Source organism: Mesoplodon bidens, assembly GCF_964165515.1.
Source record: "Mesoplodon bidens genome assembly, chromosome: 18".
NCBI classification, from domain to species: Eukaryota; Metazoa; Chordata; class Mammalia; order Artiodactyla; family Ziphiidae; genus Mesoplodon; species Mesoplodon bidens.
In genome coordinates this window covers 44,752,831-44,821,195 of record NC_138175.1, presented here as the reverse complement: position 1 = coordinate 44,821,195, position 68,365 = coordinate 44,752,831, and the positions used below count along the sequence as shown (strand labels likewise).

General features: G+C 51.8%; 5 protein-coding genes across 10 annotated transcripts; 1 reads left to right on the top strand and 4 right to left on the bottom strand.

Annotated features, from left to right (window-relative positions):
• Positions 1–20,981: 20,981 nt before the first annotated feature.
• FXYD5 (FXYD domain containing ion transport regulator 5) lies at positions 20,982–31,705 on the bottom strand. Of its 5 annotated transcripts, XM_081217547.1 has the most exons (10): positions 31,591–31,705; positions 31,440–31,500; positions 29,558–29,638; positions 28,758–28,811; positions 27,335–27,433; positions 24,614–24,682; positions 23,275–23,304; positions 23,121–23,195; positions 22,850–22,917; positions 20,982–21,296 (listed from the first exon to the last, which is right to left on the bottom strand). In XM_081217547.1, exons 2-9 carry the CDS (start codon positions 31,498–31,500, stop codon positions 22,862–22,864), a joined length of 525 nt encoding a protein of 174 aa, XP_081073673.1. In that variant the 5' UTR covers positions 31,591–31,705; the 3' UTR covers positions 20,982–21,296; positions 22,850–22,861. The 5 variants fall into 5 exon arrangements, with proteins under 5 accessions (XP_081073673.1, XP_081073674.1, XP_081073676.1 ...); XM_081217548.1 differs by lacking the exon at positions 22,850–22,917; XM_081217550.1 differs by lacking the exons at positions 22,850–22,917; positions 24,614–24,682.
• A 1,171-nt stretch (positions 31,706–32,876) lies between these two features.
• Positions 32,877–43,089, bottom strand: FXYD7 (FXYD domain containing ion transport regulator 7). Its single transcript, XM_081217545.1, has 9 exons — positions 43,060–43,089; positions 42,082–42,131; positions 41,835–41,886; positions 41,262–41,580; positions 37,001–37,030; positions 35,308–35,382; positions 35,149–35,191; positions 34,949–34,989; positions 32,877–33,165 (listed from the first exon to the last, which is right to left on the bottom strand). The coding sequence occupies exons 3-9, from the start codon at positions 41,847–41,849 to the stop codon at positions 33,143–33,145; spliced, it is 546 nt and encodes a 181-aa protein (XP_081073671.1). The 5' UTR covers positions 41,850–41,886; positions 42,082–42,131; positions 43,060–43,089; the 3' UTR covers positions 32,877–33,142.
• FXYD1 (FXYD domain containing ion transport regulator 1) lies at positions 41,584–46,106 on the bottom strand. 2 transcript variants are annotated; one of them, XM_081217552.1, is made up of 7 exons: positions 45,992–46,106; positions 44,722–44,786; positions 44,238–44,270; positions 43,589–43,663; positions 43,060–43,096; positions 42,082–42,131; positions 41,584–41,886 (listed from the first exon to the last, which is right to left on the bottom strand). In XM_081217552.1, exons 2-7 carry the CDS (start codon positions 44,780–44,782, stop codon positions 41,864–41,866), a joined length of 279 nt encoding a protein of 92 aa, XP_081073678.1. In that variant the 5' UTR covers positions 44,783–44,786; positions 45,992–46,106; the 3' UTR covers positions 41,584–41,863. The 2 variants fall into 2 exon arrangements, with proteins under 2 accessions (XP_081073678.1, XP_081073677.1); XM_081217551.1 differs by lacking the exon at positions 45,992–46,106 and adding an exon at positions 45,221–45,282.
• A 4,778-nt stretch (positions 46,107–50,884) lies between these two features.
• On the top strand, positions 50,885–58,068 carry LGI4 (leucine rich repeat LGI family member 4; the record flags this gene model as incomplete). Its single annotated transcript, XM_081216359.1, has 9 exons — positions 50,885–51,134; positions 51,573–51,644; positions 51,894–51,965; positions 53,344–53,415; positions 53,528–53,599; positions 53,833–54,002; positions 56,162–56,326; positions 56,409–56,914; positions 57,754–58,068. Exons 1-9 carry the CDS (start codon positions 50,962–50,964, stop codon positions 58,066–58,068), a joined length of 1,617 nt encoding a protein of 538 aa, XP_081072485.1. The 5' UTR covers positions 50,885–50,961.
• A 1,558-nt stretch (positions 58,069–59,626) lies between these two features.
• FXYD3 (FXYD domain containing ion transport regulator 3) lies at positions 59,627–65,385 on the bottom strand. Its single transcript, XM_081216836.1, has 8 exons — positions 65,184–65,385; positions 62,543–62,606; positions 61,181–61,213; positions 61,050–61,073; positions 60,429–60,503; positions 60,313–60,349; positions 59,948–59,985; positions 59,627–59,814 (listed from the first exon to the last, which is right to left on the bottom strand). The coding sequence occupies exons 2-8, from the start codon at positions 62,580–62,582 to the stop codon at positions 59,795–59,797; spliced, it is 267 nt and encodes an 88-aa protein (XP_081072962.1). The 5' UTR covers positions 62,583–62,606; positions 65,184–65,385; the 3' UTR covers positions 59,627–59,794.
• Positions 65,386–68,365: the final 2,980 nt, after the last annotated feature.

Here is a 68,365-nt window from a genome sequence, read left to right as displayed (position 1 = left end):
TCCTCAAACAGACCAAGTTTTCTCCCACCTCCAGTCCTTTGTGCTTGCTGTTCCCACTGCCTGGAACACCCTTCCCCAAAAGCTTTGGGAGGCTATCTCCTTCTTAGACCTCAGGTCTCAGTCAAGTGTGCCCTCCTAAGAGCCGTCCATCTGGACCACCCCAACTGAATCACCGCCACCCCCCCCACCCCCGGCAGCCCCTTCCCAATCACACCACCCTGCTTTACCTCCTTTCTTGGAAACTTTTATGAGCCTGTTGCAGTCCCAGCTGTCATGCCAGTGCGCAGCACAAATCCTGGCACAGAGTAGGTGCTCAAAGGGCTCAGGATCCAGCAGCTCAGAGCCCCTCAGTGCCGGGGACTAACACCCCTGTGCTCCCTGTCTGTTCTTCCCAGTGTGCTAGTGCCTTCTCTGTACCTCAGTTTCCTCCTCTGTAAAATGGGCATAGCAATAGACACCACCTCTGACAACCTATCTAAGGCACACAGAGCACATGCAGCCTGGCTCATAGTAGGTTCCCCATAAGGTCAGCCTCAGTGATATTATTATTACCAGCCCAGGCTTGTTGTGAAGTCTTTGGGAGGGAGGAGGGCATGCATTCCAGCCATGACTGGAGCTTCCTGGCCGTGTGACCCTGTTCAAGTGACCTCCTCACACTGGGACCATATCTTTTTTTTTTTCTTTTAACCATTCGGCTGCACCATGCGACATACAGGATCTTAGTTCCCTGACCAGGGATTGAACCCGCACCCCCTGCAGTGGAAGCACGGAGTCCTAACTGCTGAACCACCAGGGAAGTCCCACTGGGACCATTTCTCTCATTGTAAAAGTGGAGCTCACTGTAGCATCACCACACTCCTCCACTCCCCACCACACACACACACACACACACACACACACACACACACGGCTGTGCAGGTTAATGAGCTCATGCAAATAAAAGTTAGTGCAGCGTTTCAGGCAGTAAATGGGAAGTGATGGATGATGTAATTTTTCAGCCAGCTATAATCTGGAGAAAGGTTTCTTGGCGGGACATATGACGTCAGCAATGGCCTTCACCTCCAGCCCTCCTCCCCTTTCAGCTTTCAAGGGCCATCTAGGGGCTGTCCCCTGCATGTAGGGAGGATGGGGGCAGCAAGTATCAACCCCTGCCCTGCCCATGCTGTCAGCAGGTGAGGGCAGCTGAATTGAAAAGGCTCTCGCTCACCGCCAGGGGGAGTAGGGGTGAGGTGGGGGAGCAAAACAGGAAGTTCCATGGCCTCCAAGACATTCTCTCTCTCTCTCTCTCTCTCTCTCTCAGTCTCTCAGGGCTTAGTGGTCTTAACCCTTAGGTCCCTGGGGGATGGCAGACAAGGATTTGGGAAGGCCAGGTTTTTTTTTTAAGACATTGGTGGTTTGTTTGTTTGTTTGTTCACAAACTGTTAACGCATGCAACAAAAATGTAAAGTCTGATATAGTGTCCTTACTTTTGAGAAAATATTTGCAAGTAAAGACATGGAAAACAAACAAAACTACCAAATGAAAATGCATTGCTATCTGATTTTGAAATGGGCAAAAGACCTGAACAGACACCTCTCCAAAGAAGATATACAGACAGCAAATAAGCATATGAAAAGATGCTCCATGTCACATGTCATTAAGGAAATGCAAATTAAAACAACAGTGAGATACTACTACACACCTCTCAGAATGGCCAAAATCCAAAACACTGACATCACCAAATACAGGTGAGGATGTGGAGCCACAGGAACTCTCATTCATTGCTGGTGGGAATGCAGAATGGAACAGCCATTTTTTAAGACAGCTTGTCAATATCTTATAAAACTAAACATACTCTACCATACAACCCAGCAACTGTACTTCCTGGTATTTACCCCAAGAAGCTGAAAACTTATGTCCACACAAAATCCTGTACGCAGATGTTTATAGCAGCTTTATTCATAATTGCCAAAACTTGGAAGAAACCCAGATGACCTTCAGCAGATGAATGGATTAACAAACTGTGGTACATGCAGACAATGGAATATTATGCAACACTAAAAGGAAATGAGCTGTCAAGCCATGAAATGGCAAGGAAGAAACTTAAATGCATATTTCTAAGTGAAAGAAGCCAATCTGAAAAGGTTACATACTGTATGATCCCAACTCTATGACATTTGGAAAAGGTACACTACAGAGACAGTAAAAAGATCAGTGATTGTCAGGGGTGAGGAGTGAGGGAGGGATGAACAGACAGAGCATAGAGGATTTTTAGGGCAGTGAAACTAGTTTGAATGATACTACAATAATGGACACATGTCATTATACATTTGCCCAAACCCACAAAATGTACAACACCAAGAGTGAACCGTAATGTAAACCATGGACTTTGGGTGATTATGATGTGTCAGTGTAGATTCATCGATTGTAACAAAAAGACCCCTCTGGTGGGAGATGCTGATAATGAATGGGGAGGTTGTACCTGTGTGGGGAGATGGAGTATATGAGAACTTCCTGTACTTTCTATTCAATTTTGCTGTGAACCTAAAAATTGCTGTAAAAAACAAAGTTATTAATTTAAAAAATTGCTATCAACCACAGGGACTTTCAAACTTTCTTGACTCTAAGAAACTCACTTTACATCATAACTCAGGAGGAACACAGGATTACAACAAAAGTTTCCCAAAACAACACTTCCTGACAGCCTGAGACAAACACTGATACTTTAAAATTTCTCTTCTTTTCTCCTTGATTTCATTTTTTTTTAAATGTTTGTCATGACCTTCTAAATGGACCTTGTGAGCCACTACTGAGTCACTACCCACAGTTTGCAAAGCTCTAACTACACGCAAGAAAGGATGATTTAACACCAGGAACAAGTGGGAGGGTTGGACCCAAAGAATATTCCGTTATACTGAATACATTTTTTGTATTTTTTTTATTGAAATATAGTTGATTTACAATGTTGTGTTAGTTTCAGGTGTACAGCAAAGTGATTCAGCTATACATACATATATATCTATTTTTTTCAGATTCTTATAGGTTATTACAAAATATTGGGTAGAATTCCCTGTGCTATAGAGTAGGTCCTTATTGGTTATCTATTTTATATATAGTAGTGTATATATGTTAATCCCAAACTCCAAATTTATCCATCTCCACATTTCCCCTTTGGTAACCATAAGTTTGTTTTCTATGCCTGTCGGTCTGTTTCTATTTTGTATATAAGTTCATTTTATACTGAATACATTGTACTTGATGAAAACACCATAGTTTGCTTTTTAAAAATTCAGACTGATGGAGAGCATGCATGGATAGGCACAGATAGGGGAAGCTAATTCTGTGGGACTGATTTCATTAATTCATTTACTCATTCAACAAATCTGGGCTGGGTGCTGGGGTGTCGACTGCAGTGGTGTGCTGGAGCCCGCTTGACACCAGGTGTCAAGAGCCTATTGTTAAATTTTTCAGGAATTTTGGTTGAAATCACATTGGTGGCTTGAAATTGTCCATGGTGGGAGATTTACACCATGGAAATCAGCAAATGCTATCAATCAGCACTCACAACCCCTACACCGCCACCCCACCTTGCCCCAGAGGCTGTTGTTAAACATTCATGAGCACATTGGAAGTCAGCAGTGACCAAGACCTAGTCCCTTCCTGGACAGAGCTTATGTTCTAAAGAGGGTGGGGTGAGGAACATAGTTTATGGAAATAACCACTAAAATAAAATAAACTCAATAAATGCTATGGATGCTATAGGAATCCATGAGAGCATATAATATAAAAGGGGGCTCCAAGAAAGCTTCTCTGGAGACATGAAATTTGATCAGAGGCTTGAAGGATGGCAGGATTAAACTAGACAAAGAATGCAAGGAAAAGTATTTCAGGGAGCAGGAATAGCATGTGTGAAAGTCCTGTGTCAAGAGAGAGAATGGTGGCTCTGAGCAATCTAGCTGGAGTAGAGAGCAAGTGGGACAGTGAGAGATGGGGAGACGAGTCTGGAGGTGTGGGCAGCCAGGCCAAGCTGGGCTGGTGGCAGCGTAGGGCATTTGGTATTTATCCTAAGAGGAAATCACACAAGGTTACTCCCGTGTTGCATGAAAGATGTTCTTGTAGATGCCCGGTTTTATACCTTCTTCCATCAGATTCTGTGAACTAGATTTATGATGCGGATTGCACACTGCTTCAGGGCAGCGAAGACGTTTCCATGTCTTCCTGTTGCGCCTTTTGTTAATGAGGAAGACTTGCATTTTAAAATAAACCTCTGGAAGGTCAGACGTGACCATCATGAGCAAAAAGCAGCCCTGGAGAGCTCAACATTTTGCTGGCACAGTGGAGAAAGGGTGAAACTGATTTTACTTAAGAATAATGAAGTGAGGAGCTTTTATGGTTTTTCTTTTAGCCTAAGGTGAGCTTTGAGGTGATGTCGGGAGGTGATTAAGTGTGGTAGCTCATCAGCCCACACCTGCAATATCCGTTAAGGGCAGCCAGAAGAGCAGCGAAGAAACCAGGGGTTGATGATGGAGAGAAAACTACTTCCAGCATCAGCCGGTCTTGGTGTGGGAGACTTGGAGCCAACTTACCTGTGACCATAGAGGGCAGCATGAGGACTGTCAGATGGCAATTATAAGGGGACAGCTTTTCACCCAAAATGTAAAAGGTTTCCTTTGACCAGCCAGAGGCAGGACTCCTTCAGTTCTGCCTTGCAAAACATTGTTCTTGGCTAACCTATACTGGGGGAATCAGGGGATGTGACCTTTCCCTATTTCCACACCTGAGGAGTCCTCTCAGTCACTGTTGTCAAGACATTGTTGGCATCCCTTTCCCTCTGTTGCTTCTTACTTACTGTGTAACCTTGAGATGGCTGCCTAAGCTCTCTGTGCCACATCTGAAACATGGGGGCCATCTTGGTAGCCACCTCGTAGGGCTGTTCTGGGATTATAAGAGATAATACAGGTAGTATTTAAAGGGCACCTGGAACATAATAAGTGCTCAATAAAGTTAGCTGCCATTGTTGGTGGTATCTCCAGCCTCCCTACTTTTCCCTCAAATCAAACATCTTATATGTGAGGCATGTATACACAAGTTCTTTTACTGAGGGGTCAATTTATTAGTTTTGACTCTATTGCAAACATCAGAACCCTACTTTCAAACAGAGTTAAACAAAAGAAAAACAACAACAACAGAGGAGATGGAACTTATTGGTACACTAAAAAGTCCAGATGTGTTTGACTTCAGGCATAGCTGGATCCAGGTGCTCAGAGGACCACATTATTAGAAGTGTGTCTCTGTCCCTTTTACCTGCTCAATCTGCCTCTATGTTGACCTCATTCTCAGGCTGATTCCTCCCTGCTGAGGGAAACAATGGCCCCCAGCAACTCCAGGATCAGATCCTATCAGCTGAGGAACCGAGACAAAATAACAGCAAAGGTTCCAGAATTGTCTCATTGGCCCAGCTTAACAATGCATCCATCGCAGAAACAATGACAGTGGCCAGGGGTACAATTTATTAGGCACGGTGCATATGCCCATTCCTGGATCTAGGAAAGGGGGTCACACCCCAAACTCTAGGAGCTGAACATGTGGGCAAGTGTTCCCCAAAGGAAAATATGGGTTCTCTTACCCAAAGAGGAGAGAATGGTTACTGGGCAGGGAGAAGCAAAAGATATCCCCTACAGTCAAATAGATATCTGCTTGGAGGGCTCAAGGGTGTGAATTTATCTACCTTTCTTGCTTCCTTGAACCATATAAGGAAAGTGAGCCACCCAGGCTTGCCTCTTGGAAAGGAAGGTGTCGGGAGTGAAAAATTCTCTTTCTTGCTCCCTCTTTTCTCAATCTTCCTCCTACAGCCCCCTCTTTCCAGACTTTGAATCTGGTATTTCACCTCTCTTCCCTGTGAGACTTCATCCTCCTTTTTTTTTTCCTTTTGGATCAAGGCTTCAGTCAGATGCTAATAGAAACTCTCCTCTGGCCAGCTCCCCTACTCCCAATGGGTCATGCCCACGTTCCAGGTTCTGGTTCTGCAATAATAAGAATTTGGTCAGTGTATCAGGATTCAACCAGAGAAGCAGAACCACTAGAATATATCTATAGATAGGTAAATAGCTATGAAGGGACTTGTACCTGGATTTGATCTTATGTAATCTGGGGAGCTGGTGAAACAGTCTCTGTCAGGGTGTTGTTTCTGAGTCTGATGCTCTAACTTGAAGTCCACAGGGCAGGCAGTCAGGAAGGGAAGACGGATGTAAGATCGATGAGAGTTAAGAATAAGCTGGAGGCTTCCCTGGTGGCGCAGTGGTTGAGAGTCCGCCTGCCGATGCAGGGGACACGGGTTCATGACACAGTTCGGGAAGATCCCACATGCCGCCGAGCGGCTGGGCCCCTGAGCCTGCGCGTCCAGAGCCTGTGCTCCGCAAGGGGAGAGGCCGCAACAGTGAGAGGCCCGCGTACCGAAAAAAAAAAAAGAATAAGCTGGAACACAGAGCCCAAGCTGGACTCCATGAGGCTGGACTGAACCCCAGTTCTTGTTCCCTCTGACGACCTTGGTGGTGTGGGTGTCCTGCAGGAGCCAGGGCGCTTCACCATGGGGCTAAACATACCTGGCCCAGGAAGTGGAGAAGCTGAAGAAGGATTGGTGGGGGGTGGGAGGTGGGGGGTGGGGGGAGGGGGGAGGGGGGAGGCGGGGAGGGGGGAGGGGGAGGGGGGAGGGGAGGGGAGGGGGGAGGGGAGGGGGAGCAATGGCAGGACTAATGAAGTGAGCCAGCAGAAAAGAGAAAGGAGGGCTTCCCTGGTGGCACAGTGGTTGAGAGTCCGCCTGCCGATGCAGGGGACGTGGGTTCGTGCCCCGGTCCAGGAGGATCCCACATGCCGCGGGGCGGCTGGGCCCGGGCCCGTGAGCCATGGCCGCTGAGCCTGCGCGTCCGGAGCCTGTGAGCCTGTGCGCCACAATTACTGAAGCCTGCGTGCCTAGAGCCCATGCTCCGCAACAAGAGAAGCCACCGCAATGAGAAGCCTGCGCACCACAACGAAGAGTAGCCCCGGCTCACCGCAACTAGAGAAAGCCCGCATGCAGCAACGAAGACCCAACGCAGCCAAAAATAAATAAATTAAATAAATTAATTTTAAAAAAGAAAAAAAAGAATCTCTCCTGTAGCTCAACGTAATTGGAAGCATCCCGAAAAGGGAATTCGGGGAAATGTAGTTCAATCTAAGTGAGTCAAACCATTACAAAGCCACCACAGTACTCCCCTTGTCAACTTGCACATACACATCTCCTTCAACCATACTTAATCTCCAAATAGAGCAACAAAGTCATGCTTTTACCTAAAATTAACTGCAATTTACCATCCAAGACTTCCCCTGGTAGTTGTGAGCCAGAGTTCCAAATTAGTTCCATCAGACAGATCCTGCCAGTACAATGTTGTCTAGACGGGGAGACAGACATTCCTGCTGTTTCGTACTCCATCATCTTCCAAGAATGCTCCTGAGGTTTCTTTTTGGGGTGATAAAAATGTTCTAAAATTGAGTGTGGTGGTGGTTGTACATATCTGTGAATACACTAAAAATTATTATTTTGTGGTTTTTAAAAAATTTTTATTGAAGTATAGTTGATTTCCAAGGTCGTGTTAGTTTCAGGTGTACAGCACAGTGATTCAGATATATATATATATATTTATTTATTTATCTATATGTACATATATACACACACACACACATATATACATATATTCTTTTTCAGATTATTTTCCCTTATAGGTTATTATTAAATATTGAGTATAGTTCCCTGTGCTATCCAGGAGGTCCTTGTTGGTTATCTTTTTTTGTGTGTGTGTGTGGTACGCGGGCCTCTCACTGTTGTGGCCTTTCCCGCTGCGGAGCACAGGCTCCGGACGTGCAGGCTCAGCGTCCATGGCTCACAGGCCTAGCCGCTCCGCGGCATGTGGGATCTTCCCAAACCGGGGCACGAACCCGTGTCCCCTGCATCGGCAGACGGACTCCCAACCACCGCGCCACCAGGGAAGCCCATCTATTTTATATATAGTAGTGTTATATATAGTAGTGTTATAGTAGTGTTATACTGACTTGTATACTTTAAAGATGTGAATTGTATGGCAAGTGAATTATATGACACTAAACCTGTTACCAAAAAAAAAAAGAACAAAGTGTTGCTCTTTCCATGAAGGAAGGAGTTCAATGTAATCAATCAGCCATGGTCCACCTGGTTGATCCTCTTGAGGAATGAATGGTGCCATAGCAGGGATTCAGTGTTGGTCTCCGCTGCTGGCAGATGGGGCACGTATCAGTGGCAGAAGCCAGGTCAGCCTTGGTGAGTAGAAGTTCTTGTTGCTGAGCCTGTGTACAACCTCCATCGCTGCCACCTTGGCCACGCTGTTTATGAACTTATTGGGCAAATACAGGAGTCATTGGAGAAAGTGGCTGACTGGTGTCCACAGAGTGGGTTACCCTAAAGTAACCCACAGTGTGGGTTATTCCTAAAATTTTATTTTCTGAGGTCACTCTTTGTTGAGCATTCACACGGGACACAAATATCTTCCCACTCTGTAGAGATCTATCCACATACCTCTTCCCCAGACCCTGTAGCAGTCTCTGACCATCTAGCCGAGAACCATTAGTCCCAACATGTGAATTGATGTAGAGCCATATTTCTGGACATCTCTCCTTCCAATCAAAATGGACAACCAGATGCACTGCTCTAATTTCCGTCCACTGGGAAAATTTCCCTTTACCCCAGTCCTTCGGGGATGTCCCAGAATGGGGCTATAGTGATACGGCTGTCCAGCTTTGGGTGGTGCCTGTGTGTCCTGCAGAGCTATATGTAAACCAGGTCTGAGTTTTTTCTTCCTCAGTCAGCTGGTCACAGGGAACTTCCCATGAACCATCGGTCTTGTTTGAGAGACAGAAGACAATGAATCACGAATAAGGAATCTGGACATCTGAGCAACTTCCTCATGCAAACTATCTGTGCTTCAGGACCTGCTAGAGCCAGTCTTGCATAAACCACTTCCACGGAGTGCTGCTGTGCGTGCCCAATGTTATGGCTTGTTGGGTCAGACAACACACAGATAATGATGGGTAGCTCAGATTGCATGGTATCTTGGTGCCCGTGGTCAAGCGTTCAGTCTCTACTAAAGCCCAGTAGAAAGTCAAAAACTATTTCTCAAAAGTAGAGTAATTATTTTCAAAGAATGACATAACTTCCTTCCAAATCCTAGAGGTCTACACAGTGATTCCCCAGCTGGGGGCTGCCATAGTCTCCAACAGCATCCCTATCTACCACTGACACATCAAGCACCATCATATCAGCCTGAATCTGTGGCAGAACTTTCTCTTGTTCTGGATCCCACTCAAAACTGGCAGCTTTTCAGGTCGCTCAGTAAATGAATCACAGCACATGAGGTATGGGTTGTTTCCAAAATCCAAAGGGGCTCCCCAGGTCTGTGCCTCTCTCTGAATGTTAGGAGGGGCCAGGGGCAGCAACTCTTCTTTCCCCGTCAACATGCCTCAAATCACTGGACCCCAAGAACTTTCAGTGAGGTGACAGGCCCTTGAATTTTTGTGGGTGGGATTGGCTTCCCATCCTCTGGCACGCAAGTGTCTTACACATGTGTCTAAAGGGGTTGCTACTTCTTGCTGATCAGATCCAATCATCATAATATCATCAGTGTAAGGGAGCAGCATGAGGTCCTGTGGAAAAGGAAGGTAAGGTTAATCCAGACCATATTATGACACAGGGCTGAAGCACTGATATACCCCTGAGGGGGGACAGGGAAGGTGTATTGCTGGCTTTGCCAGCTGAAAAGAAACTTCTTCTGATGTCCTTTACTAACAGATATAGATTAAAAAGCATTTTCCAGATCGATAACTACATACCAGGTCCCAGGAGATGTGTTGATGGCTCCAGCAACAAAACCCACTTTGGAACAGCAGCTGCAATTGGAGTCACCACCTGATTGAGTTTATGATGAGTCACTGTCATTCTTCAACGACCCATTTATCTTCTTCACTGGCCAAATAGGCAAGTTGAACGGGGTTGCGGTAGGAATCACTTCCCTTGCATCTTTCAAGTCCTTAATGGTGTCACCAATCTCTGCAATCCCTCCAACAAGGTGGTATTGCCTTTGGTTTAGTATTTTCACAGATAGAGTTCTAGTGGCTCCTACTTGGCTTTTCCTATGATAAAATCCCTCATCCATGGGTCAGGGAACCAATGTTGGGATTCTTCTAGTTGCTCAAGATGTCTATTTCAATGATGCATTTCAGCATTGAAGAAATATCCAGAAGGTGTATTCAGGGACCGATTAGGCCTTTTGTGAGGCAGATCTTCCTCCAAACTCCATTGATCACCTGACCTCCATAGCCCTACTCTGACTAGTGAACCACAGTGATGTTTTGGAATTCCAGGAATTAGAGTCAGTTCAGACGCTGTGTGCAGTAATCCTTGGAAAGTCACACTATGTCCCTTTCCCCTTTGCACAATCACCGGGTGAATGGCCACAAGTCTCTTTGGAGAAGTCTGGGAGGAAGACTAACAGCATACTTTTTTTGGCAGTGTAACAGGGTCCTTCCTCAAGGAACCTGGTCTCTACTTTAATCAAGGGCTCAAGCATGGGAAGTGATTGAGGGTCCATGACTCTCTGTTTTGAGCATCCTGGTCAGGCTTCCATTCGCCAGACCCAGAACTCAGTCAGATCAAGCAAGACTTCAGTAGGCTTCCCATCTACTGCCATGATAAACTAATGAATGCTAAAGATCTCTGTGAGTCACACTATGCTCATTACTGTTTTGGCTTCACTATCCACTATGGTAACCATGCCCATCTTATCTTTGGCATATGAGTGCCACCAGGATCCCTGCCACCTCTGGGTTCCTGCATGCCTATTGCATTTAGATATCCCAATTAATCATAGCCATTTCCACTAGAGTTTCTGACCTACAAAGAAGCGCCATCACAGAGCTCTTCAAGGATGCTCAGACTCTCCCTCATGAATTTATTTCTGATAGCTACAGTGAAAATTGCAACCCCCTGACCCTCCTGGTGAAGGAGGGGTCAGCAAACTGCAGCCCAGAGGCCAAATCTAGGCCTCAGGGCTGTTTTTGTATGGCCCACAGGCTAAAAAGGGTTTGTACATTTTTAATGGAAATTAAAATCAAAAGAAGAATATTTTGTGCCACTTAAAAAAATGATATGAACTGCAAATTTCAGTGTTCGTAAATAAACTTGTATTGGAACACAGCCATGCTCATTCATTTACAGATGTTCTTTGGCTGCTTTCCAGCTATGATGGGAGAATTGAATAGTCACAACTGACACTGGCCTGTGAAACCTAAAATGTGTACTATCTGGCCTTTTACAGAAAAGGTTTGCTGATGCATGCTCTGCAGGTTACCAAGGAACTTCTGACATTTCCACCCAGGATAGGCCACCTTTGGGAACACACATCAGTCAAATAACCAAGTAAACTGTCAAAGCCATTCCTAGCCCCTCTACCTCAACCACTGAATCCAGAGTCTCTGTTTAGTGGACCAATGTCAATAAATTTGACCTGACCCACTTTGTATGCTTCCACCTTGATTCATCACTCTTAAGACCCATTTCCATACATATGCCCCAGTTTTCTCTTGGCAAACAGAAATTGGCAACTGTTTTGGTATTATATCACACCTCCTCGTGGGTCATGTTTTGTACCTCAGCCTTTGGTTTCTGTTGAGACTTGAGTCTAGTTAGAGGTGTTGGAAGCGAGAAGAGGGAGTAGGAGTAGGTTCTGACGAGGCTCAGCAGTGCCTTGCAGGGAAACTGCCTTGGGGAGGCCACTAGAGCAGGGGTGCAGGCTGCTGCTTTGGGCAAAGAAGACGGCAGAATTTAGGGGTTTGAGGTCCCCAGCCTTATTAGAATCTCGTCATACATCCTAATTCCAATTTTCAGGATCCTAGTCCTGCCCAATCAATGCCCTAACTTTAACAAAAAAGACCCCATGAGGTTGGAAGTTCAATTTGTGTTGTAATTCAGCCACTCACAGGTTGGGGCTTCGAGCTTGGTCTTCAGAACTCTTGGCCCGGTGACCATGAGAAATAAGTTTCTTTCAGTGTGGTCACAGAAGCTTTCGAGTCTCCTATACAGGTCTTGACTGGGAATTTGAAGCTCTGAGCTCATCATTTTCTTTCCCCCATGCTTTCCAGCACAGTTAGAAACAATCAACCAATCCAGCACACTCCTTCGTTTTACTGAAATGTTCCGTGGAAGTAAATGCTTAGTCACCCAGAACCTTCCCTCCTATAGAACTGATTCAAGAAGCTACAGGTAATGATCTGAGTAACTGTTCTGCCACTTCATGCTATGGATTATCAGTGCTCCCTTTACCTCTGGAAACAGGGTCATTAATGACTTCAAATCTGATCAGATCTGAGAACCAATTCCAGAAAAAAACAAAACTCATCCTTAAGAGTCTGTTCTTCTAAGAGTCTGCCCACTCTTAGACCCAATTCTATACCAGCAAAGCAGAACCACTGATACACACACACACACACACACACACACGATTTGTTACAGGGATTTGACCTTTCCCCATTATGGGAGCTGGGTAAGCTGTCTCTGTAAGGCTGTTGTCTCTGTACTTGATGCTGGAACTTGAAATCCACAGGCCAGAAGTCAGGAAAGGCAGATGGATGTAAAGCCAGGGAGAGCAAGAACAATCTGGAAGCCACGAGGTTGGACTGAACCCCATCATTCTTTATTTTTTTAAATTTATTTTATTAAAGTATAGTTGATTTACAAAGTTGTGTTAATTTCTGCTGTACAGCAAAGTGACTCAGTAATACATATATATTCTTTTCCATTATGGTTTATCACAGGACATTGAATAGAGTTCCCTGTGCTACACAGTAGGACCTTGTTGTTTATCCAGTCTATATATAATAGTTTACATCTGCTAATCCCAAACTCCCAACCTTCCCTCCCCCACCCCCCTCCCCTTTGGCAACCACAAGTCTGTTCTCTATGTCTGTGAGTCTATTTCTGTTTTGTAGATAAGTTCATTTGAATCATATTTTAGATTCCACATATAAGTGATATCATATGGTGTCTTTCTCTTTCTGACTTACTTCACTTAGTATGATCATCTCTAGGTCCATCCATGTTGCTGCAAATGGCATTATTTCATTTTTCTTTATGGTTGAGTAATACTCCACTGTATATATACCACATCTTGTTTATCCATTCATCTGTCGATGGGCATTTAGGCTGCTTCCATGTCTTGGCTATTGTAAATAGTGCTGCTATGAACATTGGGGTGCATGTATCTTTTCAAATTATAGTTTTGTTCAGGTATATGCCCAGGAGTGGGATTGCTGGATCATATGGCAGCTCTATTTTTAGTTTTTTGAGGAACCTCCATACTGTTTTCCATAGAGGCTGCACCAATTTACATTCCCACCAACAGTGTAGGAAGTGAACCCCGTCATTCTTGTCACCTTTGACCTTGATGGTGCGGGGATCCAGCGGAGTGAGGGTCCCGATCACAGGGCTAAGCACGCACCTGGCCCCGGAGTTGGAGAAGCTGAAGATGGATCCAGGGGGAGCTGGAGCATTTGCAGGCCCGGTTGTTGCCTGACGCCAACGAGATGAGTGGGCAGGTAAGTGACAACCGGTGTGAGCCACAAAACGGCTGTTGCTCTATCTCCACCCAGCAGCCCTCCCACTAGAACATCTCTCGTGGTCCACCCTACCCAGAAGCACACGGGGAAGGGGAGGACTCTGGGAAATGTAGGTTAACCTCGCCAAGTGGACACATCACAAAGCCACTCAGGGGGCGTTTCAAATCCTGTTTAATCTCCCACCAGCAGGAGCCGGAGTTCATTCACTCACCAGCCTCTTCAGAAGCGGCACCCCTGCCTGAAGCAAGCATTTGGAGGACGCTCCTGACGCCCCGAGAAAAGCACAATCTAGTCTCATATGAGCAAAGCAGATTTCTTCCAGTTACTGTGATTTGGCCTTAATTCTTCCAGAACAAGAACCTTGTCAGTATTGTGCTGAGGAGCCTGGCTGCATGAGAAGAGCCACTGCATTAGCTATTGGCAAGAAATCTCGCCCCTGATGTAAGAGTGGAGGAAGAGGCTTCAGTTCAGACACTACGCAGCAGAAAAAGGTGTTGTGCTAGAAGGGGTTTGGGCAGCAGATAACAGCCTTTGGGGGGCCCTGGGGCACTAGTGGAGAGGTTTCTGAGTGTCTTTTCCAAGTCTGAGATCCAGTGTTGCTGTCCCCTGGAGGTCTCAGCAGACTCCAGTTTTAAGAATTACCTTCTCTTCTTTTATTTGAATAAAAATTGCTTGAGCTCCCATCCCTTGACTTGGGAGAAGCTCAGCATCCTCCTCACCATATTCACAAATTCCTCCAGGCTATCATTTTCCCTGGTGGTATTCAGAGTGTTGTAGACTCAGCCAAAAGACTACATTTCCCAGTTTCTTTTTGCAGATAGGAGTGGCCAATCAGAAGTAAGTAGAAGCCTTTGGGAGGGGATCCTGAAAAGTCTCTTTAAAAGGAGCTGACTCATCAGTGGTGAGTGGGCAAATAAGTGACAACCAATGTGAGCCAGAAAATGGCTGCTGCTCTAATATCCATCCAGCAACCCTCCCACTAGAATGTCTTTCGTGGCCCACCCTAACCAGAAGCACACGGGGAAGGGGAGGACTCTGGGAAATGTAGGTTAACCTCGCCAAGTGGTTAACCCTGCCTTTTTCTTTTGCTCTTGCTTTTTACCCTGGAATGTGGCATGATGGCTGAGGCTCCTGCAGCCATTTTGTGACCTTGAGGATTAGAGCCACATTCTAAGGATGGCAGAGCAGTAAGTCAGTAGCCTGGTCCCTCATGACATCAAGGAACCCCTTCCCCAGCCTTGGACTACATGCTTCAGAGTTCTGTTATGTGAGAGAGAAATAAATCACCTTGCTTACATCACTGTTGTTTCTGGCTTATGTCTCTTGCAGTTGAATACGGTTTCTGCTTCCAGAATTCTTGCTATGTGAGATAATAAACTTCCTTTGCGGCAAGTTATATTACTGTTCACCAATATCCAGTTCCCTCCCTATAAGAAGGTTGTAGTTTCCTGCTCTCTTGAACTCAACTGTAGCCATGTGATTTCCTTTGGCCAATGAAATCTGAGCAGAAATAATAAGCGTCCCTTCCTGGCAGAGGCTACAAGAGTCAATATGTGTTTCATCTTATTCTCTTTTCTTTCTGTCAATGATAAGCAGGAATATTTCTGTAATAGCTTCTCCATCATCTTAGGTCACATCATAGCTCTTGGCTGACTCATGATGGACACGCAGTGTGAGTGAGAAACAAATCTTTGTTGTTGTAAGCCACTTAGATTTTATTGTTTATTGCTGTCATATTTAAGCAAAAATGGGCTGGCTTGATACAGGGAATTAGGGACTGACAAGCTCTTTGACAAGGCTAGTGGAAAAGAAAAGAAAAAAGAAAAGAAAAGGCTAGTGGTATGGGCTCTAGGTTAAGACTTTGCAGATGATTCCCAGAACATGATTGTAAGGAGAAACCCATCCCTCCTCCTGTGCATTTCTCCTTTACCCTCTCACTACTGCCACACTCACAACACTTCTGATACCAGATGTGGGGTTTTTTCCCACACCAAGCAGTTCTCTGTGACACCAGCTGGATGTCCTACAGTTCAATTCAATTCTGACAGTAACCAGAATTAGTGCAGACACCACAGGTTAAGGGCTCAGTCCCACAAGACTGCCCCCCACTTCAGATGCCAATCACTAGCAGGACCCCAGGTCACCCACAACTTGTGTCCAACTTGGTTACCATTGGAGGTTCCCATGATTCCCCCCAAACCTTGGATTCGATTGTTTCCCAGAACAGCCCACAGAACTCAGGGAAACACTTACATTGACCAGTGTATCATATAATAAAGGATGTGATAAAGGATACAGGTAAACAGCCAGATGAAGAAGTTCAGAAGGAAAGATCTGGAAGGGTCCTGAGCACAGGAGCCTCTGTCCCCCTGGAGTTGGGGTGCATCACCCTCCTTTTATGTAGATGTGTCACCAACGTGGAAGTTCTCTGAACCCCATAATTTTGGGATTTTTATAGAGGTTTCTTCATCGTGTAGGCATGGTCAACCATTAACTTAATTTCCAGGCCCTCTCTCCTTCCCGGAAGGTAAGGAGTGGGGCTGAAAGTTCCAAGCTTCTAACCGTGGCTTGGTCTTTCTGGTGACCAGCCCCCATCCAGGAGCCCACCAGGCATTGCTTCATTAGAACAAAAGGCACTCCTATCAGCCAGGAAATTCCAAGGGATTTAGGAGCTCCACATCAGGAACTGGGATCAGAGACCAAATATTAGAATGAAAGATGCTCCTAATGTAATTTCCTATCATTTAGGAAATTACAAGGGTTTTAGGAAGCGTGTGCCAGGAACTGGGAGCAAAACCAAATATAAATATATATATATATATATATAGTTTTTCTCATTTCACAAAGACCAAACTGACCCACCTGGGGAGATTCTCCCTCCACCCCAATCAAGAGGATCCACTGTACATGGCATCTTCAGAATCCTGTAGCTCTGTCTCTGATCCAGGACCTGGAAGTCATCGCAGCCCAGGACATAACTGCCCTTTTGTTTTCCATTTTGTTGTGTTTTGTGTTGAGGTATAATTCACAGGTAGTAAAGTACACAAATCTTAAGTGTACAGTTCAGCCAGTTCTGACCAATATATACATTCAATTAGTCTGCATCACTGTCAGGGTACAGAACATTTCAATCCTTCAAGAAAGTTCCCTCGTGTCCCTTCTCCATCAACCTCTTGCTCTCATAGTAAAGACAACATAATAGTAGTAGAGGCAACTATTATCCTGACTTCTATCACCATCAATTAGTTTTGCTTATTCCAGAATTTCATGTAAGTGGAATTATACAGTGTGTGCTCTCTTGTACCTGGCTCCTTTCACTCGGGATAATGCTTTTGAGATTCATTCATGTTGTCGTGTGCACCAGTAATTCTTCTTTTTATTGCTGAGTAGTATTCCATCGCACAAGTATGCCACAGTTCGTATCCACTCACCTATGCTGGCTGATGGATATTTAGGTCGTTTCCTGTTCTCCGCTATTACAGATACTGCTGCAATAAACACTTGTGTAGTACAAGTCTTTTCTGGACATCTGGTTTCCTTTCTCTTGGTTAGATATTTAAGAATTGAACTGCTGGACCATATGTTAAGTGTACATTTACCTTTTTAAAGAATTGATAGCTTTCTAAAGTGACTGTACTGATTTACACTCCAATTTACAGCAACGTATGAAGGTTCCACTTGCTCCACATCCTCTGCAGCATTTGGTATTGTTAGTCTTCCTAATTTCAGCCATTCTGTGTGTGGTGGTGTCTCATTCTCGTTTTCATTTACTTTTTGCTCATAACTAATGATGTTGAGCATCTTTTCATGTGTTTATTGGCCATTTAGATATCCTTTGTGTGTGTGTGTGCATAAATGCCTCTTAATGCCCACGAAGCTAGCGACTGGACACTGGAATGGTGCGGTCCCAAACTCATCACCTTGGCAACCCTACTTGTCAGCAGAAAACAGCCAGCTGAGCAGAAGGATGATCTCTCTGGCTTTCCAATTTCATACGAGGGCCTCTAATTAGCCGAGTTGAATCTGCATCCAGAACTCCATATCCGGGGCATCTTTGAAAAACAGCATCAGCGTTTTCATCTCTACCCCATGGGAAGATGGAATGAGGGGGGAGTGGACGCCCAGCACCAGTTCCCCAGTTACGATGAAGTGGGTCAGCACTGCCCTAGGTCTGCGCTGGAGGCTGTCAGGCATGCCCGTGTGTTGGTGATTCCTCAAGTTCAGGCTGTGCTCCAGTGGTGGCAGGTGAAATGGTTTTAGGCCCCAAACAATATTAACTCACATTGAATTGCATCACGAGAGTAAATTGCTTTTTGAATATCTTTTAATCCATCAAATGATATGAGGGAGGAAGACTGTACTTAGTAAAGAGATGACCGGCTTTTGTGCTCAGCTCCTGGAAGGTAATCTCTAAGCCCCTGGAATGTCCTGCCTGAAAAGAGTGTCTTTCTTTACCTGGGGGACTTGGGCCAGCCTAAATAGTTTTTAACAATGGGATTTATGGTAGGGCCTTTGGGTCACAAGTATCAGCCCCAGAGGGGCTGGAAAGTAAGGTGACCACGTGGGTGGTCAGTCGTGTCTTTGTGACTGAGCGCCAATAAAAACTTTGGACACCAAAGCTTGTGGGAGCTGCCCTGGTTGGCCGTACTCCATGTGTACTGTCACACATTGTTGCCAGAAGTTAGCACTGTCCACAGCTCCACTAGGAGAGGACAATTGGGGGTTTCATGTCTGGAACACTCCTGGACTCTGCCCTATGTGTCTCTTTGTTTTTTTTGTTCTTTTTTTTTTTTTGCGGTACGCGGGCCTCTCACTGTTGTGGCCTCTCCCGTTGCAGAGCACAGGCTCCGGACATGCAGACTCAGCGGCCACGGCTCACAGGCCTAGCCGCTCCGCGGCATGTGGGATCTTCCCGGACCGGGGCACGAACCCATGTCCCCTGCATTGGCAGGTGGACTCTCAACCACTGTGCCACCAGGGAAGCCCGCCTATGTGTCTCTTTCCTTGGCTAATTCTAATCTGGTTCCCTTCACTGTAGGGAACTGTAAAACACTGTATTTCACTGTAATAAACCATAACTGTGAGAATAATGACTTTCAGTGAGCTCTGTGAGTCCTTTCAGTGAATTATCGAACCCAAGGGTGGTCTTGGGCACACTTAGTCTTATAGTTGGCATCAGAAGTGAGGGTGCTCTTGGGCCTCCCAAACTCTGCAGTGCCTTTGGGCAGTAAGGAAACAATCACGGCCCTGACACCTGATGCTCTCCTCCAACAGAGCAGACTCTGGCCTCCAGCTCAGAGCCCTCAGCCAGCAACTCACTATCCAGCTCGAATGCAGTCTATCTTTCTCCTTGTTTGTCTTCATTGGATTAATCTTTATGGCTGTCTTCTATCTATATCAAGCAGTACTAGGTCTCCACATATGATTGTGCCTTTTAAAATAAATGTATTTAAGTTAAAAAGGGAGCTGATTTTTTTTAAAGTGAATAATAATAGTACAGGCAGGATGAAAATACAGCAAAAATTGTGAAGAGCATGAGTGATGATTGAAGTTTGGGAAATACTAGAGACGGCTTCCACACACTCCTGTGGCCATCCAGCCAGGGGGCAAATGTGGCTGCCAGCACTTCCTGTTCTGAGAAAGAACCTTAGTTCCTTCGCTGTGACAACCTATAGGCTCCCTCTCCCCAGCGCTTTTCAATATTTTTAAAAAGTGACCTGCAGTATGAAATCTGTTTTATACCATCATCATTAGGTTGGGCCACATGAAATTGTTTTTATAGGTCAAAAAAATTTGAATAGTGACAATTTCATATTTAATTTATATTTCAATTTAATAGATATAACACATTACACATGAATAGATACATATATGTGTAATATATGATATATATATATATATGAATGATATTCCCTCCTGATTGGTTAGGTATCTGTTCTGATTAGTAGGTGGGGAGTGCCAATCAAAAATATTTTTAGTATCCCCCCATATGTATTTTATATATATATATATATCATGTATGATATATATCACATAGATAGTATACATATATTATACATAATATATGTCACATACAGACATATACAATATATTGCATAAAATATATATGTTTGTTTCATTGAATTTATCTTTTTGGCTATCTTCTATTTATATGAAGCAGTACTGGTTTTCCATATATCATTGTGCCTTTTTTGGGGGGGGTGGTTATTTTGGCCATGCCGTGCAGCATGCAGGATCTTAGTTCCCTAGGCCAGGGATCTAACCTGTGCCCCCTGCAGTGGAAGTGTGGAGTTTTAACCACTGGGCTGCCAAGGAAGGCCCCCTCACTGTGCCTTTTTAAATATATTTATTTAAGTTAAAAAGGGAGTTCTTCTCTTAAAAAATGCATAATAATACAGGTGGGATAAAAATGTAGCAAAAATTGAGAAAAGAATCTATCTACAATGTCATATTATTTGTGATATATTGTGATATTTTCTTTTCTATTTTATTACTTCTTTTGCTTTTTTTTTTTTTTTTTTAAGGCTACTCACAGCCCACTAAACTGATTTTGTAACCCCGGGAACAGGCTATGACCTGAAGTTTGTGAAACATTGTTATGCAACCGCCTTGAACAGGACCTTGTCTCTTGGCTTCGGCATGATGACCCTTGACCCTGAGCAGAGGTTCCCACCCCAGGCCCTGCATTTCAGAGGGCCTGCCCCCACCTCATCTGGCTGAGTCCCTCCCCACAGGCTGCAGAACCTAAGGGCTTTCAGGAAGTGCCCACAGGAGCCTGTTCCCCTTCTCAACCATGTTCTGGGCCCCCAGGACCTGGAATTCCCCACCCAGACTACTCTGAGCCCACTCCAGGGCCTGCGAGGTTTTCTTTGTGGGCACAGCCCTAAGACCAAGAGGCAACCAGGGGTGTGGATGGACCTTGGATGTGCAGGGTTGGGTGTCCACACTCACATGCTGAAGGGACCCAGAATGGGAAAAAAGCAGGTCACCGTGGGCCTGGGCCCTCCCTCTGTGTTTGCCCGGTTACCAGTGCTGCCTCTCAGTGTCAGGGGTGAGCTGGCTTTGGACACCAGGCTCTGCACAAGGACCAGGCCAGGGGTCTCAGTCTGCCATGGGTGGAATCCAACACTGACCCTCCCATTGGCCAGATTCCCCTGTGGCCCGCCCCTGCCCCCATCCTTCCCACCTCACCCAGGCTGGCTTCGTTCACTGTGGCCCCCAGCTTGGCTTTGGAGTCTGTGACTCCCTCACTTTACTCCTGGGGGCCCTGCCCCAGCCCCTGCTGCTTTCTTCCACTCCCTGGTCAGGAATGATCAGAGACCATGGGGCAAAGACCACAGTGCTTTACTTCTTGTCGGAACAGAATGGATAAATGGGGAGCCAGTCAGCCTTCAGGGAGGGCAGGGCTGGGAGAGTAGGGGGCTCAGGCCACCAGTTCCGGCTCTGGCTCCATCCACGTCCTACCTCTCAGGCTGGGCTTTGTTGACTAGTCTGTAGGTCCTTCGAGGGGAGGGAGGAGGCCAGGCACGGTGAGCCAGCGGGGGCTCAGTGTCGGGGTGCCCATCAGGTCATCAGCCCCCACTTCTGACGGACTCATCTGTCATGACTCCAGCATAACCGGGGCAACTGCCTACACTTGCCACCTGTAGGTGAAGGAAATGGTTCAGTCATGAGTTGGAACAATATTGATTATTGTGGTGATCTGGGTGCTGGAGGACGAGCCTCCCCTCGGGAGGCTCGAAGGCAACTCTGAGCAAGTGACAAGAAGCTGACGGGGGAAGAGCTGGTGCAAGGGTCCGCAGGGGGGACCTCCCCCCACCCCTACACAGAGGAGCCCTAGCTTGTGTGTCATTCATGTGTTCAGCAAACATTTATTGTGCACCTACTCTGTGCCAGGCAGTGATCTAGGCACTGAGAACACAGTTGGGAGCAAGAATGGATAAAATCCCTGCCCTAGTAGAGCTTTCTAGTGGGGGAGACCGACAATGAGGAAAAGAACTAAGTCAAGTGCACATACAGTGATGTGTCAGACAGTGATGCATGCTATGAAGAAAAATAAAGCAAGGAAAGATGCAGGGAGACCCAGGAGCTGAGGGCATCCTCATGGCAGTGACTAGAGGGGCCTCAATGAGGAGGTGAGGGGGGAGCCACATGGACATCTGGAGGAAGGGTGTTCCAGGCATAAGGAACAGTCAATGCAAAGGCCCTGAGGCAGAAGTAGACAGGTGGGGTTAACAGAGAGCAGGAAGGCCAGGGGGCTGGGCCAAAGCAAATGAGGGGGATCTTAGAAAACAAAGGGGACTTCAGAAAACAGCCCTCTCCCATCTCCTGGCTGCCACCCTTACCTACACCTCCCTGTCCCTCTGGACTCACCTCCTACCCCTCTCCCGCTCACACTGCCCCAGCCACCCTAGCCTCTTCCCGTGGTTACTGCAACAAGCTAAGCTCATTCCTGCGTCTGGGGCTTTGCACTTGCTGCTCCCTCTACCTGCTTTTTTTTTTTTTTTTTTGCAGTACACAGGCCTCTCACTGTTGTGGCCTCTCCCATTGCAGAGCACAGGCTCCAGACGCGCAGGCTCAGCGGCCATGGCTCACAGGCCTAGCTGCTCTGAGGCACGTGGGATCTTCCCGGACCAGGGCATGAACCCGTGTCCCCTGCATCGGCAGGCAGACTCTCAACCACTGCGCCACCAGGGAAGCCCCTTAATCTGTAACATTTTTTAAACTTCTTAAAAAATTAGTTTCTCTACTTGTTAATCTCCCTTTGCCCCCCTTCCCTGCTCGACACTGGGCCCTGGGAGGCTGACTTGAGGGGCCGCAGCCCACAGGCCCTGGAGGGACAGAGGAGGGCAGGAGGAGAGAGAGGCTGAGGTATCCGATCCCCTCGACCCCTGCCCTGCTCCCTCCCGGTGGGCTTACCAGGAGGCATGGCTGGAAACCTCTCTCTGAAGCCACAGTTCCTGCCTGGGGCCCCCTCCTCCACTTCCATCTCTCATCAGGCCCTGGCGCAGCCATTACCTCTCCTCACTCATGCAGCCCGGGGCCATCAAAGCTTCCCGCTATTGCTAATCCTGGGGAGCTGCACCATCGCATTCCCCTGCCACTGCCATGTGAACAAGCACAGGCTAGCCTGCTGGAGGAGAAGACCACCGGGTGAAGAACTGAGGTGCCCATAGAAGCAGAGCTCCCTGCTGACCTGCGGCTGACCTCAGACGCGTGAATAAATCCAGCTGCAACCAGAAGAACCGTCCAGCTGAGCCCAGCCTAAGTTTCCAAATTGCAGAATTGAGAACTCAGTAAATGATTATCATCTTAAACCACTGAACTCTGGGGAGGCTTATATGGATATGCCTCCTTTAAAACAACCTTGCTCAGGGGCCTTCAAGAACCTACCCTCCGTCAGAGTCCAGGCCAAGGCCTCGTCCCTCCCAGTCCTGATGTCCCTCCCGCCCAACGCCCATTCTCACTGGTGAGGATGACGATGCCGGTGATGAACAGCACGGCTGCCACCAACAGCCCCCGTTTCCGGAGGGTGCTCTCGTCTGCAGAGAGAGAAATGGAGGTGTGTGGTGAGAGAGGCCTGCACCCTCCTCTCCCCACAGCCTCCCATGGGTAACTTACCATAGGAGAAGGGGTCGTCCTCGCTTGAACCTGGAGGGGACAGAAGGGAGCACAGGTTTGTGGAGTGAATCGGTGAGTGAGAGTCAGAGTCAGAGCGGAGACACCTGGGTCTCAGCCTTGGTGCACTTAGAGCAAAACTGAAGTCCTTACTCAGCACACAGTCTGGTTCCCATCACCTCTAACCTTTTCTCCTCACTTGCCCCCTCACTCACTGTGCTCCACCCCTCCCCCCACCCCCCGCTGGTGACCATGCAGACCCTTTCTCACCCCAGGGCCTTTGCACTGGCTGCTCCTGCTGCCTGAAGCTCCCTTCCCCAGATGCCCACATGGCTCCCCCTCAGCTCCTTCTCAGTGAGTCTCCCTGGCCCTTTACAGAAAATACTCTCCAGTCATTCTCTCACCCTAACTCTGCTTCATTTTTCTTTTTTTTTCCTTTTTTTCTTCGTTTTTCTTGATAGCAGTTTAAAACCACCTGATATATAGTTATTATGATTCTTATTTATTGTCTCTCTCTCCCCATGAAAACGTTTCCTTCATTAGGGAAGAGATTTTTGTCTGTCTCATTCACTGCTGTACCCCTGGCACCTAGAGCAGTGCCCAGCACACAATAAATGCTCAATGAGTATTGCTTGAACGAATGAATGAACTCTCTATATGACCCGTGGGTGTATCGTTTCCATCTGTTCACTGGGGTTGGCTGGACAGGAAGTGGAAGATAAGACCGGGAGGGGAAGAATCAAGGTGCCCCTACAAACCAAGCTCCCTGCTGACCCCAACCTGATCTCCAATGCACAAGTAAGTCCAGCTGAGACCAGAGAAGCACCCAGCCAAGCCCAGACTAAACTTCTAAATTGCAGACTTGGCAGCTACATAAACCGTTGTCTTTTTTTTTTTTTTTTTTGGTTATGTCTGGTCTTAGTTGTGGCACGTGGGATCTTCATTGTGGCATGCAGGCTCTTTTAGTTGCGACACGTGGGCTCTTTTAGTTGTGGCATGCGGGAACTAGTTCCCTGACCAGGGATTGAATCGGGCCCCCTGCGTTGGGAGCGTGAACTCTTAACCCCTGGCCCACCAGGCAAGTCTCTAAATGATTGTCATTATAAGCCATTGGGTTTTTGGGTCGTCAGCATGCAGCACTCACTTATGCATTCATTCATCTATTCAGACATTTATTGTGTGTCTACCCTGTACACACCCACAAGAACACCAGCCCTGAAGTCAGGTATTCGCCTGACACCTGTTTACTGAGCACTATTCTGTGCTGGGCAGTACTGAGGTGCTAAAAACACACAGTGAGTAGGAAATAGCCTGTGTCCAGCCTGGGAAGGGGGTTACTGACCAGTCTGCCTGAGGGCGGGGTCCCTCTTGACGTTTTTGCCTGGGAGTCGGGTCTTGGGGGGCGTGGGGCCTTGAGTGGGATCAGCAGAGAGAATGGCCAGAAGATGGTGGAGGGCAGGAGTGAGCCATGGAGGGAAACAAGAGACAACTGAACGTCTGCGTCCGGGAGAAGCCCCTCTCCCACGCCTACCTTCAGGCCGCAGGCCAGGTATCCCCGTCTCCCACCCACAGAGGCAGCCAGGAGTGGCAGCTATGGAAATACTGCAGTAAGCCTGCACCCCCTGATTAGGACCAGCAGCTCCGACTCCCGAGGAACCCCTGGCTCCTCTCCTAGGACCTCCCGGACCACCCCGTGATCAGGAATAAAGGGTCACATCTGTCAGAGCCAGACAGGGGCCTCCAGAGCCCTGACCCAGTTACAGAGCCTGGAGACACTTGTTAGAAAACATGTTGAATTTTGCCTCTGCTCCCAGACCAAACACCAGAGGGTTCCTCTCTTTAAAAAAAAAAAAAAAATTCAATACCCAAGGAAAGACCTGCCCCTCTGGCACTGAGAAGTGTCCTCAGTGAGGTGGCCGTCCCTGACTGATGCCCCGGTGTGAAGCCAGCAAGCAGAGAAGCCGCCTCAGGAACTGGCTCCCCAGGCCAGCCTCAGCACCTCGTTTCCTAAATATGAACCGACAGCCAAGGATTACGAGATGTTCAGGAAACCTTTTTCCAAGAAAAGCGATAAGCCAGATCAAGGGTAAAGATGGAGGGACCACAGGAAATGTAATAAAAGGACAGCCTCAGTGGTATGTGGTGCTCATGCCCCGCCCCCCGGCCCTCACCCCGGCCACCCCGGTGTGTGGGAACCTGGGCTCAAATTCTGGTTCTGCCACTTTGCACTGTGTGGCCTACGGCCAGCCAAGTAACCTCTCTGGGCCTCAGTTCCCTTCCCTGTAAAATGGGAAGGGTTCCTCCCTTCCGACAGTTCCTCCCACATAGGGTAGCTGTCAGCAGTGAACGAGTGACCACGTGAAAGCTTAGCACAGTGTCCCGCGTGGAGCAAACCCTCAGCACGTAGTTGCTATTGTCTACTTGGCTCTCACTCCTCCCTTCTTCTGGCAACAGTCCCCTTTCTTTGGGGGGAAATGTTCCTGCTTCCCCAGACCATCTGGGTCTCCTATTGTAACCCAGCCACAAGGGGGAGCATGTGACCCAGTCTCACCTTTCCCTACCTTTCAAATTCCAAGTAGGGCTTTTGAGTGGATGCTAGGAGAAGGAAGTTCTGAGCTGGCCACCTCCTTGCCAGGTGGAAAACAAGCTCCAGTGCAAGAGAGACAAAGATGAAGAAGGGAGAGAGGCTCTGGGGGCGCTGGGCTCAGCAGTGCCTTTTACCACTTGGCTCCTTGACCCCCCTCGACCCAGTAGAATTTCCATCACGTATAACCAGGAACATGGAATACCACATAGGGTAACGCAGGTCAGCAAGGACTCAGAGTAAGTGAATCCGGAGATGTGAAGATGTTTTCTCATTTGGAAAATGTGGAAACAGCTGCTACACTCCAAACCCCTCTGTTGTACAAAATAAAAAAGCTCCCTTCCCCAAGACACCGTATTTCCATCTGTTGTAAAATTGTTTTAATACAGATTCTTTCAGAATGAGATGCTTTACTGCCATCACTGGGAAGTTGTAACAATGATAAAAAAATCTACAAGGAGAATGGTGTGACCTTCTAGGTAGTGCTCTTGTGCAGTGCCCACTCTGAGCAACCGTGCATGCAACTCAGCCTGGGAGTGGCCTAATCTATAGTACTTTCCAGTGGGGGCTGCTTCTCAAATATGGATCATCACGCAGGCATTAGAGACCCCCTGTTACCTTTATTTCTGCTCATCCCCCTTTCCCACGCCTCTGGTAACATTAAATCACTTGTCCTGAGGGGAGCCACCTCTTCCCTGACTCTTGGTCTATGCAGATCAGACATGGGGCACAGACTCAGGGCCTGACCAGTCAGAGCTGTTCATTTCCCAGGCTCCCATTGGTCAGACATGGGCACATAGCCCCAGCTGGCCAATGAGAGTCAACTCTAGGCCTTTCAGCTAGAGATGCACTCTAGCTGCTGAGTTTGTAGCCTAAACTTAGAGCTACGGGACCACCTTGTCACCAAGAGGGGAAAAGCTGCTTGAGAATGAAGACAACAGAGCTGAGAGAGGAAGCAAGTCAGTCGTGATGACAGTGCTTGAGCTCTTTGACCCAGCTGTGCCTGAAATTGGTGCCTCTGTACTTTACAGAGCGTATATCTCTAATACATCTTTTTTTTTTTTTTCCAGTTGGGTTTTCTGAGTTTTGCAACTGAACAGCTCTGGCTCTAACATTAAGAAGATCTACACCAATGAAACACCTACAGGTACATTTCCCGCACCAGCCCTTCGAAGGGATCTGAATAAAGAGGGTTCCTGAGTCTACCAAGTTTGGAAAACGCTGCAAACTAGATGCTCCCTCTTGGGATGCCTGCTACAAACAAGCTTTATTACGACTCCGAGAAGTCCTGCCAGATAGAAACGTGTTTAACTTTAACTCAGAGTTTCCCAAATACCTTTGACCGCAAACCAAGAAAATTTTTTGAAAAATGTATTAATTCCCCAAATGGGTGCTCTGAGAAACGTACTCAGGGAAATGCCGACCTAGATGGAGAATTAAACACAACTCATATGTTGCTGTTCTAGTCCCAGGCTCTACCTTGCGTCCTGCTCCTGTCTGTCCCCGGACCTGTTGTTAGAAGCACATCCATTTCCGTCGGTTGCTGGGTGTGCATCTCCATTTGGTTTGGGGTTGCTTCTACTCAGGTCGGAAGAGAAAGGAGGGGGAGGGTGAGAAAGAAGCGAATCAGGGACCTGCAGAAAGCAGCAAGGGGCCCTCTGCCCTCCTCAAGTTGGCAAAAATCAAAGACATCCATGTACAAGTGCTGCTGTGGGGATGAGAGAAGGGGACTGTCTCACACGCCGCTGGCGGCAGGGCAAATCAGTGTGCCTTTGCCCCACCGTGTCGTGGGTAAACTTTAGAGCCAGGTTCCTGGACCCTCATCCTAGTCGTGTCACTGACTTTCTGTGACACCTTGGGTGAGTTGCTCTGAGCCTCCTGTAAAGCGAAGATAATGCTCATTTCTACCTCAGAGGGTTTGTGTGAGGATTGAATGAGTGAATGCGGGTGAAATATTTAGAACCGTGACCGGCACTTAATTTGTGCTATAAGTGCTCAAGAAGGAGGGGACAGGCTTGCTCATGTGGCACTGCGAGCAACAGGAAGAACTGGAAGCAACCAAGATACCCATCAAGATGGGCATGGCTTCATCAGCTGTGCACCGGCACCCTGCAGAATGCCACGCAGTGAAAAAGACCAACATGGATGCTTCTATAGGACTGTGGGAAGAGCTTCCAAACACATTATTGCAGGGGGGATAAAAAGCAAGCTGCTGAACAACAGTCATACAATATCCTTAAGCTCCCACAATGACACCTCCTAATTAGTATATTTTCCCCAGTTAATACACATGTGATGCAGTATCACTGGGGAACGACTCCCAGTACAACACTAACGGTGGGGACCTCTCAGAGAGGGAGAAGAGAATGAGAATGGGGAGTGGATGAAGGGATTTCATCTTGCCTGCAATTTTCTTTTTATTTCGAAGGAGAACGTGTCTATGTACCACTAAACATGAATGGACAAAATTGGTGAACACTTTTTCAATGATGTTACATTCCAAGAAAGAGTGAAAGAATGATTTGAAAATTCAAAAAAGGAAAAAGATAAAGAGATAAAAGGAAGAAAATGAAGGGGTTGGCATACAAGGAGTTTCTGGGGTGTCTGCAAAACTCTATTCCTTGACCTAGGTGATGGTTCCATGGGTTCAACTTAGAGTAATTTAAGTTGTACACTTACGGTTTTTATATTTTTCCATAGGCATGTTATTTTTCATGATTTCAAACAATTTTTACAAGAAGTGAATGGAGTTAGCTGGCTGCCCCACGACAAAGTAAACCAGGGGATTCAGCAATGGGGGACTGAAATGGGTAATCAAGGACCCAGAGTGTCGGAGGAAGAGGGGCAACAATGTCTGTCCCAGGCCCACCTCCCCACCCTCTGCCCCTGCCCCACTCATTACCAGCCTGCAGGGTTGAAGTCTGAGGAGTGGGCTGGAGTTCTGGGTGGACGGTGTCTGGAGTCCGGAAACAGGAAGAGAAAAGAGAGAAGATGCAGAGAAGGCGCATGGATGGAGGTACAGGGGGATTTCCATAGCAACTCAACTTTGATGTCATGGAAACGAATTAATCCAGCCATTTGCTAACTGCCAAATGGGATGCCAGTATCTCCCTGGCCTCAGGCCCTCCCCTCCCACAGGTGTCTTTTCCCCTACTCAGCACCCACCCACCTCTGGTAAGAGCCCCCTGAACTTCCTTTGGGGAACCATCTTTCCCTGTCAGTCCACTTGGTTCAATGGGCCTGGACCAGCCCTGTTGGAAGTTAAACATGAGACCCGGGTCTGGCCAATCAGTTTTCTACGCCTGTGGCCACAATGATCAGCTCACAGGTGGGTGTGTGACCTGAGCCTGGTCAATGACACTCAGTTCTGGGACATTTGCTGGATTGGGGAAGGGGAAATTCTCTTTCCTCTGGATTCTTAGCAGGTAGGATAGAAGCTCCAGGTCTCTATGGGCCATCTTTGCTCCATAAAAGGAGAATCTGCCTGAAAATGAAGCCATCACAGAGAAAACAGAACCAGGAGATGGAGACAGGTTCCTGATAGCATAATTTGAGCCTAGATGGAGCCATGCCTGAAGGTTTACCCCTGGACCTTTCAGTTACACAAATCCAAACAATCCCGTTTGGTCCAAGTTTGAGATTTTTGTTGCCACTGTTATTTGCAATGACAGGATCTTGACAGACCTGTCCCTTTCTCCTCACCTGGGGCTGGAGTCAGGGCCTGAACGTTCTCAGTGACTGGGTCTGCTAGAGTAATGGATGTGGCCTCCTCCAATGTCTGTCCTGGGAAATCAAGGATGAGAAGTCAGGGAGGAGCCTCTGGTCCCCCTTCTCTCACTGAAACTCCTACCCTGCCCTCCCTCCTGTAACTTTGGGGGATAACCAGGAAGTCCTGTCTGCTGGTGGAGCAGCAGACAGATGTGTGATTGATCAGCTTTGGTGGAAGTGTTTTAAGAAATGCTAATGCCCAGCACCCTACCTGCAGCTGCCTCTCCCTACCCATCCTTGTGGGATGAGAGAGGCAGTTTAGCCTAGGAGCCCAGGTGCTAGACTCAGCCAGGGCCCTGATCTCAAAATCTGTTCCCAATAACTTCCTTGCTGTGTGTCCTGGAGCAAGTGAAACCCCTCTCTGAGCCTCGGCTGCCTCATCTGCAAAGTGGGGATAATACTTGAATCTACTACTCAGGACTGTAGGGAGGGTGAAAGGAGATGGAGGTGGGAATGGTCTCCCGCACTGCTTAACATGCAGTCAGTGCTGGATAGAGCCACTGCCCCCCACCCTGGCCCAGCCTCCATGCTCTCCCTCCTGGACCATCACACAGCCTCCTCCCTGGTCTCCCTGCCCACTTCCCGCCCCTACAGTCTGCTCCCCACACACAGCCAGAGGGAGCCTGTGAACCCCTGAGTCAGATCAGGGCCCTCCTCTGGCTGTATCTCACTCCTAGTAAGAGCCGAAGTCCTCACCTGGCCCATAAGTCCCCCCTCCACCCGGTCCCCTGTCACCTCTCTGACCTCGCCTCTTACCATCCTGCCCCTTCCCACCCTAACCCTAACCCAAACCCTAACCCGAACCCTGGCCTGCCTGCTGTCACTCACATTCTGCAGACAGCACTCGTTCCTTACATACCTGCTTGGCTTGTCCCCTCCTCTCCTTCAAGTGTCTGCCCAAATGTCACCTTCTGGCGAGGTCTTACCTGATCACCCTATTTAAACAATCCTCATTTCTCTCCTCTGTTTTTCTCTATAGTACTTTTCACCTTCTAGCATACTATGTAATTTACTGATGTGTCAGTTACTGTGTGTCTTTCCAACTGGAATGTGAGCTCCTGTTTTATGCCATTGCTGTTTCCCCAGTGCCTAGTATAGGATTTGCTCAGTGAACGCTTGTTGAATGACTGAATGAACACAGGAAAACCATTTTATCAAAGAGAAATGGGGCAGCTTCAGTGCAGTTTGCACTGGGTTCCAGGGTTGTAGCTCAGCCTCTCCATTCACTAGCCTCTGGCACAGGGCACTTTCCTTCACTGAGCCTCCGTTTCCTCATCTGTAAAATGGTCATGACAACAGCATCATAGAGTAGAGCTGAAGCTGAAACAAGCACCTGTCATGTAGAAAGCACCTGCCAAGGCCCACCACAGGTACTGCCTTCAGAACATACTTATCAGGTAAGGGTGAGACATCTCCAACTCCCGGACTGGCCCCAGCTCACTCTTTTCCCTAATCATATATCACCCGGGGATCCAAGGGAGCTGCTCTGCTGTGAGTCCGGTGTTCCTGGCTGCCAAGTAGGAAACCGACACCCATCTCCCCGCCAAATCAAACTCCGCTGAGTCCTTCTTGGAGGTGAAATGGAAGATGCTCAGCAGGACAGGCCCGGGCTAGACTCGTTGGAAGCAGCCACCCAGGTCTGAGGTATCTAAACAGTGTGTAACCTTGGCCCCCTTATTGGGGCCCCCACTTCCTGGTGCCAGCTCAAGAGGGGACTGAGGACACAGGACAGAGCATCCAAATTCACCAGCCTCCCACCCAGCAACAGTGGGGCTGAGGGCTCTGCAGCACGGTGGAGTCAAGGGCTGGGCCTTACCTCTGGTGGGGAGAATCAGGCCAACGAAGACCAGGAGACACAGGCGACCAAAGGGCGACATCTACAGAGCAAGCCAGAGCTGGGGTCAGCCATGATGTCAGTGAGGCAGGCCCAGGGCAACCCCTGGGGACCCTGCAGCCCCCTTCCTTACCCTGAGCAGGCACCTCTGGCTTCCAAGACCCCTGCCAGGGTCTTCGGCTTCGGGAAGGAGGGCCGGGGGAGGGTCTCAGAAGTGGGGATCGCCGGCAGTCACTCCCTCTTTCCCTCTGCAGGTCCCCAAAGAAAACAAGAAGCATCAGACCAAACGAGGCTTCAAGTAGCAGCCACTGCACAGGGCTGAGGCAGAGAAGCACTCAAGGGCCAGCCAGGACTGACCGTACAGGGCAAGGGGAGGGATCTGGGGCACCGGAGTAGATCTGAGGACCTCGGTCCCTCCCTCTGGGGCCGTCCTCAGAGCAGAGGAGTCAGCCAGGAGGGGGAAAGAGGAAGAGTGAGTAATGTGCTCCGGATCTCAGAGGAAAAAGTGAGCTGGTGTTAGGGGCCTCCCTGCAGGGACAATAGAGCAGGATGCTGGGCAGATCTGGGAGGGTGAGAGGGATGGAGGCGAGCTGGGGAGACTGAGGCAGGAGGAGAGAAGCAGTGCCCACACGGTGGTACTGGAGAGCCGGAGGGACAGTGAGCATGAATGGGGGGGCGGGGTGCGGAGAGGCGCCAAGAAGATCGCTCTCTACCCACCTGAGCCCGGCCCCTGGGCAGAGGCGAGCGGACGGAGGAGGATCGGAGGAGAGACTCACGTCAGAGCTGGGGGTCCCGAGCCGGCAGCCTCGTGCGGAGCGGGCAGCTGCAGTGGCTGAGTCCAGGCGGAGGGTGTGGCCAGGGGAGCGCTGGCGGGCGGGGACCGAGACGGGCTCAGTCATTTCCTCTTGGGTTTCCTGGCTTCAGAGCCCGGGGTGGGAGCAGGAGGGGGAGACGTTGAGGGCTACTGGGGGGCTGGGGTGAGAGGCTGGGCGGAGGCCTCCACCCCCCACCCCGGCCTAGGGGAGGGTGGGGGTGGGGGACAGCAGGGTGGGCAGGTCTGGGCGGGGTGGGACTCCTATGGGGAGGGAGGGAGAGCGGGAGAGGGGTCTACTCTGGGGTCTCGGGGATGAGGAGGCAAGGGGCAGCTGAGGGCGGTGGCGCTGAGGGAGGGAAGGGACGCTTGAGGGGATCTGAGAGAGAAGGCGGCCACTGTGGCACTGCGGGAGGGGAAGGAGAGGAAGGGGGGAAACCTGGGATGGGGGAGAGAGCTCCCCAGGTTCAGCTTTGTCCCCTCCCCCGTTTTGTCCCCACAGATGAGAACACACAGACAGAACAGGGGGAAAAACCAAATGCACATTTATTAAGCTCAAGACATAGACGCTGAGGGTGCGGGGAGCAGGGAGGTGCCAGGGAGTAGCACACAGGGATTGTGGGGAGCTGAGGGTGGACTCCCGGGACCCCAGGAGCTGGAAGCCTGAGTCCCTGGGTCTGGGATGCAGACGGGCTCTTTGGGGGGTCGTAACTGCCAAGGCCTGGGGAGGTGCAGCGGCTCCAGCCTTGGAGTAGGTGGGACGGCTCATTCAGGGGAGCGCTCCCTGGGCAAGGCTGGGGTCCCCACCGCCTCCACCCGGTCCTCAGGCTCCCGCACTCAGGCAGGGACAGTAGTGGAGGTGCCCAGGGCTGGTCTACACGCCGCCACCTCCAGGGGCTGGGGTGAGAGGGAGTGAGAGAGAGAGAGAGAGCCATGGAGCTTCAGCGGGCAGCAAGAGGGGTGGAGGCAGCCCCCCCGCCCCAGGGCCCCTTCATGGAAGTCAGATCTCCAGACTGTCTCCCCAGAGCTGCTAGCCCTGGGAAGTTGTCTTGCCTCCCTGCATCCTAATATCTGGTCCATAGAGGGACACCTTTGGGGCTTTTATCCTGTCCCACAGGACACTGTCATGAGAGGAACACATCTGTGATGAGGCCGAAGACCCCTGGCCCAGCCTGGGCTTTTCTGGGGCGTCCCCCCACCAGAGAAGGAGTCTCCATCCCTCTCCCGTGCTCCCAACGTCCTCCTATACCCCCACTCCTTTCCAACACACCATCTCTGGAACATCTGGATACAACAGGAATTCCCATGTCTCCCACCCACTTGGGCCCATCATTCAAGTGGAATGGGTCAGAATTCTGTACATATTCTTAGACTGTGGCCAGGTACCCAGGCCAACCATACCCCCGCCATCATCCACAAAGTGACCCATTAATGTTCTTAAATCTCATTAAATAAACGTGAAACTAAACACATGAAATTCCACATCAAATCCTCCAAATATGGAGTACCCCAAGGCCCATTTTTTTAGTTCTAAAAACTTTATAAGAGGCAGAGAGATTCCCATCTCTGATTTTTTAAAAGTCCCTGGAAAGGACACAGTTCCACTAAAAACAGGTCGAGATATTTTTACATAATTAAAATTAACACCCCCAAGGAATCACAATCTTTCATCTACATGCTTACCCCCCTCCTACATCCTACATCTATCCACCTGCACTCACTCTCCCCCTCCTCCCCCCTCCTCCCCCCTCCTCCCCTCCCCTCCCCCTCCCCCCTCCCCTCCCCCTCCCCCTCCCCCCTTCACCCCACCCCCTCCCACATTCCACCCTCCTCCTCCATTCTCCACCCCTTCTACGTACTCCTTCCCCCTCTTCCTCTATCCCCTCCTATACTCCTCTCCTGCACCCTTCACCGCCTCTTACACCCCCATTCTCTTCACTCTTTATCCTATACATTCCATCTTTCCATCCTCACATTCATATTCTCTCCTCTATTCTCTCTTTCCCAATATCTTTTTTTTTTTTTTTGCGGTACGAGGGCCTCTCACTGTCACAGCGCAGGCTCAGAGGCCATGGCTCACGGGCCCAGCTGCTCCGTGGCATGTGGGATCCTCCCGGACCGGGGCACGAACCCGCGCCCCCTGCATCGGCAGGCAGACTCTCAACCACTGCGCCACCAGGGAAGCCCTCCAATATCAATTTTTAAAACCTGTATTCTATATGTCTCTCCTTTTGTTTTTTGATACAATTATTCACAAGCCTGCCTTCCTTCCTCCCTCCCTTTTTCTCAGTCATTTCATCCTAGATCTTCCCAGCTGAACAGTAAAGTCTGGAAAACATTCTATCTTCCTGCCTTCTCTAGTGCTCAACTCTGCCTTCATTCTGACTGCCAACAGCCTTTTCCCACGTGGACCCCTCTCTCCACAGGCTGTGGCTTTCTCATCTGGGGAATTAGTTCATCCTTGCTTTTATGAGATTAGGTACTTGTTTCTGGGCAGGTTCAAGGACTCTTTAGGACATTTCACATCCCGCTAACTTCATGTTTTAACATGTTTGATCGGCAGGGTCTCAGCTCCATCGTTGGTGGCCCCATTCTTAGGGACATCCAGTGCAGTTTCCCCTCTGACTCCCCTCCCTGCTCCCACCCATCTTCCCAGAGCCACAGCCTTTCACACCCTCACCTGAGGAGGGAAGCTCCGACTTACAGGATTTGCATGTTGGGCTGTGGAAGCAAAGATGAGAGAGAAAAGCATAAAGAGGCTCAATTGCGCAGGCTTTCTGGGAAACACCTGGCAGGCCCTGGGGGCCCTTCTGTGTGGCAGCACCCCTGCGCCCCAGGCTGCTCCCACCCCGCCCCGCCTCTCCCCACGGGCTGCCGGACCTCTCAGACCTGGAGTCCGCCTTCCTGCACTTCACCTTCTTGCCTGTTAGGACAGAGACAGAACAGAACAAGGAGACAGGACATAAGGGTCTGGACAAGAGCCAGCAGGGGAACTGTAGGTGCCCAGGGCTTTGGAGCCCAAGAAGGAGTCACACTTACTGATGATGATGAGGATGCCCAGCAGGAACAATATGGTAGCCAGAGTCATGCCCACGGTCTGGACAGTATCATAGTCTGGGGAAGATATTGGAGGACATCAAAGTGGGGGCAGCACCTCAGCTCCCCTGGAGCCTTGGCCTGGGTTCAAGGCTGCAGGCTCCTCCAGTGGGTCAACGTGAGGATCAAGTGCATGGCCTTGGGCATTGGGCGCTCCCCTTAACCTCTCCTCTTTACCCTTCTCTGGATTCTTTGGCCATAGATATCGATATAGATATGACCTTCCTCTATTGCATATATATATATATGTATATTTTTCAGCAAACAACCTTCTCTGTGGTCTCTCTGTCACCCATCCCCCTACTCAACCCTCCAGCCATAGGGATCCTGTTAACACCTGAGTCTGAGCAGGGTCTTCCTGAGTTCAGAGCACACCACTCCACCCCCTCCAACTTCCACTGCATTGCAAGGAAAAGCCAAAGTCCTCCCCACAGCCCGTGAGGCCCTGTACCATCTAGTTCCTATCCCTTCTCAGAGCTCATCCCACTCCACTCTCCTCCTCAATCCCCTACTCCAAGCACACCAGTCTCCCTGCAGTTCCTGGAGCCTATCAGGCATGGTCCTACCTCAGGGCTTTTGCACTTGCTGGGCCCTCTGCCTGAAAGCTCCTCCCCCAAATATCCCTCCCTTACCAACTTCTGGGCTTTATTCAAATGTTAGTGACACATTCTCTGGCTGTCTCATTTAGAATTTTCCATGCTCTCCTCAACATTTCCTAATCTCATTCTTTCTTTTATTTTCCTTCATAAGAATTATTCTTGTCTAGTATGCTGTAGTAAACATTTATCAAAATATTAATTTATAAAGCATCCACTCCGTACCAGCAGCAGCCCAGGCCCCCGCCCTCAGGGAGTTGTCGTTCATATAGTGATAAACAAAACCAAAAAACTCAGTCATGTGACCATGGCTAGATGTGGGTGTAGCCCCCCTTGCTGTGGAGTCAGGAGGGCTTCTCCTAGTAGACAGTCATTATTTGATCTGAGGCCTGAAGAAGAAAAAGGAGCTGTGTGGAGAGCCAGAGGACGAGTATTCTGGCAGAGGGAACAGTAAGTGCAAAGGCCCTGAGGCAGGAAAGAACTTGGTGTATGGAGAAGTGGTATGAGTGAGCAATGGGAGAGGGCAGGAGGGTATTTAGAGGGGGAACTGCGGTCAGTTCTGCTAGACCTGGAGTAATTTTTTGAGCTTCAATGCTGTGGGGAAGATTTAATGATATCATCCAAGTAACTCTTTTCCACAGTCCTTATAGGTAGGAACCATTACTATTCTTTGTTTACAGAAGGGCCCAGAGAGGCAAAGTGCCTTGCTCAAGGCCACACAGCCAGTGAATGGATAAGCCAGGATTCAAATCCCGACAGCCTGGTGTCAGAGTTGTCTGCTTCTCTGATGATCCCAGTACACCAGCCCAGAGTGCTGGTGAAGCCTAAAGAGGGTCCATAGAGGGTACCCCCTCCCCAAGTCTGACTCGACCCTCCATGAGCCCAGCTGATGTGAATTATATCCACATGGTCACATGGCCAGTGGGCCAGCACGTAGCATGTAGCCATAGCTGAAGCCACTTCCGCAGTGACCCATGGGGATCTACAGCCACCCCTCCATCCAGCCCCAGGGTACCCTCATCACAGAATCTGCCACTCACCGTAGTAAAATGGGTCAGGTTCCTGAGGAACTGTGGCAAGAAGGCAGAGAAAGAAAGAGAGGGGGAAAAAAATTTCAGCAATGAGCTTCTTAACATTTTTGAGAATTCTGATGGGGCCACTGGTCCAGTGGTTTCTGTGTAGAAATCAGATAATGAGACCTCTTGCTCTGGATGATGTAGCCTCATGGCCAGACACAAAGCTTAAAGAGAGGAGCATAGGCTGGATTCCAGCCCCCACTCATTCCATTGCTCGATACCTTCCCTTGTACAGTGTACAACCTACCTAACCATACATGGCGGTCCTGGTCCTAGCCCCCCGTGGAGGTCTAATGCAAGCATGGACTCATTTCCTGAAATACACATATATACTCCCATTTGCATATGATGCTGAGACTCCAGTCCCACTGCTGAGTGGACTGCTGAGTGTATCGGCTTCCCCTGAACACTCCCTGAAACTTCTCAGCCATCTGAGAGTTCCAAAAGGCAGGCACTGTGGCTACTGCTCTCATCCACTTGCTCCTGCCACCAAATCCAGCAGAGCAGAGCTGTCCAAAATTGTATATTATATTATATTTATTAATTATATTATATCATACTATATTTTATATATATATCCTATATTACTTATTTCTCAGACATCAATTTAAAGATTCAAAATTGACTTTGTAATAGCTTTCCCAGTGTGTGTGTATATGCACGCATATATATGTAGCTGTACCACATAAAACATATTCATCCATTGGAAGACTCACTCTGATTTCATAAATGTTAACATGTGGATAAAACGTGTGTGTGTCTGTGTGTCTGTGGATTTACTTTTCCCCAGCTCCCACCTCCCTGTCTCAAACTATATTCCCCTTCAGAAGAGCTCAGAACATCCTTCCCATTCAGGAAACCCATGCTGATGCTTCCCTAATTCCTCTGACAGCTTTTAGTACACTCTGCCTTGATTAGAGCACAATTCTGCAAAACAAGCACCACTAGGGGAGCGGGGGTGGGGGTTATCAAGAGTGCCAGGGAGATGCCAGATGTTGTCATTAATGTTCTTCCCCTATCCAGGCTCAGGAAGGACGGCTACGTTGAGGTTGGGAAGGGGGACATATGACTAATTCAGGCCAATGAACTGTTAAGTCCCGTCTGCAGCATTTAAGTGCCCACGCAAGAGCTCTCTTTTGCCTTTGGCCTGGTGATATGAATGCTCAAGATCGTGGCTTCTCCAGTTTTCTTTGGTGAGTAGAGTCCCCCCCCAGTTGACCTGTGGTGGCCATATAGTCTAAATGAGAAATCTACCTTCATTGTGAGAAGCCACTGAGATTTTTGGTACTATTTGTTACCACAGCATACTCTAGTTTAAACTGACTCATGCAGGTGGCACCCAGGCAAGACCCTGATTAGCACTGATTCACAGTGTGTAAGTTCACCCCTCTCAGTTCCCTGTCCAATCTTCAAAGAGCAAGTCTTAAATAGGAGCTGATGTGACTCTACACTTTCCAACCCTTGTTAATCTCCCAAGATAAAACAGGCCTTGGGTTCAGGGCCTTCAGCAGGCAACAATATCTAAATAGACTGTTATGACGTTATTTGCTTTTCTCCTTTATTTATTTATCTAAGCAGCATTTGATAGCACTGAGTCCATGCCAGGCTCTCTTCTAAGCACTTTACAGATATTAACACACTTATCTTCACAGCAGCTCTCTGATATAGGCGCTGTCTTCATTCTCATGCCACAAAAGAGGAACACTGAGGCTCAGAAAAGTGAAGTCACTTGTTTAAGATCATTTTAATACTTGCCTTCAGTGTAAGACCAAAAAAAAAATTCCTGATTTTCCATTTGTGGTGGCAGTATAAAATAAAGCTAACAAAGTTTTTTAAAAGTTAATTCTTTGAAGGAAAAATGTTAAATAAATATCAGTGTGGGGAACATTTGGACAGGGCAAAAATCATGAAGGTGGTACTCATAAGCATCAAGATGGGGAAACATTATTTTAGAGCCATCTGTGCTCTGTCTTAGCTCCCCTACCAGATGGAGAGTAAATTTATTGGACTCATCTCTACTGGTAATCCTGGCATTTGTAAAGTTTTTCAAAGAAATTTTCTAGAATGAATGAATGAATGGATGAATGAATGAATGAGCTCCTACTAGGCTGCAGGGAGACTGCATCAGAGGTGGAGCAGTTGAATTATCCTGCTTTTGTCTCCTGTGTTTCCACACATCCTGCCTCCCCAAACCATCAGAGAAGCCCAGTGGGTGAGAGCCTGCCCCAGAGTCCTCTTTGGTTCCTCCCTGGGTGCTCCTTGCTCCATGCAGAAGTGCCTCTTCTGGTCTCTGCTGCCCCAGCAATCTGGGTCCTCAGGACGAGGCTGAGCTAAGGGTGGAGCCAGGAGGCAGGAGAAGGAATGTGCACCACTCCTGGCCAGTTGCCAAGGAGACATCGGGAAGGAGGTGGTTACTATGGCAACTGGGGCATCTTGAGAGGTGAAGAGAGGTGATGGGTCTGGATACCCCAGGCTGGATAGGGTCCTGTGTGGGACTTGGGGGTTGGTTTTCTAACTCTGGGGCCAACCTTGACTGCCTCTGCTCCCTTTGTACCTCCTATTGTTGCCTCTGCAGGACTGGCTTCTGGCCAAGCGGAGGGTCCTTCTTAGGGATAGGGACCCAGACCCAGCTGTGCTCCTGCATCTTCTTTCTGTGTGTCCCCAACATATCCTCCTGCTCTCTGATGGGGTGGGGGATGGGGGGATGCGGGAGCCATCCCCCGCCCCAAAACAATCCATTCATTCATTCATTCATTTCATTAAGTGGTTTGCAACAGGCAACATGCATTTCCTCCCCAGGGGTTTCCCAAGACCTGTGCTCCCATCTCCTGCTGTGACTGGAGAAGAGGTGCGGAGAGGTGGGGGCATCTGTCCTCCCACCTCTGCCCGACTGCTGTCATCGATCCTGCTAACCACCATCTCCGCGAAAGGAAGCACTAGGCTCCCGCCAGGCTTGCTGCCTCAGCCCTGCCCCCTCTCCCTAGGGTGGCTTCCAGCCTCTGCAGCCGCCCCCCCACCCCCACCCCCCCGCCCTGCTTCAAATTCTGCAGATATGGCTCAGTGCAGCAGCCCCTGCCTCCCGGGAAAGCGGGCCGGGAAGGAGAGTTCAGAGTGGAATTGGGGTTCCCTTCACTTGCCAGAGGTTCCTCAGCACCGCTGGCCTCTCCCCTGGCCCTGCTCTCAGCGCTGGAGACCCTCCCTCGCCCACCTCTCCCCCACCATGGACGCATCCTTCCCCTTGCTCCTCTGCAGAAGCAGGCTCAAGAAAGGGGGCTGTTGGGGGGGGGGTGAGTACTTCGGGGGTGCATAATTGGGCTAATGGTGTGAAATGTAAATCTCTGTGTGGGCGATGGAGGTAGGGAGGGACATCTGTGTGCACACCCAAGTGCACCTTTCGGACCAGACAACACCCCGAATGTGGGCTGGGAAGGAGGGTCCTGACACCCATCCCTGCCCATGGGGGCTCACTGCAGTGGTACGGGCCCCACCCTGTGTCACCCCCCCCTTCTCTTTTCCATTTCCCTCTCACGCTGTGGGTCCATCTCTCTCTCTCTCCCCCACTGTGTCTTGATGCCTCCCTCTCCATAGTTGCCTCAGGCCCTCTATCTCTCAGTCTCTATCTCTTTCAGGCTCTCTGTCAGTCTCTTTCTATATTCCTTTCGGTCTCCCTCTCTCTTGCTCTCTCTGTCTCCGTCTCTCTCTCACTTCCTCCAGCTCCTATCTTTCCCTCTTTCTCCCTGCTTCCCACTGAACCTGCCTGTCACAGATTTCAGGAAACACCCACCGTAGGTGCGAGCACTAGAAAAAAAAGAGGCATATGGACCCCCTCCCCATACCCTCCGCAGAGACCCTGAAATCTGCGAGAACCTCTGTGGCTGCAGATCCACCCGCTCCCACCTTCGAAGCCCATCTCTTCGAGTCCACTACCACCGCTGTGCTGGACCAGCCACCCGGTTGCTATAGCTACCGGTCCGAGCATCCTTTCTCCCGGGATTGCCGCTCTCCAACCACGGGTCCCGCACAGGAACGACACCACCGGGAGAGGGTGTCCAAGAGGCCTGGAGGGGTGCCAAGGGGTGCACTGCAGGGGCCTCCGCCCATGGCAGGAAGGGACATCCCCTTCCCCATTCCCCTCCCCTTCCAGTACTGGAATCTCCCCAGATCCTCTCTCCTAAGCTCTAAAATCCCGGAGCCCCCCTGCGCCCTCTCCCCAGGCGGCGCTCACCCTTTGTGGTGACCTGGGTCGGGGTCGCCATGCCAAGCCGGAGCAGGGGGCGGCTGGATGCCGAGGCGGTGAAGGCGCGGCTGCAGCAGCTGGAATCGGGACGGACTGTTGTCGGGGGGGAGATGGGGGGAGCCCTGGTGTGGAGGGGGCCGTAGCCAATGGGGGCCCGGAGAGCCCGCCCCCGTCCCGGCCACCCCCGCCCCCGCCCCCGCCCACTGCCGACGTCCCCGCCCTTTCCCCAAGGGTGGGGGCGCCCTCTGCCGGGGCCAAGGGGGCGCCCAGGCTTTCCGCGCGAAGGGACTGACAGATCCACACCGCTCTGTCAAGACAGAAAAGCACGTTTTATTGGAAATCTGAGCGGCAGACAGCAGTCTGTGGGGGCAGGGCTGGGGAAGAGGACAGTCCAGATGGAGGTGGGCGCGCGGAAGGTGGGTGGGAGGCGTCAGATGCCAGGGGAATTCTGTGTGGGTGGAAAGGGTAAGAGGCAGGAGAGCCCTCCAAGCCCCCTATCCCAGCCCTTCGCCCCCTCCTCCTCCTCCCCCCCCCCCTCCAGCCTAGTCAGAGCTGCAGGACCTGGCTGGCTTCCATCGCACCAGGTGTCTCTACCGCCTGCGGGTGGACAGACCTAAGGAGGAACACATAGAGTTCGGATAGCAGGAGGGGCGCCCCAGCTCCTCTGGAAGGTGGGAGCACAGCAGGGCAACTCCCCGACCTCGGGTTTCAGATCAAGCCCCCCGCTCCACGTGCCCACGGAGGACCAGGAAAGGGGTTCTTGGAACCAGCTCGCATACCCAAACACCCGAAGTCTCCCCAAACTCACGGCGGATTGAGCTGCGGAAAGTTCCCTCCTCTTCATCCGGTTCGCCAGTCCTGAGAAAGGAGATGCAGAAGGAATTGGGGATGGAAAAGGAGAGAGGCAGCTACACCCGGGAAACCCCAGTGCAGCCCCCATTTCACAGACTTGTGTACTGAGACCCAGAGATGGGCGAGGAGCAGGTTCCGGGCCGCCAGAAAATCCAGTGCACCCAGGAGCAGCTTAAGTGTTTGGCAGGAGGCACTCCAAGCCGGTAACAGCGAGTACCTCCCCGAGTGCTGGAGAAGGAACTAGAATTTGGAAGAGGAGGTATAGCCAAAGTGACTTGAGGGCAGATTGCCTGGAGACGGCCTAGGCTAGAAACCCAGAGCCTTCATCTTGCAGTTGAGCGATCTGGGGCGTGTGACCACCTTCCTGTGCCTCGGTTTCCTCATCTGTAAAATGAGGTTAATAACAGCACCTGCCTTATAGAGATGGTGTGAGGGGTAAATAACACATCATGAAACAGCATCCTGCACGTGGGACACACCCAATAAATACTACCTTTATTTATAATAACATCTACAAGTATCTTAATACCGACAAGGTATTCATACATCGCCTGGGCTTTACATTTTTATTTAAGGATGAATCAGAGAGCTAGAAACAGGACTCCGAGCTAAACTGGGCCGCCAAGTGAGGTGATCTCATTTCGCCGCGGCTCTTTCTTTCACAGCACTTATCGCGCTTCGTGATTTTATATTTGTGGGTCTGTTGGAGCCCATCGCCACCGCCCCCACTGGGCTGGAAGCTCAGCCAGGCAGGGAGGGCAGTTAATTCGTGGCTTGGTCCCAAGGCCTGGCTTGGGGCTGGGCACGTAGTAGGTGCTTGATACGTATTTGCCGAGGGGTCTCTCTGGCTCTGGATTGAATGGACTTCCGGCCTCACCCCCAATGCTCCTTCAGAGTGGGAGTAGATGAGCGAGAGCCCAGAGAGGCTTCTTACCTCTGCTGCTGGTTGAATTTGCACCGGCATCTTCTGCCTGTGGGTGGGGGCGTGGGGAGGAGTGCGCTGAGATTACGCTCTACGCGGCACAGCGAGCCAGAGCTCGCGCTCGCTAGGGCTGGAGCAGCGGGGGCGGGTGGGGGGGGGCAGGAACAGGGGGGTGCTGGGCCTGCAGTAGAGACGCGGCTGGCCCGAGGGAGGAGTAGAGGGGCAGGGCGGAGCCTAGGGCAGGGAAAGGGGAGGGGCAGAAACAGGGGCGGGGCCGAGGGCGGGGACGTAAACGGGGCGGGCCCGGGGGCGGTGATAGAAACGGGGGCGGGGCCGAGGGCGGAGTAGAAGGGGCGGGGCCTAGGGCTGCAATAGGGGAGGGGCATAAACGGGGCGGAGCCGAGGGCGGGGGCCAGGGGGGCAGAAATAAGGGCGGAGCCAAGGGCTCTGATAGGGGCGGGGTTGGAGGCGGAGCGGGGACTGGACGGGGTTGGGACAGACACCCGCAGATTCGCGGCTGGAGTCAGGGTGGGGTACTCACTCAAGATGATGAGTATGCCCAGGATGAAGAGGATCCCAGCGATGATGAGGCCTCCGATCCGCAGGGATTGGTAGTCTGTGGGCAGCGAGGAGGAGCGTGAATGCAGGGAGGGGAGGAGGAAGGATAGTAAAGGGGCAGAATGGGGAGGAAGGGGCAAGGAGGAAGGATGGGGAAGAGGAAAGGAGGTCAATGAGAGGAGAAGGTAGAGATGTGGGAGAAGGGGGATCGGGGAGAAGAGAGGATGTAAAGAAAAGGGAGGGGAGGAGGTGGGCAAGGCAAGGAGGAGGGAGGAGACAAGCGAGTAGGGAAGGATGAGGGAGAGGATCAGGGAGAGGAGAAAGGCAGGTGGCAGCAGAGGATGAGCATAAGAGGTAAAAGGAGAAAGAATCAGAGATACAGAGAGGGATGAAACAGACAGAGACCAACAGAGAGACGGAGACAGAGGGAGACCAAGACAGAAAGAGTCGGAGAGCCAGATCAAGAGAAAGAGAGACAATGAGAATGACAGAGACATAAACACTGAGAGTCTAGAGATAGATGGAGACAGAAACAGAGAGAGGTGTGGGGAGGGGAGGAATGAGGAGAGGACAGGCTAACCCAGCCCAGCACCCCCCCAACTCCCAAAGAAAGGTGCCCCTCCCTCCCTCACCATAGGTGAATGGGTCGTGTTCCTGTGGCACTTCTGGAAAGAGAGAAAGAAATCAGGGTCGGATGCTTCATGGGATCCTGGACAAGGGGGGGCATAAACAGACCTTTTGGGGGTTTTACATTCCTGGGCCGAGAGTCTGGAGACTGTTGCCTACCCTCTCTGGGTCTTAGCTGCCCCGCTGCACTGTCCTGGGTGGAGCAGCAGGCACCTAACTGCCTCAGCTCTCCATCTCATTACAGGTTGTCTCTGATTCCGTCATTCACAGGCCTCCATCCCGCCCTCCACCTTTGCCTGACCTGGGGCATCCTCTCCCCTCCCCCAGATACCAGCCTGTGACTGAACCCCACGTGAGACCCCAATTTCCTGGTGCCTCAACTGACTCAGTTCAGATTGGAGCCTCCAACTTGTTTCTCTTGCAGGGTTTCCCCTACCCTTGCCACCCTTGGGGCTGAAGTGGGTAGTGGGCTGCCTTCCCCGGACTCACCTGCATTGACCATGGCGAGGAGACCCACACAAAGAACCAAGATGTGGCTGAGAGATGCCATTGTCCTGGGGGACATCAAGGGTCAGGAAAACTGTACCCTCGTTCCCCCACCTTTGGGGCCTGAACTCTCTTCAGGGGACTGTCTCTGATAAGTCAGAGACAGTCCAGGGACTTAATTTCAAAAGTGTCCATCATCCAGCTTGGTCACCCTGAGAAACAGAGGCACCCTCCTGCTTCACCGGGACACAGCATCACGAAAACAACCCACACAATGGGGATCACAGAGCAGCAAGGACAGGGGTGAGACACACACACAGTCCACAGGGACCTCCCGCAGGCCAGGGCCGTCCCCTCAGCAGGCCCCAGATTCCCCATGCCTACCCTGGCGGGGGAGAGCAGGATGCCTTGCCCCACCCAGGTGGAGAGAGAGACACACTGCCAGGGACGAGGCAGCCAGGACATGCCCAAGGGCCCACCTGCCCGCACACCACGGCCTCACCGTGTCCGTAATATCCCAGCTCTCCTGCCCTCAGCCGCTGGCCCGCTCTCTGCCTGACCCTGGGTATAAATATCTCCCATTTCACCCTGGAGGAATTTGCCTCGCACAGGCCACCATGGCAACAGCCTTCCTCCCCCCTCTTGGGGGTCATGCACAACCCTGCCCGGGTGAGGCTGGGCTGCCACATTGCCATGGGCTGCCCCCGTGGGAAAGGCCACCCCTTCTCCTCTCCTAGAAGAGAAGAGAACAGGAAAAACGTCCCCTTTGCCTGCCTCTGGGTGACATCTTTCACGAACGGACAACACCAGGCGAGTGACATGAGGCCCAGGCCAGCGGGGCTGAGAGATAGAAGACAGATGCCAGGGGCAGGAACGCACGCACACATGCACACACGCGCACACACACACAGTGGGGCTGGAATGGAGGCGACGCCCACTCCCCAAACTTCTGGTTGGAGCAGGACATGGGGTGGAGACCCAGGCACACGTTACTCCTCATCTGGGCCTCCTGCACCCCCAAACAATGACGCAACCCGACCTACACCCTACACACGTGAGTGTCCAAAACCCACACCCAGCCAGGGTGCACGTGCCACAGCAGGAGCAGGGAGGAGCTGCACCCACACTCCCACCCCTGGGAGAACCCCAACGTCCCAACCACACTCCCTTCCTCTTGGGTCTGGCCTGCCTGGGAAGCCACTCCTGTTCCCAAAATAGGCGGCCCAGCCAGGCCAGGGGTGAGGCCTGGAGGGGAGGGGCAGGGGACGCTCACCCCAGTCAGGCTGTCCCCTGCCGAAAGAAGGCCCCAAACGTCCGGCTGTGCCCTGGGGCCGAGAACTTTGGACCCCCTGGCCCAAAGCTGGCCGCGCTGCCCTCAGCCGTCTCCCCTCCCCGCCCCACCCCACCCCTACCCTCCCCAACCGGCAGCTGTAACTGGAGCCGGGCTGGAGGGGGGCCAGGGGGCGGCCCCCAGCCCAGACCGCCCTGGCCCGCTAGGTTAACTCTCTCAGCTCAGAGGGAGGAATAGTAGGCAGCCAGCCGTGGGGAAAGCTGGAGAGAGGAGGTGCCGGCAGGGAGGACTGTATTACAGGCGCACAAACACACACACACACACTCACACGTGAACCTCGGGCACACTTCAGAGGACTTCTGAGCTGGGAGGGCAGGGTGGGTGTCAATGATTTTCCACGCTGCTCCCTGGGAATTAGGCCCAGCCTGGGCTTAAGGTCACCTGGCCTGAGTACCTAGGAGTCCACTGACCCCTGACCCCAGGGTTCTGCGGGGCCCTTGTCAGCACCACAGGGCTGTTTGGAGGGCATTTCAGCGTGTATGTAGGTTGTCTTCTACTGACTGTGAGGTCCCCCAGGGGTACACACCACACCACACACACACACACACACACACAGAAACCCAAAGACCTGGATAAACAGGCACAAAACAAGACAAATACATGCATGTACATACATACAAATTCAGAATAACACACCCATAGAGAAACCCAAAGACACTCAACAGCACTTCTTACACCAGTCACAAAACACCAAGACAAACACATTTGTATACACACAAAACACACACGTGTTCATTGAGATGGATGCCCATATAGAGGCACAAAGACACAACCACACAACTGTGCACTCTTACAAATGGTCACAAAGATACACACTCTTGCGAGGACACTGCTGACAAATGTCTGTACAGAAACACACCAACACATGCACACTAAACATAAATACATTCAAAGGCACCGCCACAGCCAGCACTCCTACACAATCTCAGGCATGTGAAGGCACACAAACTGTGTACATTTGTACACAGACGCACACACACATTTATATAGGCTCATGGAGAAGCAGAAAAACTGTCAAGGACACAGGCATACAACCAACCACGCTGTGGTTTCATAACCATAAAAACAGACAGACACACACACACACACACACACACACATCCTCATGCACTGGCAAACAGGCACACAGCTGGTCATACAGTTGCAGACATACAGGCCTACGCTCTGTGTTCACACACTTGGAGACACCACCAAATGTGCGCTGATGTGTTTAGCCCAGAACCTCCCCATCCCTGAGCTCATGTGACCCCTAAAACCCCCTGGAGGACAGCATACCTGGCGTCCTCATGGGCGGACCAGGTTACCAGGCACTGCTGACAGAGAAAAGGGGGATCAGCTCTGGGATCTGCCATTCCTAGTTGTGAGAGCTCGAGCAGCCCAAGAGACCTCTCTGTGCCTTGGTTTCCCATCCTACAAAATGGAGAAATCACTAAGGTAATACATATCACCCTGGGCCAGGCTCAGAGGTCTCTGAACCTGACATTGTCTTTTTTAAAAATATTTATTTACTTATTTATTACTATTTATTTGGTTGTGCTGCGTCTTAGTTGCAGCTCAAGAGCCCCTTAGTTGTGGCACGTGGGCTGCTTAGTTGTGGCATACAAACTCTTAGTTGCGGCATGCATGTGGGATCTAGTTCCCTGACCAAGGGTCGAATCTGGGCCCCCTGCATTGGGAGCTCAGAGTCTTAAGCACTGTACCACCAGGGAAGTCCCCCTGACGTTTTCTTATTATTAACTCCATTTTAGATATCTGCAAACCAAGGTTTAGCAAAGTGGAGATAATTCTCCCAAGGTCCCTCTGGTGGTTAAGGACAGAAACTGCCCCCACCTGAAGGAGACCTGGGCCCAGATACCACACTCTGCAGGACACAGATCAGGAGCAGGTAGACGTGCTCATACCCAGGCACAGGTGGCCCTGACACACACACACACATACACACGCGCACACACATACACACGCGCGCACACGCGCGCATGTGCATGTGGTCTCAGAGGACCCCAGCAGCTTCAAAAGTGTCCCTCGTGAGCCTCTGCCCCTTGTGGCCCTATACCCCAGAGTCACCAGCAGTCCCTGGTTAATGATAACCCTAATATTTATGTAGCCCTGGGGAGGGATGACAGAGCAGCAAGGGGGGCCAGCAGGGAGAGGGGCACCTGGCTAGCTCTAGCCAGTGCTGGGCTCCCTCCCCTCACAGGGCCAGCTGCTCCAGAGTGGAGAGGCCCAGCCATTTACGGGCTCGGTGATGGGCCAATGACTTAACCTCTCTGTGGCTCAGTTTCTCCTGTAAAATGGAGATGATAATACTATTCAACTCAGAGGGAGGTCGGGATGATTATCTGAAATGATCCATGGGAAATATTGAGAACAAAGTAAGTGATCAAAAAAAAAAAAAGTAAGCTGTCACCATCATCATCTTTGTCATTCTTATCATAAACAGGAGGGAGAACGCTGCTGGGCTGAACACTCTGTGAGTATGAATTTAGGCCCATCTGTCTCCCCTCGGTGTCCCTGGCCCTAAGCTCTTTATCTATCTTTTTCAAAGACCCTGTAAAGAAGTTTATCATCCCTGCTTTATGGCTGAGGTAACAGAGACCTGAAGGGCCTTGCTCAAATCACAGAGATGTTCAGGTGCAGGACAAGCACTTGGGTCCAGAATCCACCCCAAGCTGTGGGGTGCCCACCCTGCTCTGAACACTCTCTATCCTCTCGGATAGAGGAGGAATTCTCTACACATCTGAGAAGTGGGTGACACGATTGCCCCATTTGACAGATGGGCAAACTGAGGATCAGGGACCCAGATCTGAGTGACCCCACCTAGTGTCGGGGGGGGTCACTTTTAATACTTTTTTAAAATATTCAAGTTTAGGGCTTCCCTGGTGGCGCAGTGGTTGAGAGTCCGCCTGCCGATGCAGGGGACACAGGTTCGTGCCCCGGTCCGGGAGGATCCCACATGCCGCGGAGCGGCTGGGCCCGTGAGCCATGGCCACTGGGCCTGTGCGTCCGGAGCCTGTGCTCCGCAACGGAGAGGCCACAACAGTGAGAGGCCCACGTACCGCAAAAAAAAAAAAAAAAATTCAAGTTTAATAATTTATGCTTTACCAGTAAGACACACATTTCTACTTTTCTGTGAAAGGCGTTAGTGGAACAGTTCTGAGTATGCCGACCCGAAGCTGACCCAATGCTGACTGGGCCTCATCTGCCCACAGCTTTGCCCAGTGCCCTCCAAAGCCCCGACTAGCCTGCGTGCCAGGCCCACCCCGTGCCCTGCTTCGTGACCAGTGACCCCTAGCTGGTGCTGTTAGGCCCCTTGTCCTCCAAGTGTTCTGGGTGTGTGCAGCAGTGCCAAAAGAGGCTGTGTGTTCTCCTCATGCCTTAGTTTTCCCATCTGTAAAGTGGGGGTTAATAATACTACCCACCTCAAGGGTTTGTTGTGAGGACTGAGTAAATTCATGTCAAGACTGATGCATCGTAAGGGCTCAGTGAGTATTATTACTACTACTTCAGATTGGGTAATATCATTTATGTATTTTTCTTATTTAATGAACAGAATCTATCCAAACTGCTAAAAGCTTAGTCCAAATGAAAACAGCCAATATCCATGGGTTCTGATCTCCAAAGGAGGAATGCAAAATCATACTGGGAGGCTGTGCAGCCAGCTGCCTGGGCTTGAGTCCTGGCTCTGCCCCAGCTAGATAACCCAGATCTCAAATGACTTGACCCCTCTCTTCAGTATTTCCATCTGTAAAATAGCCATACGATAGTATCAGCCTCGGAGGGCTGTAGTGAGGTCAGCACAAGCTAATAGATGAACTTGTAGGACACGGCGTGGTACAGAGTCAGTGCTGAAGGAAGGGGATGGCATCATTATCATCCTTTTTCCCTTTGGTTGGCTCCCTACCCCTAAGTGAGTGGTGGGTACTCAAGGAGTTAATTTCAGGCAAGAGAGGTTGTGGGTTTGGGGCAGGGCGGCTGCCCTGCTGAGTGTCGCCACCAGAGGGAGCAGCTGGACCTGAGCTGGTCCCTCCAAGCCCGGGTGCCAGTGCCCACCCAGCCCTACTGGAGCCAGGGGAGGGGGCTGTCTGGGAGTGGCCACCGCGCCTCCAGCCCTTGGTGGTCTCTCCTCCCACCCGCCTCCTGCCTGCAGAGCCATCCGGTCCCCACCCTGGTGACAGCCTCCTCACACTCCGTGAGTGGGGTGGAGTGGGGAATCTGGGGAGGGGGCTGGCCAGGAGGGCAAGGGCAGCTCCGACGCTCCGTGGCCCCTCCCCTCCCATGGCCCTCTGGCCCCTTCCCCAGGGCTGCTCTTCCTATGGCCTCTGACGTCCTCCTCCTTCTCGCCCTGCTTTGCCTGGAGCACCCGGTGCCCAGCAAGTCCCTTTCCCAAACCTCCTGGGAGAAGGGACGTGGGAGGAGGGGAAGAAACTTCCAGGGAGCTGGAAAGGGGGGGTAGGGAGACAGAAATAAAGACACCAGACAGAGGGAGACACACACACACACACACACACACACACACACATTCAGACACACACAGAAAGAGAGGCCAACAGACAGAAGGAGACAGACAGAAAGAGAAAAAGAGAAACAGAGACAGAGAGACAATTCAGATAGAAATAGAGAGTGGGAAGCAGACTAACTCACAGAGTCAGAAGTATAAAAAGGGAGAGAGACAGAAAGACAGGGAAAGAGAAATAAACAGAAAATTAGACACCAAAGAGATACAGGAAGAAAAACAGACTGAGGAGAGACCAAGAAAGAGGAGAGAGAAGCCAGGGCAGAGCGTGCCAGCGGGTGGCATGGAGGGTCACCTGGCATGGGAGATGTAGTGGCCGCGACCTGGGCCAAGCTGGGTGGGCAAAGAGAAGCCGGTGCCTCGGCGGAGGTCAGGGGGCATGGGAGGGGCAGGAATTCTGCTGCTGCTGCTGCTGGCTGGGGTGGGCGTGGGGGAGGCCTGGAGACCCCCAAAGGGAAAGTGTCCTCTGAGTTGCTCCTGCTCTAAAGACAGTGCCCTCTGTGAGGGCTCCCCGGACCTGCCCGAGAGCTTCTCCCCGACCCTGCTGTCGCTGTGAGTGTCCGGCCCTCTGGAGGCCTGAGGCTGCGGATGGGAGTCCTGGGACCCCAGGAGCTGGGGGGCAGGGTGCTGACTCCCCAAGGAAACAGGGACCCATCAGGATCTTGGGAGGGGGACAGCAAAGGATGTCGGGAGGCCTGAAAGGGGGCTGCTGGGATTTGGAAAGGAGCCGGAGGGAAATTCCAAAGGGCAGGGTCAGCATGGGGGCCTGGGAAGAGGGAGAGCCGTGGGGTGGGCTGAGCGCTGCCAGGATCCTTGCCAAGCGAGGAGAGCAAATGCCTGTCTCCCCTGGGATGTAGGGGAAATACACCCAGGGTCAGGTGGCATGCCAGGGTCCCCTCCGCCCCACCCCTGGACACAGGAGACAGCTCTGGGATGGGACTGGCACACTGGAGCAGTCTTCTCCTCGCCCACCATTGCCCACATCCCCAGCTCACTCGTGAGGACTGGAGTCACCCAGCTGAAGGCCGGCAGCTTCCTGAGGGTACCGTCACTGCACCTGCTGTGAGTGGGGCCCGGCTTAGCGACGGCCACCTGAGGGAGGGGGTGTCCGTGCACATGCGCGTGGGGGAGTGTGCACACATACGTGTATGTGCATGTCCATGAAAGCATCCGTGTCACGCACATACTCACGTGGCATGCGTATGTGTGTGTGACCGTGCCCACTTGGGCTGGGGTTGGGAGGGGGCAAGGTTAACGTGTCAGGTAGGGAGCAGCAACCCTGGAAAAATGTCTTTCTAACTTCCTTGCCAGCCTCTTCACATCCAACTCCTTCTCCGTGATCGAGGACGATGCGTTTGCGGGCCTGTCCCACCTGCAGTACCTGTGAGTGAGGCCAGGAGATGGGGGCAGGAATGGGGGCCAGGGAGAGGAAGGCGGAGCCCCTCTGTGTCTCCTAGAGTGGGGGAGATAGGGGCTTGTCGCCCTGGGGAGGAAGTGTCTGCACAAGGGACCGTCTGGAGGGGGCAAGAGGCCTGGCCTCTTGAGTGGGGTTGGGGCTTCTGCTCAACTGCCCTCTCTGTTTCAAGATTCACAAAAGGCCTGGATGACCCATGACTGTTTCTGGTCCTACCTGACTTTCAGGAGCCCAGGGAGGTTACAGAGAGGCCAGAGACAGGGAAATGTTTCAAATTAAGAGGAAACTCTTCTGAGTTAGATGGTGATGGTGGTACTGATGGTAATGGTGGTGATGACAGTATGACTATGCCAGCATTAGTGCTGGTGCTGGTGGTGATGATAACGGTGGTGGTGGTGATCCTGTTGCAGTTGCTCACAGGGAAGTGGTGCCATTATTGAGGATGGTGGAGTGGGGATGATTTTGATAAAAATGGTGGACCCAACGGTGATGGTGCTATTGGTGGTATGGATGATGAAGTTTGAAGGGTTGGTGTTAGTGATAATTATCAGTATTCTGGGCATTGGTAATTATTGTGTTGGTATTGGTGTTGGTGTTGGTGATGGTTTTGGGTAGGATGTTGGTGTTGGTGTAATGGCAATGTTGTTGGTATGGGGTTTGGTGGTGACGGTGGAGATGTTTGTATGTATGGAAATTGTGGCAGTAGTGGTGCTGATGGGTGATGATGTGAGTGCTGGGGGTAAAGGTGATGTTTCTGGTGTTGGCAGTGCTGGTGCTAGTGCTGAAGGTTGTGATAATGGTGGCAATGGTTTTGGTATTGATCACAAAGGCTGTGTTCTTGGTGATTCTTATCAGTGTTGCTGGTGTGGGTTTGGTAACGATGGTGTTGGTGTTGGTGTTGGTATTGACTATGGGAATGGGTGGTGATGGTATTGGTGACAGTGGTGACATGGTACATTGTTGGTGATGACGGCAGTTATTGGTACTGGGGTTGATGACGATGGTAGAGGCACTGGGCATGATGGATGATGGTGGAGGTATGGGTGGTAATATTGGTGCCAGTGCTGGTGCTGGTGATCATAGCAGCAGTGGTGGTGATGGTGGTGGCAGTGTTCACGGTGAGGCTGGCAATGACCATAGGGTCAGGTTCTTGGGTCCTGAAACTGTAGGCTGGGACCTTGATGAGGAGAGGTTCCTGGGAGGTTTTCTCTGGGATTATGCAAGCTGTTGGGGGAGAATTCGGCACATTCCAGTGGCCTATGGCTTCCATGGGGTGAGTTCCCCAAGCACTGTAGGGCCACAACAGGGAACCAAGGGCCGCCCCCTGACCCCATCTTCCCTCCACAGCTTTATCGAAGACAATGAGATTGGCTCCATCTCTAAGAACGCTCTCAGAGGACTCCGCTCACTCACACACCTGTGCGTGCCTCCATCTCCCCAGCCCTCCCTGACAGGCACCCCGCACCCAACACCCAGGCACACAGCGTATCCTGGGAGCTGCTGATGGTTTCTCCTTCTCTCCCTCCACCAGAAGCCTGGCCAATAACCATCTCGAGACCCTCCCCAGATTCCTGTTCCGAGGCCTGGAGACCCTGACTCACGTGTGAGGCTCAAGGGGGCTGGGAGGGTGGGGGGATCTGGGAATGTTTGGGTGGGGGAAGGGGACATCTGTGCCCACTCTTGGTTGGCACAAATGAGTATGACTGTGATGGTTCCTACATATTTTCCACACCACTTGGGGGCCCTATCCTGAAACCTTGCCTGGGGAGGGGTGGGGAGCGTGGCCCCCAGGGAGTGGAATCCGGGTCGCAGCCCCTCCCCGGCCTCTTGCCCCAGGGACCTCCGCGGGAACCCGTTCCAGTGTGACTGCCGTGTCCTCTGGCTGCTGCAGTGGATACCCACCGTGAACGCCAGCGTGGGGACTGGGGCCTGTGCCGGCCCCGCCGCCCTGGCCCACATGCAGCTCCACCACCTCGACCCCAAGACGTTCAAGTGCAGAGCCATAGGTGGGGGCTTTCCCGGTGGGGTGGGAGGGACAGCAGGTGTTCCCGGAAGAAGGTGGGAGATTGGGGAACGGCTGCCAGGGCTGAGGGGCTCACCTCCCTCCCTGCTCTGCCATTTCCTGGCTGTGAGTCTTCTGAGCAAGCAGCATCACCTCCCTGAGCCTCAGTTTTCTTATCTGTAAATAGGGGTAATAAACAGTGACATAGGGCTGCGGTGAGACTTCAGTGATGTACTTGGTGCAGGGCCTGGGAGGGGAGGCCCCCATAAATGTTCATTCTTGTCGTTGTTGTTATTGATATAAAATCGACCATTTAAAAAATACTTCCTATGATCATTTTGCTTTTCCACAAATATATTTTGGTACCTTTATGGGTACTGGGCAAAGCAGAGAGCACAGCAGTGATGAAGCCAGTCCTGGGTCTCGCCCTCACAGAGCCCACAGCCAGAGGCAAGCAGAGGGGGATGGCCCAAAATGATCAGGCCTGGGATGGGGGAAGCACAGAGGGGTCAGGGCCGGGATGGAGCTACGGGAGCCCAGAGCCATAGCGGGGGCCAGGCACAGCTGGAGGGTCAGAAAGGAGTGGACATTTGAGTTCAAACCTGAAGACCATTACTAACATCGTCATCTTCAAAGCGTAAGACATGTTTTTGGTCTTTGGGATTCATAGAACAAGGGAGTTTAACTTAGTCACTCTTCATTCCATTATTCAACGAACAGTCGCTGAGGTCCACTCGGTGCCCATCCCTGTGAGAGGCGATGGGCACACTGTGGTGACCAAGATAACCCTGGGCTTTGGCCTTGGCCTTGGCCCCAAGGGGTCACAGTCCTGGGGGTGGGGAGACAGACATTAAATAAAACATTGCACCAATAACTGTATGGTACACATTGTGATAAACACAGGGGGTGATCAGAGAGTTTAGGGAGTGGTCCTGCCATGCCTGGGGCATCGGAGAAGGCTTCTCTGAAGAGGTAGCACTAGATGTGGATGCAGCTGAGTGGAATACAGAGGAAGGGGCCCACATGTGCAGTGACCCCCAAGGCAGCACAGAGCTTGTCCTGAATGAGGATCAAAGGCAGGCACGTCTGGCTTGCGGGAGTGAGGAAGGGAAGGACACAGATGAGGTGGAAGGTGCAGGGGCCTCACTCTGCAGGACTTTGAAAGCCACAGAGAACAAGGTGGACTTTATCCAGAGGGCTGTGGGAAGCCATGGAGGGTTTTGAGCAGGGAGTGACATGATTTGATGGCCATTTTTAAAAGATCCCCTTTGGATGGGTATGCTTAGTGGTTTGGTTCATTGCTTCAACCCTGGTCCCTAGGAGTAGGGCCTGGCATGTAGAGTGAAGTATTGTAAACTGGAGTCCACCACCGGGCTCCACCGCCACCACACTGGGCAATCTGGGTGCACCATTACCCAAAAGGCTAAGTTGCTGTAACAAAGAGGCTGTAAATACCATGAATTAAAGAAAACAGAAGGGCCTGAGTTGAGCAGTCCAGGTGGGTGGGGCAGCCCCTGGGTGTTATCCTGCTTTCCACAGCTGAAACCGAGCTGTGGCCCCATCCGTATGCCAGTTCACAAGGAGAAGGGGAAAGGGCCAAGTCCAGGATGAGCCATCTTCCTACAAGCAAGGCAAGCACTACAACCATCACTCTGCTTTTGTTCCATTAGGAACTTGGTCTGGTCATGGCCACACCGGACCTCAGAGGCCGGGGGGGCAGCATAGGGGGAGTGCTGGGCTCATGTGGCCTCTGGCTGGGCGGCTTTGTGCCCAGCTGCTATCCTATCTCATGGAAGATGGGAAGGATGGATTTGGCTGGACAGCTGGCTGCCTGTGCCTCTTAGCCTCAGTTTCCTCATCTATAAAGTGGATATAATAACAGAACATAACCCACAGGGATCTTGTGAAATTAAATGAATGAATAAATATGCTACTTCTAAGCAACTATTTGATGATGCCACGCAGCTTAGAAAATAGAGTACCGCCATGTTGTTGTGAGTTAATACGTCCATAGGTAAAAAGATTCCACTGTATGTCCCTACAAGGTCAACACCGTGGTGGTCCTCACGTCAGAGGTGTGCAAAGCGGGGCTCAGTGATGAGGACCCGTGGGGTGCCCCTGGCTTGCCTGACTCTCTCCCCTCCCTGCTGCACCCCCTCCCAGAGCTGTCCTGGTTCCAGACGGTCGGCGAGTCAGCGCTGGGCGTAGAGGCTTTCTCCTACCAAGGGGAGCCCCACGTCGTCCTGGCACAGCCCTTTGCCGGCCGCTGCCTGATCCTGACCTGGGACTACAGCCTGCAGCGCTTCCGGCAGGATGAAGAGCTGTCTGGTAAGCCCACTCCCATCCTCCCACCTGCCAGGTAGCCTGCCCAGTTCGTCTGACAGGCGCCCTGCTCCCCGCCTCCCCACAGCACCCTCGGTGGTGTCCTGCAAGCCGCTGGTGCTGGGCCCGCGCCTCTTTGTGCTGGCCGCCCGCCTGTGGGGAGGCTCGCAGCTGTGGGCCCGGCCTGGCCCCGACCTGCGCCTGGCCCCGCTGCAGGCCCTGGCTCCACGGCGGCTGCTGCGGCCCAATGATGCCGAGCTCCTGTGGCTGGACGGGCAGCCCTGCTTCGTGGTGGCCGACGCCTCCAAGGCGGGCAGCACCACGCTGCTGTGCCGGGACGGGCCCGGCTTCTACCCACGCCAGAGCCTGCACGCCTGGCACCGGGACACGGATGCCGAGGCCCTCGAGCTGGACGGCCGGCCCCATTTGCTGCTAGCCTCCGCCTCGCAGCGGCCTGTGCTCTTCCACTGGTTTGGGGGCCGCTTCGAGAGGCGCACGGACATCCCCGAGGCCGAGGACGTCTATGCCACACGCCACTTCCAGGCCAGCGGAGATGTGTTCCTGTGCCTGACACGCTACATCGGGGACTCCATGGTGAGGCTGAGCCCAGTCCCGTGGGGCAGGCACAGGCCGGGCCTGACCTGCATCAGCAGACACCCACTCAGGGCTGGCCTTTCAGCACTGACCCCACCTTGCGCACTGGCCTCTGAACTCTGACCCGCCTCACCGGCTGAGCTTCCTAATGTGCCGATCTTTGAGCTCTGACCCCACCCCAACACTGACTCCAAGACTGTGACCCCTCGAGGCTGGCTGACCCTAAACCACTCCCCATCCCCCAACACTGACGCTGGCCCCGAGATTCTACCGCCAAACTCCGACACACCCCAGCACCTGCATTTAATCACAACCATCAAACCCTGAAGCCCCAGGGCTGACAGCCCACCCCCTCCAGCACTCTCTCTCTGGAGTGACGTACAGCCAGCGGGAGGGCTCTGAGCCTAAAAGGCACTGATCTGACGCAGGTGTTCACAGGGTTGTCTGCATGGGGAGCAGACTGTGGGCACAGGGACAGGAGCAGGGAGACCAGGAAGGAGGCTGTGTGATGGTCCAGGAGGGAGGTGACTGTGGCTGGGCTGGAGTGCGGCCAGAATAAATGAGAGACATAAATACCATCGTAGGTGAAACTGACAGATTCCAGGGCTGACTGATTCTATGTGGGGTGTGTGGGAGAGAGAAGGGCTCAGAATGACTCCAAGTCAGTGGCCTGAGCAGCTGGGTGGTGACATTTATGAAGATAAGAAAGCTGTGGGAGTTTGGGGACCTACAGGCTTCTGTTCCCAAGCTGTTCCAAGTCCTCCAAAGCCTAGAGGACCACTGATGGGCAGGCCTGGCCCTCTTGGACCCCAGCCCTAATGAGCGGCCACCCTCCGCAGGTCATGCGCTGGGATGGTTCCATGTTTCGCCTGCTGCAGCAGCTTCCCTCTCGCGGTGCCCACGTCTTCCAGCCACTGCTCATCGCCAGGGACCAGCTGGCTATCCTGGGCAGCGACTTCGCCTTCAGCCAGGTCTTCCGCCTTGAGCCTGACAGGGGGCTCCTGGAGCCACTGCAGGAGCTGGGGCCCCCAGCCTTGGTGGCCCCCCGTGCCTTTGCCCATATCACCATGGCCGGCAGACGCTTCCTCTTCGCCGCTTGCTTCAAGGGCCCCACACAGATCTACCAGCATCACGAGTTAGACCTCAGTGCCTGAGACTGGAAGGGACCCTGGACACGGCTGGCAGAGGGCTGGCATGGGGAGTCCTGGGCCTATGGATGCCCCATTGCCTGGACTCCTGGCCCTACTCAGAGGTGACTGCTGGTCCTGTGAGATACTGACCACAGGCCAAGTTCAAGGCAAGAGCTGCTCGTCCAGTCTTAAGCAACATCTTGGCTGGGGGCAGATGACCCCTCCCCCTCCAAGGATGACTTGGGGGCTCAGGCTGGGGCACAGCCACACGGAGCCAGTACAGAAATCATGGGGGGTGGGTAACATGCAGAGGTCCATGAGGTCTGGAAGCGCTCCCCTCAACCCACTCTCACCCCTCCTATTCCCTGTAAAAGTACTACGGAGAGGATAGCTTTCTTTTTCCTTCTAAACGCAATCCAGCCAATCGCTTTTAGTGTCCGCCTCCATGACGTCATCAGTAGCTCGGCAGTTTTCCCTGCCGGGCTTGCTAACTTCCTCTGCTGCTTGTGCGCATGCCTGCTACCGAGGCGGAAGCCCAGCGTGTCTTCCCTGTTGCGCGTGCGCAGGGAATAGGCGGGAAATTAAGAATTGTTGCCAGGAGTCCGAGGTACCCGTCCTCGGTCGGTGAAAGGGGCGAGGACAGAAAGTGTATGAGCTCAGTAAACGCGCTGTGCACCCGCCTCACCGGTTGTTGTGGGGTCATTGGGAAAGGGTGTCTGCTGTGGCATGGGGGTGGGGTGAGGGAGGAGGATTGGTGTCCCAGGAACGGTATTATGGAGCAGGGTGGGCGGGGGGGTGTCCCAGGGTACATTTTGGCTGCCCTTGTTGAGCTTTCACGAGGTTTCTAAGGAGTGTGTGCTCATGATTGTGGGGGACCTAGTGGGATGTCCAAGGGATATAAGGGCATTATTAGGGGACAGGTCACGGGTTTATTGTTGGTCTCATGTCTTATGTATTGTAGGAGATACTTCGGGCTGTTTTGAAGGATTTTAGGCATTTTATGGCTCTTGGGGACATTTTGGAAGTCTTATTGGGTATTGGAGACTGTCTCAAGGGAGTTTAGGGCTTGTTGGAGGTTCTCACACCATGTGGCCATTATATGTTATTAGGAGTATCATGGGGAATAATTTAAAGGTCTTACAGGAACATTTGAGTGTTAGGAAGGGTCTTTTATAATAAAATGGGGTCTGAGGTGAGTCGGAGGGTCACTATTATAATCATAAGCTATCTGGGTACTCCTGTTGTGACAGGATGATCCCACATCCTAGTTTTCCTGGGATGGTCCCACTGTCCACCTGAGTGTCCCAGCATTCCATCTGGCTAGAGCTCCCTTTCACTCTCAGAATGTCCCCCCATGTGGCTACTAGAGCATTTTAAATGGCAGATGTGGCTCCCATGGCCACGGAGGCAGAGGTCAGGCCCCATGCCGTCCACCAGGTCATGAGGAAGCAGGCCTGTGGGCTTGTCCCAGTGGAGAGATTCAGCTGTCAGCTTCCATGCTGGCCCCCATGCGCACCCACCTTCGCCTGGCCCCCCAAAACCCCAACGCGCACATAGGGAGTTTCGAGGCTGCTTGGGCATGAGGCAAGATCATTTTAGAGTGAAAATTGAACAAAGACCCCCTCCAGTGAGAGATGAGATGGAGCCCTGGCCCGGTGGTCTGCGAATTCCATCCTGGAGTTTAGGCTCCTGTGCAGAGCCAGGACTTGGGGAAAGAGTGGCCCTCGGTGCTCTTTCAGCTGATCCATCCTCAACAGTTATGGGCAGAGCCTGGGAGAGGTGACAGGGTCAGCTTGTGAGAGTGGATCAGGTTATTTCTCCCCAGGGTGCATGCACACACACACACACACACACACACCTCATACCCTGTGTCCCAGTCAGCTCCATTCTGTCCCTGTCTTACCTGAAGTGATGAGAGGTGGGGCATCCCCTGGATGGTGGCTAGGGAAAGAAAAGTGATGAGATCTCTGTTCACCCCCATTCATCCTCTCCCTCAAGGCTAGAGGATTCTCAGCTTGCCCCGACATAGCTTCCTAGCTATTTTCCCACAAAGTTGTACCATCCCAGGGATCAAAGCATTTCATGATTGGAGGCCCTCTGAGGATTCATGGCTCTGAAGAATAAACCTGGAAAATCTCAGTAACAGGAATTCTCCAGGGCAAGACCCAGAAACCTGGCCTTTTTTTTTTTTTTGCGAGATTTAGCTCTTTACCCCTGAAAGCTGTCTGTCCAGTATGAGGCAGGCACACTGCCTGGAACCCATCTTACCAGGGCTTCCGGCTGAACTTGCATTTGCATTTCCCACCTGTTAGGAGAGAGGGGAATGTCAGGGGAGGACACCCACCGCCCTGCGCTGCCTGCTCCCCCGCCACTGCTCCACTCACTCATGAGGACGATGATGCCAATGGCGCACAGAACCGCTGCGAAGATGAGCCCGCCGACACGGAGGCTGAACCAGTCTAGGAGAAACCCAGAGGGGGCCCTCGGTGCCAGCCCGTGCCCTCCTCATCCAAGCCCTGAACCGCTTGACAATATGCATTAGGCACCCCTGATGTGGGATACAGCAGTGGAGAGAACAGACAGCCCTCCAGCCCCCGCGCTCACTTTCCAGTCTCTACACAGCAAGCGACAGAGATCTAACGTGGGGTTAGGTAGAGAGAAGCGGTTTGAAGACAAATAAGCAGGGCCAGGGGATGGAGAGCCAGAAGACAGCTCTTTTAGGGAGAGTGGCCAGGGAAGACCCAGCTGAAGGGGCATATTTGATCAGAGGCCTGAGGAGGGGAGGGAGGGAGCATGGGGCAACGTGGAAGAAAACATGGGGGTGGTTCTAAGGACCAGGCTGGCATGCCTTGTTCCCTTAATCCCCTGTGTTTACTGTTCAATGCCCCAATCCTCTCCCCTGGGTCACCCCCATCAGACCCTCACCCAACCCTGTGTGGGACCGTTGGCACGAAATCGGTCTGAGGAGTGGGTGGGGCTGCAAAGGGAGGGGCACAGGCTCTCACCATAGTAGAAAGGACTGTTTTTATCTGCAAGGAAAGAAAAATAGGACATGAATCCAGGATAAGAGTGGGGATGCAGGGGTCCTGGGGGAGACTTTGGGGGCGGGACTGGTGGAAGAGTCGGTCTGACTCACCTTCCGGGTCGTTGGCATCCAAGGCAGGCAGGCCTGGTGGGGAGAAGCGGGTTAGGAGAGAGATGGGGGTGCTGGCCTCGGCAAAGCTGGGGACAGGGTCGTTGGAGCTCCAGGCCTCAGCGTAGGGTCCCCTGATGGACAGTTCCCCACCTCCCACGGGCACGGGGTCCAACCCCAAACTAGCTTGTCTGCACGTTCCACCTTGGAAATGAGGGTTTCCCCCGACTCAGCCCCACATCTGAAATAGGTTTTCACCTGGGTGGCTTTGGGCCACGTAACCAGCCTTTGGCCTGATGTTTCCAGACACCTGGCTAATCCACACCCCCTGCAGAAACGAGCGATGGTCTTGTCAAGATGACAGGTGGCTTCAGCTCCCAGGCATTCTCAGCCCTCATCACCTGGTTCTGCCACGTCCACATCCCACCCATCCCTCACCATTCCCCTTAAAGTGACTTACTAATTATAAACTTAATATGTTTTATTTAAAAATGCAACTTTATGGGCTTCCCTGGTGGCGCAGTGGTTGAGAGTCCGCCTGCCGATGCAGGGGACACGGGTTTGTGCTCCGGTCCGGGAAGATCCCACATGCCGCAGAGCGGCTGGGCCCGTGAGCCATGGCCACTGAGCCTGTGCGTCTGGAGCCTGTACTCCGCAACAGGAGAGGCCACAACAGTGAGAGGCCCACGTACCGCAAAAAAAAAAAAAAAAAAAAAAATGCAACTTTACATCACTATCCTGAATGGAATGGCAGTCTTGCCCAGTGTAACGGATAAAAACAGATACAATGAAAGCAAAGGACTAGGATTGAATTCTGGCTAGAAGCAGTGGGCTGCCTTAGCTCTGTTCTTTCTTTGTTAAAGGGAGGCTCATATTTTAAAATTATATTTAAAGCACAAACACATGGTGCTTACTCTGTCCCAGGCGCTCTTCTAAGTGCTTTGCAAACAGTAACTCATTTAATCCTCACAGTGGCTCTATAAGTAGGTGCTACTATTGTCCAGATGGGAAAACTGAGGCACAAGGGGCTTTGGTAACTTGCCACATAACCTTGAAACTCTTACCTCTCGTAATCAAGTGTTAAGAAGTGTTAAAGACACAGTAGCCCAGGGCTGAGCCTTCTTGATATCACCAAGGAGACATCAAGACCATGCATGGCGAGCTGTGTGAACCTCTGCTGTAAGAGGTCCTCCTTTATGTGTTCCTTGAAATCACCAGTGTGGCACTTCCCACATCCCAGGAGATGCTGTCCTGAGACTCACCACCCCACAGGGGAGGCAGAAAGCACGAGAGGGCCACACGCAAGCATGGTCACCACCCAGCTGAGGGGGTCAGGGGAAAGGCAGCCCAGGAACGGGCACTCACCTGCCAGGAGGACGAGCAGGCTCAGGGCCACCTCTTGCATGTTGGAGAGCTGGCCTGGAGGGATCTAGGGGGGAGGTCCAGCTTTAGCAGGGCCACCGGGATGCCTCTGGTTCCCAATCCCCTGCTAATGTGCTCCTTATCCAGGGTACACAGCTCACCCCAGGGCAGAAAGCCTGGCCTTGAAACTCCGCTGGGCTGAGAGATAAGAAGGAGCCGGAAAGTGCAGTGGGGGCTGGGTGAGAACGAAGACCTGAAGGGGGAGCAGTAATAATAACTCACTGGACGTGGACTTGAGGCTTTGAGTGAATTGCCCTGGCAACCAAATGAGGAAGGTGCCACCGGCTGTTATCCCCATATTACAGATGTGGAAACTGAGGCTCCAGAGGTGAAAGTGGGTGCTCAAAGTCACCTTGCCAGGAAGCGGGATTTAAACCAGATCTGGCTCTGCGGAGGCTGTTCCTAACTCAGGACTCTCTCAGGGCCTTGGGGTGTTTTGGGAAATGGGGTGTTGGGAGCCAGGTGGCAGGAGGCCTGCTTCCTGGGAGTGTCTCCCATAGACAGCTCAGAGCCTGCCCGCCCTGCCCAGACATCGCAGAACTTGGGCTGGGCCAGGGCTGGGGACTGAGCTGGCTCCTCTTGTTTCTCTGGGCAGGATGTGGGGAGGAGAGAACTCAGAGAGGATGGGGGGAGGGGGAGGGAGAGGGCAGCCCCAGCCTCATCTTCTGCCCCACCCTCCTCGCACCCCACCGTCCTGCGTCCGCCCCACCCCTGTGCATCCCACCCCAGTCCTTGGTCCTGCCTCTACCCCTACCAAGCTCCTCTGGCAGCAAACACTTCCTCTTTCCCCAGGTAGGCCTGCCCAGCATGAAGAACACTCCGCCGCCCCCTTCCTGGTCCAGTATCAGTCCCCCTGTGCGTCCCTCATCCCCTCCCCAGCCCCTGCCCCACTGCCACAGCATACATTGTCCCAATCTTGATAGGAAGAGCTAACACTTAGATCCACCCTGTGCTGGGCACTGCCAAATGACCTTACTGGGTTTTCACTCATGTAATCCCCCAAGAATCCCGGAGGCCATTGGTTATAGGCCCCATTTCACAGACGGCAAAACACATACCCTCCCTAAGCCTGGTAAAAAGCCCATTAACATTCCCTGCTTTGTCTCCTGTCCACAGCTGGAGAGCACGTCCTGTCTCTCTCTCTCTCTCTCTCTCTCTCTCTCTCTCTCTGGCCTCTATGTAACCCCCTCCCTGAGTTTCTTTCCTGGGAACTTTCTTAGCTTCCCAGTTCATCCCATATACCAGACTCACAGTTTTAATTTGAGCATTCACTTCTTTGAGCATTCAGGCAGGAAAAGGGCCTGCAACTTTGGGGAACATTACTAAGGCGTTTAAGACCGCACCCCCACCCCCAAATTTGGGGCAGTGCGGGGAGAGCTGGAGTGTGTATGTGAGCAGGACAGCCTAGTGGTTCCCGGCACAGGTCTGTAGAAGGACCACCTGTAGTCTAAAGCGAACACGTGAGGCTTTGTCACCCCACAATCAAACTAATACTAGTAATAAGAGCAGGTGCTGATTGAATGTTTACCCCACACCAGGCACTGTTCTCAGCTCTTTGCGCTTGTTCACACATGTAATCTTCGCAGCTTGACAAAGTTGACACTATGATTAGCTCACGTTGCTGTCGCAACCCTGTCACCCCTGCGAATTCAGCTTAATGCTCTATACTGTCACCCGGGACTCAGAGTCTCAGTGCTTAAGCCTCTTTCCGTGGGAGCCTCCAAGCCTCTCTGGCCGGTGAGGGCTCCATACACCCCCATACACCCCCTCCCCAGGCATCTCCCAGCATCCCCAACACAAGGGTCACTGATGGGTGGTCTCAGCCGTACCCCAGCCCCTGCACGACATTTCCACCCTACTGTCCCATGGTGTGGGCTGCTGGGAGCTGGCATCCAGGCATCTGCCCTCTCCTGCCCTGTTCAGGCTGTTACTGGAAGAGGCCCCAGGGCAGCTCCAGAACTGACTACAGTCGGTGTGAAGCCTTGCAGAGAAAGGCAGCCTGCAGACGGAGGCTGCGCCCACCCCTCTCTGCTCGTTCCTGGCCCCAGAGATCCCAGGGCTGGTGTGAGGACTTTCCGCCGTCCACCCCCTACTATCGCTCTATTTCTCCATGATGGTGGCCAGGCCCTTCAGGCCTGAGCAAAATGACTCCCTCGTGTCCCTGAAGTCTCCGCGCCACCTCCCCATTTTACAGCTTCCCCAGGAAGCCACCAGCCCCTTCCCCTAGAGGTCTCCAGGACCCACATATTCCCAATATGCGGACACCCTGAGTCCACCTAGTCACCCACCCATCCATCCAGTCTGATCTTCCCGATCCAGATACTTCTGTTCTACTCAGAAACCCCGATCTAGCCAGACCCACCAGTCTAACAGACACCCCAATCCCATCTGTGGGCCTTACCCTCGCCCCAACTGGCTCACCCGGCCTCCCGTGCGGAGAATGATGGGGAGGGGGGCTTTCTCTAATCTGCTCCCCCAGCAAAGGACCTTGAAGATGGAAGGTTCTAGGGGTCTTTAGCAGAGAGCAGTGGAGGGACGGGCAGAGCCAAGAAGGGGTTGGAGGGAGGGGGCCCCAGCCCCTCACCTGCGTGCTCCACAGGCTGTGCGGAGGTTCAGGTTCCGGGAGAGAGCAGGGCTGCTTAGCCTGAGTCCTGCCTTTATCCGCAGCCTCCACGCCCTAAGCAAACCTGGGCAGGTAGAGAACTAGTCTGACTCCCTAAAGCTCAGGGGCTCTCTCACCTCACACCTGCTCTTAAAGAGACAGTTCCAACCCCCAACCACTAGCAGCAGGGAGCTCCCAGGGGTCTCTAGGGTCACAGCAGCCTTAGGCCAGGCAGAAGTAGAATACGATGAGGGCTGGAGCTCTGCCCCTCGCATCCAGGGAGGTGGCTTTCTCCAGTCACCTGCCCCTCAGAAAAGGACCTGGAGGGAGGAGGGGTTCAGGTCTTTAACGGCAGAGCCTCTGCCTGGTGGGGCGGTGGGGGGAAGGCCATGCTTTGGTTGTAATAATCTAATCTCTTTTACTTAGATTGTGTGTTGTCCTTGGATGGGGGATGGGTGGCCATTGCGGGAGATCTGAAGTCCTCCTCCGGGCCACTTGTTGCTGTTGACACAGTTTGAGGGTCAGCAGAAGATGCTGATAAGACCAAGGTCATGAGGTGGGGACGGGATGCACGGGGTGGGGGGGTGTAAGGGGCGGGGCGAGCTGTTGGGCCGTAGACCATGACCTCTCCCCTATCGTGCCCATCATGGCCTAGGGAGACTGGGACCTGGTTCCCAGCACCAGGCAGACCTTCCCAGCCTGGGTTCTTCCCAAGGGTGCTGGGAGCCAGATGTCTCCGCAGTGGGTGTTGGGGCAGGGGCTGCCTCTCACCCCGGATAAGGCCATTGCACTGTGCAAGGCTCCCTTCCCCTCCCTCCTCCCTCTCCTTTCCCTCCTCCTCATGGCATTCCTTCCAGCTGGGGTCTGTGCAGGTCCCCACTTGTTCCCCGTTGGGGTGCCCCCTCCCCCCAATTCCGCCTTTTTAGACAGAGGGACTTTTGTCTGGGGGCTGGATGGAGAACAAGGCGCCTTTGAGTGGCTGGCGGAGGATTGGGGTCACGGGGAGGGGCAGGGCCTTCCTAGGGTGGCTCTGCACTGGCCACCAGCTGGACTCCAGGCGACCCTCAACACCATTGCGGGGGCGGGGAGGAGGGTGCAGGAGCCAGGCCAGGGAGAGGGTACCATGGGGAGTGTGGAGTGCAGGACAAGGAGAGGGGGTTTTGAGGTCAAGGCTCTGCTGGGGGCAGGGAGAAAGGACCCCCCTCCACTTCTCAGCAGGGAGGGGGAAGGGTGGGGCAAGGAAAGCCCGCCCAGCTACACGCTTTCTTTATGTGGGTCCCTTGGGCAATTTCTCAATCCCAGGCCCTAGACTAGGACAGGGTCTCCCTACAACTCCCACCAAGGAGGGGCCAGTCCCTGCAAAGAGTGGGGCTCAGTCAGGGTGGGGCTCAGTCGAAGCGGGAGGTTCAGAGGGAGATAGAAACAGAGAAGAGGAGGCCTGGTGGGGGCGGATCCCAGTCCAGCTAAGGGGGTCTTTGTGTCCGGTCAGATAACATCTCTTGCCCAGACATTTCAAGATTGCAATGTTCCTCTTAAGACCCTTCTGGTGGTCTTGGGGGTGGGGTGGTGTCTCCCTCTGCTGGGAAGTCCAGGAACTGCATGCGTCCGAGGCAGAGAAGGGGCGAGTGCTGGGTGGCTAGGAGGGATGCTCTATCCTTCACCTGTGCCGGAGTCTGCACACGCAGATGCCAGTGGGGCCAGGCAAGACTCATGAATGAGTGAAGCAGGACAGGCATGAGACTATAAGGTACGGTGGCAGCTGGGCAAACAGAACTATTGTCCTGTCTAAAGGGCAGCCACCGGGACTTCCCTGGTGGTGCAGTGGTTAAGAATCCGCCTGCCAATGCAGGGCACACGGGTTCGAGCCCTGGTCCAGGAAGATCTCACATGCCGCCGAGCAACTAAGCCCATATGCCACAACTACTGAGCCTCAGCTCTAGAGTCCGTGAGCCATAACTACTGAGCCCGCATGCCACAGCCACTGAAGCCTGTGCACCTAGAGCCCATGCTCTGCAACAAGAGAAGCCACCACAGTGAGAAGCCCATGCGCTGCAACGAAGAGTAGCCCCCGCTCACCGCAACTAGAGAAAGCCCACGTGCAGCAATGAAGACCCAGTGCAGCCAAAAATAAAAATAAAATAAAATAAATTTAAATGAATAAAGGGCAGCCACCAAAAACACTGGCTCAAGCTCATGTGGACAGATACAGAAGTACCTCCCAGACATCTTGCTATGGGAAAAAAAGCAAGATGTAGAGACACATGCTACCATTTGTAAGGGGAAAAATAATGTATATTCATATACTTATAAATGAATGAAATATCCTTGGAGATTGGCACCCATGGCTGCTTCTGCAGAGGAAGACCGAGAGGCTGGGAGATGGCTGGGAAGGGAGACTCACTTAAGCTCATGCACCTTCTTCTACCTTCTGAATTTTAAATCCTGCAAGTGTACTACTTTGAAAAAAAGTTTAATTAAAAGAATTTCAAGGATAACCTCTACACCGTTCTAGCCAATTGCTTCTATACTTTCAAAAGATGTCAGGAACCTGAACCTTTATGTAGAGTTTCCAATATTAAAAGTTGGCTCAGGGAATACCCTGGCGGTCCAGTGGTTAGGACTCGGCACTTTTACTGCTGTGGCCAAGGTTCAATACCTGGTTGGGAACTAAGATCCCATAAGCCACGTGGTGCGGCCAAAAAACAAAAATAGGCTCAGATTTTAAAAAAATTATGCAGGTCAAACGAAACAAATCTAAGGGCTGGTTTCAGCCTGGGGGGACCACAAATTAGAGCCTTCTGCAAACTTCATTCCCTGAAGTTTTAATCACATGGTCTTGCATTTGGATGTTTATAAGCCTATACCTAACCCAGGGTGGAACAGAATGTGCCCCATCCAAGTGGGTGTTGGGCAGGGGCTGGGGCTTAGGGCAGGACTTGAGACTCCCATGTGGATGGGGACAGGTGTGAACACTGAGACCCTGGGGAAGGTCTGCAGGGAGTGAAGTGCATGCAGCTGCTTGCATCCTATTGGGGGTTGAATCTCTTTGGGGATGAGTCTTCTAGGCCTGCTTGATTTCAGTCATATTCAACATGTGTCCACTTATTTATATATGTATATGTGTTGTGTGTTTATGTTTATATACAAATATATGTGTTATATAT

What these genes read in the sequence shown, in the direction of transcription:
- FXYD5 (XM_081217546.1), bottom strand. Translation starts at nt 31,500, where the DNA reads ATGTCGCCCTTTGGTCGCCTGTGTCTCCTGGTCTTCGTTGGCCTGATT. An exon ending in CCTGATTCTCCCCACCAGAG is followed by an intron (nt 29,639 to 31,439) that starts GTAAGGCCCAGC and finishes TTGATTTCCCAG; the next exon opens with GACAGACATTGGAGGAGGCC. An exon ending in CCCCGCCCTCAGGCAGACTG is followed by an intron (nt 23,305 to 24,613) that starts GTCAGTAACCCC and finishes TGTCCCCTCCAG; the next exon opens with GTTCAAGCGAGGACGACCCC.
- FXYD7 (XM_081217545.1), bottom strand. An exon ending in ACCTGACCCATTTTACTACG is followed by an intron (nt 35,383 to 37,000) that starts GTGAGTGGCAGA and finishes TATCTTCCCCAG; the next exon opens with ACTATGATACTGTCCAGACC. An exon ending in GTCGGAGCTTCCCTCCTCAG is followed by an intron (nt 33,166 to 34,948) that starts GTGAGGGTGTGA and finishes CTCTCACCCCAG; the next exon opens with CCCCTGGAGGTGGCGGCGTG.
- FXYD1 (XM_081217552.1), bottom strand. Translation starts at nt 44,782, where the DNA reads ATGGCATCTCTCAGCCACATCTTGGTTCTTTGTGTGGGTCTCCTCGCC. An exon ending in CCTCGCCATGGTCAATGCAG is followed by an intron (nt 44,271 to 44,721) that starts GTGAGTCCGGGG and finishes CTCTCTTTCCAG; the next exon opens with AAGTGCCACAGGAACACGAC. An exon ending in ACACGACCCATTCACCTATG is followed by an intron (nt 43,664 to 44,237) that starts GTGAGGGAGGGA and finishes CGCTGCCCACAG; the next exon opens with ACTACCAATCCCTGCGGATC.
- FXYD3 (XM_081216836.1), bottom strand. Translation starts at nt 62,582, where the DNA reads ATGCAAGAGGTGGCCCTGAGCCTGCTCGTCCTCCTGGCAG. An exon ending in AAACAGTCCTTTCTACTATG is followed by an intron (nt 60,504 to 61,049) that starts GTGAGAGCCTGT and finishes GGTTTCTCCTAG; the next exon opens with ACTGGTTCAGCCTCCGTGTC. An exon ending in AAGTTCAGCCGGAAGCCCTG is followed by an intron (nt 59,986 to 60,312) that starts GTAAGATGGGTT and finishes TTCTTTCCCTAG; the next exon opens with CCACCATCCAGGGGATGCCC.